The following is a 72089-nucleotide window of genomic DNA, read 5'->3' on the forward strand; positions in this document are numbered from 1 at the left end:
TGGGATATTAGGAGAGTGGGTAGAAGGGGGAGAGGGGTGAGGTTACAAAAAGTGGGGATGTTGGATTTATAGGATTATTAAAAGTGGGTAACGAAATAAAGGGGACAACAAAGGTGGGATCTGGAGAAGAAAAAAAAAGAAAAAGAGGAATTTGGGAAAAGGAGCACACCGTGTCACCCCGACAAGGGTCTATAATTCTCTTTGACAGCTTCAGACATAAAAATTTTGTACCTTTTTCAGCTAGATAAAATCCTTTACGTTTACTTAAAATGCATGAGTCCAAAACGACCTGGGTTGTTTTACAAGAAATTTCTTCTCTCTTCTTACAATGTAAAGCCATAGACAAAGTAATGAATACAAAATATATATGATTTTTTATCTCTAAATATTCGTTATCCACATTAGAGAATCATAAGACTATAAACTAGTATGAAGAAAACAACAATTCCAATTGTCAGTAACAAGATTGGACCCCAATATTAAAGATTATCGCTATTTTGTGCATTTTTCTTTTGATCTTTTTTTGTGATAATTTTCATATCATACTTCTCGCTTGAGATGAAAAAATTATCTAGAAACTTGTTCATGTTATGTTCTTTTTTTTTAATTGTTCATGAACATTAATAATGTCACGGTTAACTGTTGATATTTATAGTCTTTTTTTCTTCGCTGTGAATACCACTGTAACTATTGTCAGTTTATTGTTAATTTTGTATGCCATAACCATTTAATGTAAATGCGTTTGTGCTGTATGCCATAACCATTTAATGTAAATGTGTTTGTGCTAATAAAATATTGTATATTGTCTATTGTCTATATAATTTGCTACCCCCTGGTCGGCTGCTGAAGATAATATTACATGCACACACAAATAGTGACATGAGCTTTGTATTGCCCGGAAAAACAGTCCTGGTACTTATCGTTCGGGTAGCCGTACAGATAGCATTGAACTGCCGGCTGAGCTTGTTAATTCCCCGTATAGACCCCCTATAACGGTACTTTCCGGAAAATTGTTATGAATCTTCCGGATTTTTTCGAGGTTTTATTAATCGTCTTTCAAATTCAATCCCCAACCTTTAATCTGATAATACAATTTAAATAACTTTAATTATTTGTATCGTATTTTCATGTTTTGTTGTCTGCTTATATTAAAAAAAAAAAAAAAATGATGCACACGGAAACTTACGGACATAAACGAAGATTGAACAGCTCATAAATATTCATGTTAATAAACATAGCGTAAACAGTGTGTGGATATTTTTGCAGAAAACGCTGTGTTTCATACATTATACAAGAATGTCAGATACAGAGCAACCTAAAATGGAGGTATGTTGGAAACAAAAGTTTTAAACAAATTTTTAACAAGTTGCATTCTTTTTTGCGTGAAAATGCATTATGTATTTTGCATTTCGAAAACGCGCGGAATGTTTTGCATTTGTGAAAATTGTGGATATGCCAAAATGCTAACGCTTTTTCTTTTTCCATTTCCAGACTCGTGAAATTTCTGCTCCAAGAGTCGGAAAATTTAATGTGCACGTTCAGGTTAGTATAATTTTATTTTATGCACAAAAAATGCATGCGTTTTAAACAAAAAACTCAATGCAAAATGCAAAACTGTGGTCTTTATTGATTGTTTTCTTTTGTCATATTATCCTTTCACCTTTGCTAAAATTGTTTTAGATAGTGTGCAATACGCATATTAATTTTGATTTTTCTTTCATTACTTTGCAATAGATAACGGAAATTATTTCCCCTAAAGCCTCACTGAAACGCTATGATAGTTGTCGCACTCTAATGTTGATATGTGTCAAGGTACAAGTTCAAGGTCAGACACGAAATCGGTGAACAGAACAGCAATTCTTTTTTTTAAATCTGCAATACAGTAATCATAATGAGTTTGAATATTAAAAGGGACCATAGAGTACCAACAGTTTATAATAATAAATCCACTATTTTTGCTCTCTTATGAGGAATATTGTACTTCTATAAATTATTGATCCACTTCATTGCTTTATTTGTAAACAACATGCTTGGTTGACCTCAGTTAACTTGTAATATTTGGCAGGTGCCCTATTGATCATTATGTTAAGATAAGCATTCCAGTTGTCACACTTCACCATGAATAATACAGGCTAAAAGTATAAAGATAACATCTAACATTATTTCACTAAAAATCTTATGATAAAAACTAAAAAAAACCTGCTTTTTAAAGTGCTAATCAACATTGTCACCACTCTATATATCTTTTTCAAGGACTAACTAACATCTAACATATGTCCTTGATTTTTTACATTGTTTGCCTTGAATATTTAATTTTCTATTTTTAAACCACATACTCAACACTACCATGATTGTACTGTCTTGTTTATGGTGATATTATCTATATTCTGATTTAGATCTAATCCCTTATTTATTTTTCCATACTAAAAATATCAGTAGTTTAAAAATAAGGAGATGTGGTATGATTGCAAACGAGACAACAGTTATTTCACTGGTAAGGCCATACCAATTGTTTACATCTTATAGGGATGTATATGCTACAGATTTGATTATTTTTTTGATGTACATGAATATTTGTCTAATAAAAAAAATCCATCAGTGATATATTCATAAAAATTAATACAAATAATCTTCATAAGTATCAAGTCAAATGTGGTTTTAAAGACAGGGGTCGTTTTCAAGCTAATAAGTGAAACCACTTGAATAATGCATCTTTTCCTGAAATGTTGCAGTTTGACCCACTTACCAAAAATGACTTAGACTTTTTTTCCAAGTGCTAATATATTTTTTATTGTCTTGATTTAACATGGCAGATTTCTGGCATCTTTTTCTAAAACTTGAAGGCGAAAAGATAAAGTTAGTATTTGTCTTCAAGTATGATGATATAAACCTGTCATCTCAAACCAGTTTATTTTAAGCTTTTTTATTGAAGCACATATCATATGGTCATAACAAAAAACACAGTTAAGGGGAGGCAAGTCATGGTATTTTGTAAATATTATATATACATGATATATGTAGCAAAATATTTTCAAACAAATCCAAACTGATGGAAGACAGTTATATAATGCTCCATAATTATCAATTCATTTTGTTTTTAAATTACATTTTCATGTTTATATAACAGGTAAGTAAAAACACTACAACTAATGAATATATTGAAACTACATGACATGACTCTGTAAATGCAATTTGAAATGTGACAAAAAATATAGTTGAAATTATTATGCAAAATCTTTCTAATCTATGAAAATCTTTCTTGTTGGACATTATACTAAGAACATTTCAATTGCCAAAGCTTTCTCATTCTTCGTATTGTACTATTTTATTTTTAACCCATGTTCCATGTGGTTTTACAACATGTCCAATATGAATGAAAGAGTATATGGGGCAAATGTCAAGACGTTTGGCATGTAAGTACAGGATGAGTTAATTAAATCATGGTTACTATAACCTTATAACACAAATTAACCATAATATACAATAAGCCATCACTGTATATTGTTCAATTATAGAAACTTTAAAAATTTGAGGATTTATTCAGCCTTTTCTAATTTTAACTTGCAGGGAGATTTAAAACACAGACAGTTTGTAATATTAACAGTTCATGATCTAGGATGCAATCGTAAGTAAAAAAGTAAAATAACAATAACACAAACATTTTAGTTGCAGAACTTTTCTGGGATTTAAAAATATGTCTTTATATTAGACATATAAAGTCAGAATTAAAGCTGGCTAAGACAATTTTGAGATTTAACCTGTAACTAAAAATAACCAAAACAGGTGTATAATGCATGTATTTAGTTATTAAAATTGAAGTAAAGATACTATACCATTAATTTGAAGATTAAAGGGTCATATGTGACTATTGAAGGGTCTATGATCAGTAATTACTATGTTATGTTTTTACAATGTGTCTAACTGTTGTGTAGTTTTCTCAAGTCTCATTAATTATTTCCAACCTCTTTGTATTCTAAGAAAAATAAAGTAGTTTGACAACTTCCATATTTGTATATTATAGACAATCAATGGAACAATTTTCTGAACCATTGGTCAATGCAGGAGATTACAAAGAGGGCAGCATTCATTCACATTGATATCCCTGGACAGGAAGATAATGCTCAAAATCTTCCAGCCGAGTAAGTTATCATTAGAGAGGTCATATCATTGTCTTTCATCAAGTATATACACTACATATAATCAAACATAAACTGAAAATTACTCATTCTTCTTACACATAATTACATCTGGTTTGCAAGTACCTAGTTGTTTACATGTTTTATTTGCCAATTATTTTTTTTAAGCACAATTTTTTCATTACGATTTCTTCTCATTTATTCACCTTTATGAAGTGATGGCATATCTTCAAGTATATCCTTTATTCACAGGCTTGGTATTTATCAAATTATCGCACTGTATTACATGCCATTTTTATGTCCCTTTAATATGTATATAAGCTGACTTTTAATTGAAAATCTACCAATCTTCTTAACACATTTTTATTTTACTGAGGAATGATAATTTTCAAGCTTTTAGATTGGTCAGATCAATTAATTACTTTATACATTTTAGAGTTTTATTTTAATAGTTGAAATATCTCAACATATTTAAACACACTTTTCTGTTAAAAAGTTAAGTGTTTGTTACATGTGCATGCTGAGGCCCATAAACAACGAATCCTATATATGCTGAAGCCCATATAGATGCATGTAGAATTAAATTTTTCATATCGTATGATACATTATGATTTTCAGATAATTGAAAGCAAATTTTGAATTCTTGACAAATCTAGAACTATTACCTTCAAATATTGATGACGTATTGACATAACATTAAGTTTTACACCAATGGATTTGCTGTCCAGTTGACATATTATATATACTGATTAATTTTAATTTAAATTATTCAGTTTGAGTTCATAAAGGCTTTTTTTTTAATTCTAAAACTACCAATTATCCATTAGATGACTACCTCACAATGTTTCTAATGATACTTTTGTCATTTTATTTTGAACACTTGTTTTATTTAACACATACACACGACAACACATTATCTTTTTGGCTGTAACAATGATGTGCATGTTTGATTTAAACAGGTACCCACCAAAGAAAGGTTCAGGAATATCTATATGGTAACGTCACTAACGATGACGACTTATGTCACATTTTCATCTTACTGGTACATTTGTAAAAGTCTGCCTCATACCTTTTGGAGAATGGATTTTTGCCTCCTATATTTATAGTGTAGACAAAACCCAAAGTCTTATTTCAGCCATTATCATATATGTAAATTGATTTTTTTTAACTAATGCCGGAATCATTTATTGCTTCAGAGTTCAGTTTGCATGAATGGAAAATTTAGTTGGATTTTTTGCTGCTTTTGGTACAGGAAAGAGCACATTTTTTATTCAAAATGTACTATTCATAGCTGAAGGAATATTTTGTTTCATTTTATTTCATAGTCTTTTTAACCAATAATGTCATAGCTTGTGGTCATTTATTGTTCTATTGCTAAGGAAATAACAATAGACATTGAATCAGAAAGAAGTACTATTTCTCAATATCATCTTTACGTGTTAGTCAAGATATTACCCTTGATAATTGTTAGAATATATATATATTATGTATATATTTATTATCCAATATTGGCCATAGAATATCATCTGAATATATAAATGTAGCCCCCAAAACTGGGAATTGAATGGTAGAGGAATATACCAATTTTGATATAAAACATGTATTGTAAGCTCTCAGAGTAATACTTTTACATTTATTTTCGTATTTGATAAACGCTATAAAAATACTTCCCAGCCAAACAATCTTAAACTGAAGATATAACTTGTAGTTAGCTTTACCATGGGAGCACCTGTTTAGTCTGTTAGAACAATTAAGCTGTGTTCATGTTGCATGTCATTGTTCTAGATCAGAGACACTGCAGATTTAGAAATTTGCACATTTTTTTCTTAGTTTTATTGCTGCTGTGGAAATTTCAGTCTCAATTTTATTCAGCCAACATTAATTAATACATAAATTCATAATTCAAACAAAAGGACAATTTTCATTTATGCAATTTAGAAACATCTATGATTTATTGAACAATATATAGGAGTTGATGTAGGAAAACTTAATCTAAGGTACATGTATTGAAAGAATAAGCAAAATTATGATAGATTTTTTTATAGTTTGTCAGCCTACCTACCATAGCAAAGGAGTAGTGATTTTCTTGCATTATTTTGTATCGAAAGGCCTCATTCCCAATAAGAAAAACCCTATAAATTTTTTCCCAAATGAACACTGAAAATTCCCTATTTAAACAAGTACAAAAAAAATGTAGTAGCAGACAGGTTATTGATAATTTTATCGTTCGTATGAGGTAGCCCTCTGGGTTAGTAAAGGAATTAGTTAGTGTCAAACCCTGATGATATATATATATATATATTAACAAATATTACATAAGAGGTACATGTATCTGCTTCTAATTTAAAATATGTAGATGGGATTTCCTATGGGAAAACTATCAACTAGAGACCAAAAGATGGTAGCAAACTTGATTTTAACCAACCACAAGTTGAGACAGATTTTGATATTTTCTTCGCAAATACTTGAAGTAGTTACCACTGCAGAGATGCAACTAATCGTCGGACCTAAGGGGCAGAATTTATGCAGGTCCGGCAAAACTCGTAGCTGTGCAGGACCTGATGGCCGGCAATATTTAAGTCCGCTTGGGTCCGCCAAAACTGAAATCCCCGTCGGCCCCGGCAGAGTATTTTGTTTATAAAATTGCGATCATCTTTAATAAAAGTAAATGTCCTGTTCCCCCGCATTTTCTAACTCCGGGAACCAGTATTTCCGCCCAGTAATAGTCTTTCGTACCTTGTCCATCTCGCCCCGAACAATTCTTCGTATTTCCGTCATGTTTTTTGTTTTAGAAATTCGCTCTCTAGGAAGGAGGTCTATTAAGCATAGTTGATAAGTTCAGGAAATATGTCAAAATTAACGTTTGTTCAATAGCATAATTTCATTTGATTTTTGAGTGAAAATATGGGTCTGGCAGAAATTTGATGGGTCTGGCAAAACTTGGTACCCTGTAGGCCCCATTGTCTGACAGGAAAAAAAAACTGTTTGCATCTCTGTACCAGTTAAAAAAAAATTCTATTACAAACTCGTCACAAATTGACATATCAGAGCAAACCTGCATGATTATTGACAAGCTCTATCACAAATTTATTGAAGATGGCATACTTCAGTGAGTTACAAGCTTTGTCACAAACTGATATAGCAGAGCAGAGTCTTATGACTAATTATGAAGGTCAATTAAAAAACTAATCAAGGAGTTCAATCATACAAGGACTTGCAAACACTGTCACAATAAAACTTACAGACAGGCTCTGTCACAATAAAACTGACAGAACAAACCTTCAGAAAGTTACTGATAAGTTTTCACAAATTGACATTGACTTACTAAAAAGCTCTATCCCAAACTGATAGATCTCTGACTGCAACTTTCAGTGAGTTACTGAAAAGCTCTATCACAAATAAAACTGACAGAGCAATGCAAACCTTAGATGAGTTACTGATAAGTTTTTACAAATCACAGTGAATTACTGAAAAGCTCTATCACAATAAAACTGACAGAGCAATGCAATTTTCAGTGAATTACTGATAAGCTCTATCCTAAAAAAAATATGACAGACCAATGCAATCCTTCAGGGAATTACTGACCAGATCAGGCCACACTTAAAAATATATTAGTTTGCCCAAACCCTACCCATAGGTTGAAACAGAGGGTAGGTAGATAGGTAGGCATTTTCTTTTTTTTTTTCGAAGAGAAATTGAAGTGTCATATGTTTATTAGTCTTCATGTCTATCTTAATAAAAAAAAAATTCACATCAGGATAAGATTTCGAGTAGGCAGTTATTTTCTTGGTAGGTAAGGTTAGGGCAAACAAACCTATTCTTTTTTATGGCCTCATCATTAAAAAAACAGAGCATTGCAAACACACTGAAAAGCTCTATCCCAAATTGATACATGTAGATCTCTGCAACTTTTAGTGAGTTACTGAGAAGCTCTACCTGAACTGATAGATCACTGCAACTTTTAGTGAGTTACTGAAAAGCTCTATCCCAAACTGATAGATCACTGCAACTTTTAGTGAGTTACTGAAAAGCTCTATCCCAAACATTTTCAGTGAGTTACTCTAAAAGCTCTATCCCAAAAATTTTCAGTGAGTTACTGAAAAACTCTATCCTGAACATTTTTAGTGAGTTACTGAAAAGCTCTATCCCAAACTGATAGATCTTTGCAACTTTTAGTGAGTTACTGAAAAGCTCTATCCCAATCATTTTCAGTGAGTTACTAAAAGCTCTATTCCAAACTGATAGATCTCTGCAACTTTCAGTGAGTTACTGAAAAGCTCTATCCCAAACATTTTCAGTGAGTTACTAAAAGCTCTATCCCAAACTGATTGATCACTGCAACTTTCAGTGAGTTACTGAAAAGCTCTATCCCAATCATTTTCAGTGAGTTACTAAAAGCTCTATTCCAAACTGATAGATCTCTGCAACTTTCAGTGAGTTACTGAAAAGCTCTATCCCAAACATTTTCAGTGAGTTACTAAAAGCTCTATTCCAAACTGATAGATCTCTGCAACTTTCAGTGAGTTACTGAAAAGCTCTATCCCAAACATTTTCAGTGAGTTACTAAAAGCTCTATCCCAAACTGATAGATCTCTGCAACTTTCAGTGAGTTACTGGCACAAATTGACATAGCAGTGCAAACCTCTTAGTCTAGTGAGTTACTGGCTTGCTCTGTTGCAAACTGACAGAGTGGTCAAAATTTTCAGTGATTTACTAATAAGCTCTTAAGTGACTAGAACCCGGTTTGAAGACATGTGATAGGGTTGGTAAATATAGTCCATGACAGTCATGTATTATGATTTTTGTAAGAAAACATCTTATCTACCTGTTCTAAATACTGAAGTATAGAGTAAAGCCTGTAAAGGTTGTATGTAACAAAATGTTAGGATTCAAGAACATGGGTTTTTATATATGTTAACCAGAAATAACATGTTGCATGCATTTATTGAAGAAAAGTAATTACACAAGACCATTAAAGAATGTTCTGTTGCATTAAATGAAACAAGTCATTAGCCTTGTTTACTGTATTCTGAAGGCCATATAACATTATTTACTGTATTCTAAAGGCCATATGACATTGTTTACTGTAATTCAAATGTTAAATGACAACATAGATTGAAATGAGATTCAATATCAATGATTACCTGCTGGCAGACTATTATAATGCTACCATTAAAGATGAAAATGTGAAGGAGCATGGGAAACTTTATGTTGATATTGTGATGAATAGAATGATTTTATGTTGCTATTCGAGACTGAGATTTTCATAACATACTGTACATATTTGTTGTTGGCTGGCCGAGAATGATTGTTGATATTTTATTTCAGTGAATATCATTTTAACTAACTTCCATAGATTTTTTTTAGTTGTAGATCTATATATATATATATATGCCACAATGTATTTTCAGTTGGAATGGATGTTGGGATATTTTTTGCAGAAGAATGGTTTTAATCATTTTTGTTTTATTTTAAGTGTCATTCATAACCACATATATCTCACCCACATATCAAATTTCACATTTTAAGTTTCAGCTTTTTCAATTTTACATTTGCTTCATTTTTTTGTTGAAATTTAAGGGTTTGTTGTATATTGTATTATAACTTAACAAATAGACTAACCACATGTATTTTAACCATAAGCCAAGTGGAACTTAAATATGATTACAACGTTTAGTATCACATCATGCACGTCTGCTTTTATTTTGTCCTCTGAATCCTAAATCTCTTTTTCAACAGTTTCTAGTTATTTTGAACTCATTTTTCAAAAATGGTAATTGTTCTATCAACCATGTCCTCAGTCATTATTAAGCTATTATTTATTCATCTGACCAAAAGGACCATTGTGCAGTATTGCTACCTCCTATAATATGTATACTTCCACAATGAGCAAAACCCATATTTCATGGTAAGTTAATAAAGGTGACAGTATCTACTTTATCTATCTTAATTTGGCTATACCTTACCTTACATTTATGATCCTCTGGCATAATGATGCATTGTTCTGACGCCTAACATATCCAAGCTATAGCTAAAGACTTATTTTCATCAACTTTGTTTAAATTAAAATTCCTTCGAAAACTGCTTGAAAGAACTCAACCAACTTACAAAGATTCTTCTTCAAGGCACCTGCCTTTTTAATTTCTGATCTGATTGATTAGAGTTTCTCCATACTAGAATATGGGTGTTGCCATTTTTGCTTCAGCTATTATTTAAAGATGACATGTGACTACTACATTTTTGGTTGTATCTATCCCTATATGATTAGTTGTAGATGTAAGATCGTCGGTCATCTCTTTTGAACCCAATAATAGTTAATACAAAGTGTCTCCACTCAGGATTGCTTAGATTATTTGGTCATTGTTGTTGTCTGAAAATTGAGCTCAAGGTTTTAATAGGTTTTTGGCATTTTTATTTCATTGCATCATTTTAGCCATTTTTACCAGCATTCATAATTTAACATTAACTACTTACTAGTCATTGTCATGGAGTACATGTGAGCACAATGTGTAACAAGGTCCTACTTACTTACCTGCATTCAGTAGTCAGTTTGCTAGCAAGGAACGTTTGAGAAGTTTTTGAAAGCATGGTATGATATGATGTGACAGTCTGTGCCAAATTGTTTTTTGGTTTGTCTGACTGAAAAAGAAATTTGATCTTTTTCCACTATATTTTCAACCAAAAAATCAAAAAATTTCTGTTTGACCGAATGATCTTTTATGAATTTTGGATCTCAATGCTCTTCAACTTCGTACTTTATTTGGCTTTTTTTTTTTACTTTTTTGGATTCGAGCGTCACTGATGAGTCTTTCGTAGACGAAACATGCGTCTGGCGTATATAAAATTTAGTCCTGGTATCTATGATGAGTTTATTTGTCAGATATTTTGTCGGTCGTACAGAGTTTGGGATACACTGATGTGATATTGCTTATAATCTGACAACCTTTTTCCAGATTTAGAAAAAACATTGATTTTACCAAATAATTATGTGAATCTTCTTCCATTCCAATAACAAGTAAATGTTTTATTCTGCCAATAATCACAGATTTATATATTAAGAAGTAGAGATAAATAGAGTTCAAAGATCTGGAGTCGGTTTCACAAAAAAACTTACGACTAAGATTGATCTGAAGTACACTGAATTTTTCATGACTTATGATCAATCTTAGTCATAAGTTTTTTTTGTGAAACCAACTCCTGAGTTTTTCTTAACAATTGACAATTGAAGAAGTCTGTTTTCAGATTAAAATTCTTGTTCATTCAGACTATTTTCGAACTTCTTAGGCTGCCAACACCATTTAATGACATTATATTTCATTGAATTAGGATTATTCAGACTGCATCAGTATTGTCGACAAAGTAAATTAACTCTTCTGACTTTTACACTGAGATTTTTAATGACTTTTACTTTCACTTCAGTGGATTATTGATAGGGACATTTCTTTTTAATTTCCATCAACTGGGTAGTCAAGGCAAAACTCCATGATTGATTGTGGGTTCAAAAAGCTAACCATGTCAAGGCTTTATATGGTTGACAGTTTAAAACATAAACATCCAGAACCAAATTTGTTAACATGCAAATGCATTACGTAAATTGTACTTGTTACATTTGTATAAGTTTTTTTGTTTTGTTTTTAACAAGGCAGATCTGAAGTATGTTGACATTACAGAATAATTGCCTTAAGCTTTAATGGTTGACTCTGCATAATGGATGATAAATTAATAGTACTGCCAAAATTAGACCATTTTAATAAACAATTTGTTCTTTTAATGTTATAGATATATCCTTCCTGTGTTAAACCAAAGATGTAACATCAATACGTAATTCTGTAGCTGTCATTCCCCTGCTCTGTAATTATGATGACAATAATGCCTGTCTGGTCCATTATCAGAAGAGAATAATCTAGTGATTGGATATATAGTTAAAATCTTCAAAGACTCTTTGTTGACATCAAATTAATCCATGATTTATTTTTGAATTTAGATACAAATTCAGACTTGTCCACTGAATTAAATTTTTCATCAGTGGCTGAGATTGAGATAAATATTAAATAATCTGATAAGATCCATTTTAAAATAAGTTCTTTTAACCTAATTAGACCATTGATGTATTTGACATAACTATTACAATTAACTTCCTTGCAAACAGTTATAGGACTTGCTTCTACAGTCTTTTACCAACCTTTATATCATGAAATTTTGTTTTCTGTCCTTTGGTATGCAAATTGAATTTTGTAACAATAGTGTCCATAGACATTTCAGTTTCAAATAAAAAATAACTTTTTAAATTCTACCACTTTATTCTACTAGACTATCATCATCATTGTACAGTGACTACATTCCATTTGTCATTGAATTAATATAGTATCTATCATATGTTTCATTATTTTGTATGATTTTAGTACATAAACTGACTAAACAACATCATAATAGTATATATTGTGTATTTTGTAGTTATACGTTCCCCACCATGCAGAGCCTAGGAGAGGATATTGTCTGTGTACTTGATCAGTTAGAGTAAGTACATTGTTATTTTGTAATTATACTTTCCCTACCATGCAGAGCCTAGGAGAGGTTATCGTCTGTGTACTTGATCAGTTAGAGTAACTAAATTGTTATTTTGTAATTATACTTTCCCTACCATGAAGAGCCTAGGAGAGGATATTGTCTGTGTACTTGATCAGTTAGAGTAAGTAAATTGTAATGTTGTAGTTATACTTTCCCTACCATGTAGAGCCTAGGAGAGGATATCGTCTGTGTACTTGATCAGTTAGAGTAAGTACATTGTTATTTTGTAATTATACTTTCCCTACCATGAAGAGCCTAGGAGAGGATATCGTCTGTGTACTTGATCAGTTAGAGTATCGGTAAGTAAATTGTAATGTTGTAGTTATACTTTCCCTACCATGTAGAGCCTAGGAGAGGATATTGTCTGTGTACTTGATCAGTTAGAGTAAGTACATTGTTATTTTGTAATTATACTTTCCCTACCATGCAGAGCCTAGGAGAGGATATCGTCTGTGTACTTGATCAGTTAGAGTAAGTAAATTGTAATGTTGTAGTTATACTTTCCCTACCATGTAGAGCCTAGGAGAGGATATCGTCTGTGTACTTGATCAGTTAGAGTAAGTACATTGTTATTTTGTAATTATACTTTCCCTACCATGCAGAGCTTAGGAGAGGATATCGTCTGTATATTTGATCAGTTAGAGTTAGAGTAAGTACATTGTTATTTTGTAATTATACTTTCCCTACCATGCAGAGCCTAGGAGAGGATATCGTCTGTGTACTTGATCAGTTAGAGTAAGTAAATTACGTAATTTTAGGTTCAGTTATGGATATAGTCCAGGAGAAGATTTAGTATGTTCTGTAAAGGTCTACTTTATTTTCTTATCAGATTAAGTTAGTATGCTATAATCAAAGCAGCATAAAGCCTTAGGATCAGCTGCTTAGTATACCAGTGGCAGTGTATAGTTCCATGGTGTAGGTCTGTAGAAAATTAAGCTTATGTTGTTGCTTAGACTTAAATATTGTAATCAGAAGATCAGCCTGAGGTATGCACAAAGTGCTGAAAGTAACAGAAAATGATAAGGCAGTAGTATGTAGTTAAAGGAAATATGATTATGCTTCAAATTTCAATATTCAAATAAGACCATGTCCATGCATTCAGTGGCTTCTGATCATGATTGGTGTTTAAAGGACCATATCTTGATCATTCTGATTGGTTAGTGGACATTACAGTGGTTTTTTATTGGTGTTTAAAGGATCCTTTCTTGATCCTTATGATTAGTTACTGTGCACAGACAGTGGCTCTAGACTGTAGTTTGATTGACCCTGTCTTGGTCTTTATGACTTGTACATGTTCAGTGGTTACTGATTGAAGTTTAATGGGCTCACTCTTAGTCTTTATAACTTTTTTCATGGACAAAGGCTCATGATTGGAGTTAAATGGACCATTTTAACATGGTTAAGGTCTTTAGAAATAGAAATTGATTTCCTGATACTAAATACATATATACGAGACATCAACTTTCTAACATCTGAGCAGCTTAGAATACATGATATTACATGGAAAACAATTCTACATTGTTGGTACTATTGACAGTGCAGTATTCAATCATTAATCTCGTAAATGGGAAAATATGAATAAAGATTGGTGATGTTCTACCTGTTATAGTAATAGTTATGTAAGACATACAATCAGAGAGGAAGATAATATTGATGCTACAGAGTTTGATTTATATTCAATCTTGTTGTTACAATCACAATTACATTATTTATGTATGAATTTGATCAATGATAGTTGATCCAAAGAAACTGGCAGTATGTGAATAAAAGGAGATTTTAAGTATTTCTCAACCAGACAGCATTCAAAGAAGAACTAGAATCGAATGACATGTAGGGGACAACATACAGTCTTCGGGTGCCACATATAGATAAAGGCAACAGTAGTATACGGTAATACCGCTGTTCAAAACTCACAAATCCATGGACAAAAAACAAAACTGAGGGCAACGCATTAAATATTAGAGGAGAACAACGACACAACATTAAAATATAACACACACAGCAACGGACAAAGCACCAGACAAAACCTGATGAGAACAACCAATATAACATCAAAACCAAATACATGAATTTGATATAGAAAAGTACTGTGACACGTCCTATAGCAATGTGAACCCACACTCAAACATAGGAGAAAACAAACAACACAGCGGAAACACAACGTAAAAATGTTACACACACAGAAACGAACCATGATACAACAACGGCCATCCTCCCGACCCGGCACAGGACATTCCCAAAGAAAAAAATGGTGGGTTGAACCTGGCCCCGCAGCACGCCAAACCCTGCACTTTGATGGCATTGTTATATATAACACCAAAATGACAACACAACAACACAAGACCACAACACAAATAAATAGGAGAATGTATTAGGCAAAGAAACACACGAATAACAGACAACAAAAGGCACCAGGTTTAAAATTCAATACGTCAAAAACACGCCTCGTCCACACAAGACTTACCAGTGACGCCCAGCAGGATCTGCTCAACCTTCAAGAGCACCTGAGATCACCCCCAGTTTTTGGTGGGGTTTGTGTTGCTTTCTAGTCTTTAGTTTTCTATGTTGTGTCTTGTGTACTATTAGTTATCAGTTTGTCTTTTTCTTTGTTAGCCATGGCGTTGTCAGTTTATTTCCGATCTATGAGTTTGACTGTCCCTCTGGTATCTTTGCCTCTCTATTTTTCGACAATAGACTGATAACATTTAAGTAATCATCAATAAATTAACAATAGACAGGTAAAAAAAGGGGGGTATAATAAAACAAACCTAGTCTTAAAAAAAGGTGTATTGTTAACAATATAGCCTGAACTCCAATAAAAAGAACATCTTTTAAACCTACAAACCCTAAAGTTTAATGGAAAGAAGATCCATTTAAATCAACCTAGTCCGAAGTCTAATGAACAGATATTTCATTAAAACCCAAAGTCTGAGGGACTAGTTTAACAAATCAAGGCCTTTTTCATTGAGCCAAGGCTGATGTCCAATTAATAAAAAGTCTAGGAAGAATATTTTTATCAATAATGTGAGGTTTACAGAACTTTATCATCCAGAATGATCTAGCTTTTGGAACTCAAGTCTTTCTGCTGTCTGATTATAATATTTGCATAAGGTTTTTTTAAAGTTTATTTTATCATTTCCTTTGATGATATTATTACATAACTATAACACTGACATTTTAAAATTGTCCTCAATGCCTTTTGAGACTTTTCAGATATGTGAACAAATGAGACAATTGTCTATTGCAAATGTATTATAGATTTCTGTTGACAGAGTCAATCTTCTTATCACAGACTTACGTCAGAGCAGGAAAGACAAATATCCCACTCAAACTATACAATCATTTCACAAAATAGTGGTTCCAATTTTCAATAAAACTCTATATATATTCTTGTAATTGTTTTATCGATTGTCAGTTAATAAGGAGTATAGGGAAGAATATCTTAATGGCACAATAACATCCTCACACATTCATAATTACATTTTCTTCTCTATGAACTGAACATATATGTGTTATTAACATTTGTGGAAGCATCTCATTGTGTGACAAATTGAATCAGAAAAATATTTCTGGATTCAATTGATACTAAAGGCACCATTAATCTTTTGCTATGTGTACATATATATGGTAGTGAAGTAGGTGTATCAAAGATCTTCCCGTACCTTATAGGCACAAAATGTATAATGCTATATATATAAGAAGAAAAAACTCAGAAGGATTCTTTTGAAACAAGATTTGAGAATCTCACAGTTTATTTGTGTCAGACTGCTTTGTTGGTATATATACTTAAAAAATATAACCTATATCTATGTTTAGTGTTGTATACAGTTATGACACACTAAAGAATTTACTGGATATACATATGTTCATAGGTTTGGAACTGGTTGGTCATTATTTACAAAACCACTTTATAAGCCATTTACAAATGTGTATTAACTGTATGTTTTATCTTTCAGTGTCAAGCAAGTTGTATGTATTGGAGAAGGGGCTGGGGCTAACATTGTGGCCAGATTTGCTGTAAGTTTTATCTTTCAGTGTCAAGCAAGTTGTATGTATTGGAGAAGGGGCTGGGGCTAACATTGTGGCCAGATTTGCTGTAAGTTTTGTCCGAGTACACAGTTATTTGGTCCGAGTACACAGTTATTTCGTAGTGCATTTCCTTTAGACAATAAATGGAAATAAAAAAAATCCCACCTGCGCTTTCTCCATAATATTTTTACAGTGTGTTGTACTACTTTTGGGACAAATTATATCAAAATTATAGAAAACTTCATCAGCTCTAACTCAAAATATGGACAATTTTATGTGAAGGGGGGCTTGAAATCTTTTGACAGCTTCCGAAATGCTAATTTTTGACCTTTTTCAACTGGACCAAATGACTACTTTACATTATAATTCATGAATCAAATTTTTTTACAGTGTAATTTTATCCCCTTTCTTGCTACTTGAGGCATAAAACATAAATAAATAAATTCGGAAGGGGTATAAAAAAAATTGACAAGTAACACACTGTCCACAGTAGGGACTATATTAGTGGACAACGAAAATCAAGGGACGATAACTGTGTACTTGGACCATTTACCAATTGTTGAGGACAGTCTCTGAGTTGATCATCCTGTATAGGTCCTTCCCTTAATACTTTACTGACATTTTGCCCTAGCTTCCAGTTTTCGATTATTTTACTCCGACTCCAAAATCAACCAATCAAAATACTGGATTTTTTTTTCACTTGTAAGTACAGAGTAAAGTTTTATGACTGAAAAGCTAGAAAGCAGAATATAAGGTTCATTTTAATAGAAGTTATACCCACACTCACTGATTGGATAATATACTGCACTGACCAGTCTGACCTTGTCTGTATGGCCAAAACTTTTGTTTGCAATTACTCTGCACCTTAATATCAATGAATGATATATGTTAAACAGACTGGAATTTTATAATGATGATTTTTACAGTGCAGTCATTTCTCATTTGGAAAATTACGTGGTATTTTTAAGACCCACTGACCATTATGGCATTGAATCATTTATATATAGTAAATATTGATAATGAGTGGAGAATGCTTTGAACAATAATTTGTGTGACTCCTTGTTATTCTTTATACTCATTTGAAACCCTCTCACATAAAACATACCGGTAACAGCAATTATCTAAAAAAAAAACTTAATTACCATTTGTGAAAAGAATTGTGTAATTCTATTACAATTGCACTTTATAGTCTAAAAATAACTCTTACACGTAACACTGCTACAATGTTTAGGGAAGGACTAATTTTTGCTGACTTTGAATAACTATTACTATAGCTGTATACTGATCTATACTAGAAAGAATATGTCTTCTGATAAATGATGGTGCCATTAATTATATATCGTGTAAATTGTAAAAGGACATACTTTATCTTCATTAGTTTAGTCAAAAGTCTTTATGATATATGTATCTTTCCAAGTTAACAAGAACAGAAGAATTTTATTAGCAAAATTTAACAACAACATGGTCTAACAAGTAATCCTATTAATGCATGTATTACATGCATAAATTTTGTGACCTTCATGTATAATATAAATATACTCCTAGCCTTGAAGAATACTTATTTTGAAAGCCATGCTTGGCCAGTTAAATGTTGTCCAAATTTCTATCACTATCAAACCTTATATGATACTTGGGGAAAATGGACAGATGAGAGGGGTCCTAAGGAGGGACCAAAAGTTAATCATGTTGATGGGGTTAATTCTTTTTTAAATTTTGATTTCACTTCCTAGGTCAAAACATTTGAACTACTATAATGAAATACACATTTTGTAAGGGCTTTCCCATAATACACACACAGGATTCAGGGAAATTATTTTCCAAATCTCAACAATTGGTTGGTCATTTTTTGCCTAACCATATATTTGCCGTATGTCAATGTCTGTTCTGTGTATGTTTAATTGGACAAAAATACTAACTCAGCAAGATATTGCATTAACAATCATAAGTTTTAAGGCAAACAAATAATATATTGATTGCAATATTGATACATTGTACTATGAAAGCAGCATTTATTCATTTCAAGGCACTGCATTATTGAATCAACCATTTGTGAATTTATTATAGATCATAGTAGTACTCTATCTTTGTATAGAAGGATTACACACTGAATAAATCTATTTGATGGGTTTCTATCTCCAATTGATTTAATGGTTCTACAAGTCACTGATTATCTGACAATGTAAAAAGTTCACTGTCACACAATTTGTCATTGTGTGGACATCCTAGCTAGTTAACGGACAATGTCTTATATTTAAGTTCACACCACACTGTATGTGTAAGGCCAAACAAGGTCACTTTCTGCAGATTAAATCAATTTTTACATAAAGCTGCGTCTTCTCATGTTATATCATTGGATACTTGAGAAAAGAAACATATCCAGACTTGTGTGTAACATTTTAAAATTTGGGTAGAGGGTGCAGATATCATAAACAGTTCAAAAGTTTTTAAGAAGAATTGAAACCTTTAAAAGGAAATGCTTGTGGTTAAAGTATTTTTTCTTTATCTCTGTCTCTGATACTCAAGTACATAGAAACTACTTGGACATAGATACTGAATTTTATCTTTGTACCCTTTTTCAAAGAACCATCTCCAAAATTTTGAAGATATAAATCTTTACAGGCTATTTATAACTCATTACTGATACTGTTTTTTTTTTTTATCTTTTTTTTTAAACAATACCCAGGATGTTCCAATTTATGAAAACCACACCATATATGATAGTGGCGTAGAGACCTTTTGTTTCACTGAAACAATTAAAATGTTTAGTTGTAAACATATGCAGTGAAAAAATTGTAAAAGAAAAGATGCAGGAGCGTAGCTAGGTATTCAGTCAACTGTAGGCACCAATCAGCAGGGGGTCTGGGGGCTGCTGAAGGCCCCCAGCAGGTCCAGGGCAGAGCTCTTGTAGGGGGTTCAGGGAGACAAAGCCCCCTGACGGAAAAAGGTTTTCAGCCTTTTAGCTGCAAAATTTTATGTACAAAAATATTAAATTTACTGGTCATTTAATCATGATAATTATAATTTACTTGATGAAAAATTCGAAGAATTATGAATAATGTGTACCATAACATCTGACTGGTGAATTTAAAAACGCAGTACAATCCGTAATAAAAAAAATAATATTTACAATATGCATTGCCCAGCGTAGATCAGCGTATCCCTTTAATTAAGCAGTACACCCTGTTTGGTATTTTCATGTCGATTCTTTTCTGATTGATATATACGTTTAACTTAATTAATAGTACATATTGACGATCCTTCATTAATAGAAACTGGTAGATACAGGAAAATTCCCAGAGATTAAGACTATGTTCACATTGTGATGTACTAGATGATGAGTTTCATTTCTTTTTTAAATGTAAAATAAATGAACAATTAAGAAAAGAATTTTTAAATGAAAATAAATATAATAACTTAAATGATATAGATAAATTAAAACATATCCTCAATCCTGAAACAAAACAGGACACTTGCAAATTAGGCTCCTTTTTAAAAAAGTCACTAAGACTGAGGGCTGCAAGTTCAGGACAAAAAAACAAATGTACAATAAATACAACAGGGAGCTAGGTCCTGTAATAGGTGTCGTCCAGGACGAAGGTCTGGAATTTTGAAAATGCCATGCATTGGAAAATGAGGGATTATTTGATAGGAGCAGAAGTTTTGCCTTTCAGTAGACCAACTACGAACTCCTCAAAGAGTGGCATTCTCTCTACAACTAGGCATCGGATTTAATGTCCCCATTCTGACTAGACGTGACTGTGTATTTATACATCCTGCACAGTCAAACGGATGACCAACATTTGCAGGTCGGGTGAAGACAAAGTGGAAAGCATGTTGAAAACTAACAACAACTAATTAAAAAAAATCATGTGTCTAAGATGAGGTTGATAGAAGTGAAATGAACTGAACCAAAGTTGTATACAAAAATAACTTTAGTCTTATATCTTTTATGAACTCATTTTCCAATAATAATTCCAAGAAATATGTGGGATTTTCTTTAAAGAGACACATGTCCAAGTACAGATCTAATATAAAGACATGCAAAGAATGCATTAAATAATACTGCATTGTAATGAACGAATATCATGATAATAGTTAATTTACGAATCTTACACTATTTATTGTACTTCATAGGCTTTAATTATCATCCAAAACTAGGACATACTAAGTGAGGATTTTTACCCTTTCTATCTTCATTTAGTCTGCCTGGCAATCATTTGGGTCTCCTGATTGTAAATGAAATAATTTTTACCAAGTCTAACAAATGTCAAGTTCACGTGTAAAGTTACAAAAATTGACAGAAATTTGTCCTTAAAAGTAGTTTGGGTATGCTTTATCATATACTGCATATGAAATTACAATTCCCTACTAAATACACGGTCTGTCCCAGTGTAACAAATGGAAGATAGATCTGTATTGATTTTACAATCATTTTGTTTAAGGTCAAGTTTATAGTTAATAAAAATAGACACAAATTTATGCAGATAGTTTTTTCCAACTACTAATTAAAACAGTTCATACAGGAGTGCAATCTTAAATTGATATTTGGTCATACCCTAAGTTGGAGATCCCTAAGGATTTTGAAATAGCTCCGACTCAAGGTCAAGGTTATACATGTAGTTACTAAAAATAGATTTGTCTAAGCCTATATTACTCAGTCTGAATCCAAACAGAAAAAAGATCTTTTCTTCAAATTAACAAAATCTATGCCATCCTTGAAATGTGTAACAATGATTGACAATTTTAATTGCTTTCTCAGTTTCATAGAATAAAATATAAGGACAGACCGGTATATTTTTTTATATAATGAGCTCTAAATGAGTAATTGAGCCAGCATGATTTGATGTCTTTGATCTGACCTCTGATGATTGTTTTTTTTAGATTGCTCAACCGTCCAGAGTATACGGTGTATGTCTTATCCACTGTACTGGGACTACAGCTGGCTTTATGGAATCGCTCAAAGACAAGGTGAGTGGAATTGTATAGGGAATGAAAATGTCATGGTCTATGTTAAGGAAAAAATGCCTGATTTTACTTTTAAACTTAGGCTGTCCAAATAACATGACCATTAGTAAATTAATTGTTGGGGAAATGAATGCACATCCATCCATAAAATTTAGTTTTTGGGAAACATATTGAAATAAATGAGAACTTATCCCTGTGGTTAAATTGCCAAGGGCAATGAGACAACTATCAACCTGAGTCCAATTGACATTAATGTAAACAATTATAGGCCTCTGTACAGCCTTTAGTCACTGGTTAACTATAGAAAATGAGATGTGGTATGATTACCAATGAGACAACTATCCACCAGAGTCCAATTTATAATGCTTGAATAATGATGTTAACTACAGTATGTTGACCTGTTTTCATTGTAAGTTTTTGGGTTGCTGTCTCATCGACATTTAAACCACATCTCCTTTTATTGGTAGATTATAATTCTATATATCACTGAGTATATTTGAACGATTTCCTGCTGCATGTAAAATATTTATCTAAACATGCATCTTTATGCTCTATAAAAAAATCTCTCAGTGTTTACAAGGTTGTTGCAGCAGTTTCTGTGATAATTACATAATATACTTAACAAATCAGGAAATCAAAACATGTAATCATCAGGTAAACTGTTATGTAATACTGTAATCATATCCAGGTGTTAAACGCCACTCATCTCACCTGTAATTAGTGGTGTAATAAAGACATGGTTTAAGTAGAAGATGAGAGAAAAACATTCTTCATGATCGATTTTGTTGAAAAGCTTTAAGTCTTGACAGTTGTCTTATATTTCTTGCAATTTTGAAACATTAAGGATTCTGTGTTTGTCATGACAGGAAATTGTTGAACCGATTTTTTTTATCTGACCAGTATGACTAGTCAGTTTATCATGAAATCTATTTACTTTCTACAACTTAATCTGTCAATGTCTATCTTTGTAACCAATTGTCAGTTCATAGGAATTGTAAATAATTTTTTGATATATTTGAATGATATCAAATGGTTTTTATACACGCATGCAATTTTGATGGGACATATCATGTTAAACAAATGTCCGGCGTCTGTCCATCTGTCTGTCTGTCCTGCGTAAACATGTTGCACCGTAACTTGAGAACGACTCAAATTTCATGAAACTTAATATAGTTGTTTCTTATGATGATCAAATGATCTGTATACTTTTTAGTCAAGCCTGCAACTTTTCTTGCAGAAAGCTAGACATAGGGATAGTGATCCGCCAGCTATGGCGGCGGTGGCGTTGGCTAACTTTTTAAAAGCTTTATATTTTAGAAGGTGGAAGACCTGGATGCTTCATACTTTGTATATATAGATGCCTCATGTTATGAACTTTCCGTCAGTCACATGTCAAATGTCCTTGACCTCATTTTCATGGTTCAGTGACTACTTGAAAAATAAGTTCAGATTTTTTGTAATGTTAAATTCTCTCTTATTATAAGTAATAGGATAACTATATTTGGTATGTGCGTACCGTAACAGTGCAAGGTCCTCATGTCTGTCAGACAGTTTTCACTTGACCCTGACCTCATTTCCTGGATCAGTGAACAAGGTTAAGTTTTGGTGGTCAAGTCCATATTTCAGATACTATAAGCAATAGGTCTCGTATATTTGGTGTATGGAAGGACTGTAAAGTGTACATGTCCAAGTGGCAGGTGTCATCTGACCTTGACCTCATTTTCATGGTTCAGTGGTTATAGCTAAGTTTTTGTGTTTTGGTCTGTTTTTCTTATACTATATGCAATAGGTCTACTTTATTTGGTGTATGTAATGATTGTAAGGTGTACATGTCTGGCTGACAGGTGTCATCTGACCTTGACCTCATTCTCATGGTTCAGTGGTCAAAGTTAAGTTTTTGAGTTTTGATCTATTTTTCTAATACTATATGAGCCTGTCCATGGGAAAAGGTACAAAAAGTCTTTTTGATAAACTTTACAGGACACAATATTAAAGTTTGTTATAATCTTTTGGAAAAACGATTTTATCGGAAAAAATCACATTAATGTAAACATTCATTAAATTGTCAATTCTATCCCGAATTTGTCAGTTAAAATAGAAAAAGACGCAGAAATTTCTGATTTTTTTTGGTATTTGAGCAAGTGTAAAATCATTTGTTTCCCGTACTAATGCTATACTGACCAGAAACAATAAAAATTTACGTTACTATACAGGCAAAAAGTCACTAATTTTCATCAGTTCTACAGTTTTAAAGAAAGTCAGACAATATTTAAACATGAGGGAAGATACTAAAAATTATGTCGTCTTGTGTTCTAGAAATTGAAATTTAAGTTAAGTTAAGTTATTTAATATTATATAAATCAACCGTCTGTACTCTGGGTTCGAACCGTTGCCCTGTTTGATTGCATTTATATTCGCATCTGAAGCGAGAGCCTTATCCCCACTGCTACCGGAGTTAACATGATCAATTGGCAAATCAAGACATTTAAACTGTCCTTTGAAAATGATTGAAAAATATGAAAAAAAATATTAAAAATCATGACCTCATTTTCAAAGTTCGTTGCTAAGTGTTCAGTATTTGTGTTTAGGTCTGTTTTTCTTAATTTATCAGTAATAGGTCAACTATATTTGTTGTATAGAAGAATTGTTAGCTGTACATGTCTGCCTGACATGGTTTATCTGACCTTGACCTCATTTTCATGGTTCATTGATTAATGTTTAATTTTCTTGGTTAAGGTTGAGTTTATGTGACAGTTGTAATAAAGCTTTATATTTAGGACTATCAACATAATATCAATGATTAGTAAAGGAGGCAAGACATTTCAGCGGGTGCACTCTTGTGGTGAAAATAAGATTAAAACTTTTTGAGTTACGGCACTTTGTAACTAAAACAGGGGTGTGTTTTTATCACATGTCACACCGTATCTCAAAAACGATTTATGATTATTGCTTTAAACTTTACACACTTCTTAGTTATATTAAGCTTAAGATCTGTATACTCTTTGGTGATGATTCAAAATTTCATTTTTGAGTTATTGAGTATTTTGTAAAAAAAAAGGGGAGGGTTTTTTTACATGTCACACCCTCTTTCAAAAACAATTTATGATTATTACTAAAAACTTTACACACTTCTTAGTTATATAAATATAAAGATCTGTATACTTTTTGGTGATGATTCAAAATTTTATTTTTCATTTTTTGAGTATTTTGTAAAAAAAAAGGGGAGGTTTTTTATACATGTCTCTCCGTATCTCAAAAACTATTCATGAGTATTGCTTAAAATTTAATACACTTCTTTGTTATATATTAATCTCAAGATCTGTATACTTTTTGTTTATGTTTTAGTGATATTTAGTTTTTTGTAAAAAAAAAAAAGAGGGGGAGGGGGAGGGGTTCACATGTCCCGCCGTATCTCAAAAATAATATATGATTATTGCTTAAAACTTTGGTCAGTTACAGATTCTAACAGGTTTATATAAATTTTACATCTCATTTTGGTGACAGTCAATATCATTGTTCCTAACAGTTAGGATTAAAAGAGATATGCCATCACATGAGGTTCCTGTCAATGAGGCAGCAACCCATGGCATTGACTCCTGTAAAACCAAAAGACATCTTGAAGGTACCATCAAGTCTTTAACTGTAGATAAGTGTCACACTGTTACATTGATTTTTGTCTTGTCAGAAAGCAGTCATTAATCCTAGTAGGTTAACTTTGATTTTAGTTTTATTGGGAACAATTACAATAGCTACATTGATTTTTGTGTATGAGAGGACAGTGATATTTATCCCAGGACAGTTATTAGTCTCAGATCCTTTACATTCACCAATAGTTTTATAATAGGATTATTTATTATCAGATTTAGATATAAGTGTTGTATGATTCTTGCAAAGTTAAGGAAATGTAAACTGTCCTTCAGATATGATATAAAGGACCTCTTGTAATGTATTAGAAGTGCACAATGACTCATATGTTATTGTGTAATGTCAATGTCAGTCTTAACCTAAAATACACTTTTCACAGTTTGAATTTTTATAATTTAAAATCCATAATGCAGGTTTTTATGTTTTCAAAAATCTGAATGTTTGGAAGAGATATTACCTCACTCATTACAAAAAGAAAGATATATTCACTTCAAATTTCATATTATATGCTTTATTCTTGCATTTTTTTTTATCAGTGTTTGTTTTGTAACCAGTTGTGGTAAATATCTTATTAAAAGCTATATTGAGTTGATAATCTAAACAAAGTTAAGTGAAAATGAATCCAAGGTGAATTTTGCATGATTAAATTGAATAAATAACTATAAGGCTAAGAGTCCATGGTAGGTTTTATACCGTTGTAAAACTAAAACTCACTGCTTTACTTTGGTACCAACTTATTTGACATAAAGGTCCAAAGGACTATATAGTATGATGCATCAACTGTTGAGTAACCTTACCCATTGGCTATAACACTGAGTTAGCAACCCACCAATAACAACATAAGCCAAAATCAAGTTTTTCAACAATAAACAGTCTTAATTCAACAAAGTTTTCATGTATAGTTAGGTTGTTCAGAATTAGAGGATATTGCCTAATGGTAATACTGGCAGTCACAAGCTATCAAAATATAGATGAATATTGAACAGGCTTGTAGTATGCTATAATCATTATGATTTAAGTACATAGCAGATTAAATCATTGGTTCCTAGATTCATATTGATGGATTGAGCATCAAAACTTTGAAGGTTTTACCCGTTTACATCAATAGATAGAGTATAAATAATAATCCAGATCTCTGATTATCTTATGAATAACACTTATAAAAATATATATCATAAAACAGAATATTCAAAAAAAATGTTGTAGTTAGCTGTGTCAGATACTCCCATCTTAATTGTGCCAAGTTAGTGATTAAACACAGCATTTTACATATAAATATTTCCCACTCAGAGGATGTAAACATTTTCTGTTTTTCTAATATCTTGTTTAGGGTACGTGTATATATACTTTGAATCAATTGACTCCTATGTAAACACACTTACTATGGTTAAACATGGCTGATTGATCTATACATGTCTTTATATTAGTCAAGATTTATATACTGACAATGGCTTATGGCATGGTGTCATCATTTATTTTCTTTCTGTTGGGAAATCTAGGTTAATGAATATACAGAAGGTTCTTATTATCTGCTTAGTCAGAAATGAATTTTGTACAATGATTTGTCTTTATTACCTCTGTTTTGGTCTGTAGAGTTATCCAATCCCTAAGCGATATTAGTAGGCAAAGACATTAATAGTAATAATTACTGTCTGCACATTTGCTTGTTATACAAGCACTCAGATTTATCCATTAAATTCTTGAACTACCTCTTGGCAAGGCCAACGATATGAACATATTATTTGTCTTATGGGTTATATTTAATACTATCATATGTAATATAAGATATATATGTACAAATAACAATTCAGGGCCGATACATAAAAACATACCCAGGAATGGCACTTTGAAAATCAACTATCATCATCCTGGCTTGGTTTTCTGCAATTTTGTCGGATCGTTGTCTCTGATATATTTCCATTCTCAATTTTATTGGTGTTTTTCATGTGCATGAGAAATGGTCAAATAGTTTCTCTACCCTATTTTCAAAGTGTCATCTGTGGATACCTTGTATTTTTTAATTGAACAGGCCTCAGGCAAATTATTGTGAAGCTAAATTTATTACTTATTTTAACAATTGAACAAAAAAAAGCCAATATTTGCCTTCAAGTTGGTTGATTTATCTGATTTTTACACCCGTCTTAAGAGTGTTAGGTATATTTTATAATTCCTGAATGTTTAATTATCTATTATAGGTGATAGGATGGAAACTAGAACAGATTGGTATGAACCCAACAGCTGAGACTTATCTGGTACTCCATAGATTTGGATCGGTAGGTATCCGTTAAAGCACACAGATCTACGTATAAATGTTTCCCCAATTGTCTGCTTTCGGTGTTATTTGTGTTTGTGTTCAAGATTACTTCTAAACACCGAAATGTCTTGAAATACAAGTAGGATAAGTTAGAAACTTAATTTTATCCCTTGACTGAATTAAGATTGACTTCTAAATTTTATTTAGCAAAAAGATATTCCAAATTATAGAAAAACTTTTTTCTGCATTTTTAAAACTTTAAAACTTTCTCAGTTATACTCCCTTCATTTTATACAGCCATTTTTTTTCAATTCCAATACAGAAGTTTGTGGGTTGAACATTGTGTGACTACTTTAACTTTACATAATAAAAAGTCAGGAGGAAATCATTCAAATACAATGGGGAATCTAAACACACGAAGTTTTTCTCACTTTACTTGAAAGTTATATATAATTAAATAATGTGTTTTAGATAATTGATTTTGTGTTTAAACATGTTATTCAAACAAGGCTACCATATGTCAATACACTGAAACTTGAAAATAATTCTCAGGAGGGAATTGAGTAATTATCCATACAGCATAAAAATGCATTTTTAACTAACATGTATGAAATATTGCATGATTTCATTCTATCAAGTTTATATTTTTGACTAATACATATTTGCATTCTGGGTATATGTTACTTTTGGTATTCAGGGTTATTTTATTTTATATCAACTTTTAACAAATAAAGTATGCTCCAAATTTCTCTCTTGTCAATTGATTTTTGCACAAAATGGTGAATAGCTAAGTCAGTTGATTTAAAAATCTAGATAAGCGATACCTTTTAAATTTTAAAGGGAGGGAATGGGGTAGAGGGGTTACAATATAATTTTTTGTAAGTCTTTTATCTTAGTTTAAGAGATCCTTTGGCTCATTTTTAGCTCACCTGGCCCGAAGGACCAAGTGAGCTTTTCTCATCCCTTTGCGTCCGTCGTCGTTAACTTTTACAAAAATCTTCTCCTCTGAAACTACTGGGCCAAATTTAACCAAACTTGGCCACAATCATGATTGGGGTATCTTGTTTAAAAAATGTGTGGCGTGACCCTGCCAACCAACCAAGATGGCAGCCATGGCTAAAAATAGAACATAGGGGTAAAATGTAGATTTTGGCTTATAACTCTGAAACCAAAGCATTTAGAGCAAATCTGATAGGATAAAATTGTTTATTAGATCAAGATTTATCTGCCCTGACATTTTCAGACAAATCAGACAACCCCTTAGGTTGCTGTCCCCAAATTAGTAATTTTAAATAAAATTTTGCAGTGTATGGTTATTATCTTGAATATTATTATAGATAGAGATAAACTGTAAACATTAATAATGTTCAGCAAAATAAGATCTACAAGTAAGTCAACATGACCAAAATTGTCAATTGACCCCTTAAGGAGTTATTGTCCTTTATAGTCAATTTTTAACAATTTTCATAAATATTTGTAAATTTTTGTAAATTTTTAGAAAGTATTTTCCACTGTAATGACTGGGCCAAGTTCATAATAGATAGAGATAATTGTAGCAACAAGAATGTTCAGTAAAGTAAGATCTACAAACACATCACCATCTCCAAAATCTCAATTTTGTCATGAATTTATTTGTGTCCATTGTTTAATATGCACATAGACCAAGGTGAGCGACACAGGCTCTTGAGAGCCTCTAGTTGTTTTTTTTATTGAATTTTGATTTAGTTGACCCAGATTTTAGGCTGTCCTTTGGTGACATCTTGCAATAGATAAATATCAAAATCCATTTAAGCAATAACATAATGGGGATTTCTATAAATTACTTTCTTTGTATCTTGTTAATATTTCTTAAATTATTAATCCTATAATAATAGCATATAATACATTTCTAAAGAAAGAAGTAGGCATGGAAGAAATATATTGTAATTTGTATACTATAGTTGATCAGTTTTGTTGTTTTATGCTCAGCTATACAATTGTTCAGATCAAAAATATTTCCTAGTAATTTATAGAATATATAAATTTTTACAATTTAGTACAAAATGTGACATTCAATCCAAGAAACCTGAAATGAAAGATTTTTTATTTAAAAAAAACACTATGAAATAGTGTGCCTGCAGGTCCACTATTACAAAAGAAAGTTGGAAGTAAATTTGATCTGATATTCTTCATGGGCTAAGCATGGCTGCAATGCCATCTTTTTAATTGTAATTACTGATGCATTATTTTGCTTCCAACATTTCCAGTCATCAAGCTCGGTGAGTTATCTCCACTTGAGATTTATAATTATCTCCCTTTTGTTTGACAAACTGCAACTTTTGTGAGGATGTTCTTTGTGCAGCATTTTCTTAAATTTCATGGTTTAATATTAAATTTTTTTATAGAAATTGTTATGAAAAATAAAATATTTCTTTGAGATGTTCAAATATTTTTTCATCTGAGTAGGAATTAAATTATTTGATAACTGCCACACTTTGGATTTCACTTATAAATCACATTATTAAATAAAGAGAAAAAACTGATTTTTTAAATTTTATTGAATTATTCACATTTTTTTCGATATAATTTTCATTGTTTGGTCTATTTTTTGCAAAATGACCCGTACAATAGTTAATTATACAACTTTTATTGCTGCATATAAAACAGTACATTACTAAATTGTATTTGATAAGGATAATGATTCATCAGTTTCTGTGTAATGATAATGGAACTAGACACAAGTCCATACACACAAAAGTTGTAGTTTAATTGATTTTTATTATGCAGTCCAATAACATTTATAGCTACTTCTAATTTTGTTTAATTTTATGAGAGCAGACACATATATAGTTATATCTTGGAGCACCAGATGATTTTATCAATTTTATAGAAGTATTGATTATTTCAGTTTCATTTATAATTATGATTCGTAGTCTTAATTTTAATAATAGTTATGTCAATATCTGCTAGGAACTGTTACAGTTGAAGTGGAATGCCCCGCACCAGGGTTAAATTTAATGTCAACATGGGAAAATTTAATGTAATTTCCAATTTGAAATCTTATTGCTCCTGGGGTAAAGAGTCCAAGAGCTGCTATTTTAAATTTGACCTCCCATACATATTTTCTCATTATTATGGACAATATAAACTGGTAGTACGTATATACATTATCCTCCTTTTTCCTGACATAATGGACAAATATGAAGGGAATTAATGCATTGGAAGTGAGGCATTTGAAATACTGAAGAGTTGAAAAATTACATAAAAGATACATGCATGAAGACTGATATTTTGCATGATTATAATTCCAGAAATCTGAGCTTTATATTTTGACTAAACTATTATGCCTATTTATAATCAACATTACAATTGCTTTTTCTTCTAAGATTCAGATTACTTCATCAATGATGATCATTAACCTTTACTCAGCTTGGAAAGCATGTATTTTATTATTTTCTCAATCTTAGATAATGGAAAAGCATGTTTTAATTTTACAAAGATTGAAAGTGTAATTCAACTAATTGGGTGATTATCATCCATTTTGCATTGCATGTATAAAGATTGAACAACATTCTTACAAGATTATTTGTTATTTATGAAATTTATGATTAGTAGTAATGTATACATGTATATCTGAAGATGCTTGTTTGACTTCTTGGATTAGTATTATGTTTTGATGATTACTGCAGTATGACCTTGATGTTAAATTGTTTGGGCCTTTTAACTGAAAATTTAGTTTAGCATATAGAGGTGTGACATTTTAAAAAGTCAACATTTGGGTTTTTATGCCCCACCTACAATAGTAGAGGGGCATTATTTTTTCTGGTCTGTGGGTCCCTTTCGTTCGTCCGTCCGTTTGTCCCGCTTCAGGTTAATGTTTTTAGTCAAGGTAGTTTTTGATGAAGTTGAAGTCCAATCAACTTGAAACTTAGTACACATTTTCCCTATGATATGATCTTTCTAATTCTAATGCCAAATTAGAGTTTTTACCCCAATTTCACAGTCCACTAAACATAGAAAATGATAGTGCGAATGAGGCATCTTGTGTACTTGGGACACATTCTTGTTTAATACATCTCAGTTTTTCACAGAAGTAACAATTGAGATGAATAAAAACCTTAACAACGCTTAAGTATTTATGTTGTATATTAGTTATTAGTATGATAAGAATAATGTTAATTAAGAATTTTTTTAGATTGTGGAATTTACATTTCTATGTTACACATTTTTCTGTATTCTGCATTTTTTTTGTCTTTGTAATTGTTTTTTTCCTTTGGAATATTATAAAAATTTTAATATTTGCCTCTTGTTGGTGAAATTTTGTAAATCCCTAAAATAATAGACAGAAGATATATCTTTGTAAAATCAATAAATGATTTATTGGTGGTGGTTGGTCAGTATACAGATTACAGAACAATTGAAATGTTACAGATTATCCATGACAATGGTGGCTTACAATTTCTCCCTGTCCAATACAGCATCAGAGCTGTAATCTTAAGCTGAATTAATGACTTCAGGATATCTCATCTTTACAATGTCGCAGAAAATCACTTCCCAGGATTACATAAGATTTTAATAATAATTGGTATACTTGATGATGTGAACAGAATTTTACAAATCAATATGTTCCTTAGGGTTGTTTTTGACAAGACTAAATGGTGCATGTTCTTACATTTGTGACAACAATTACACTCTCAAGCCAAGAAAATTTATTTTTGAAGAGTACAAATGTTTCTATATATATCGCCACTGACAGTTTGTGTAATAATGCTGCATGACTGTATCCATTACATGATAATTCATTTCCCATTAGGCTTTTACAAGAATTTAAATTGAATTACATGTAAATTCTTTCCTACTTCATATTTTGTTGTGAATGCTTATAAGGAATGTAAAAGAATTATCCAAGATCTAGATTCCTCATTAAGATGACTTAGATGGCAAATTTTTATTGATTGGGATTTCAAAGAGATAGTTCTAGTCAGAAAACTAGTTCTTTTGGTGGTCTATCTATATATGTCTCATTAATTTTATTATTTTTGCATAATTTTCAACATGCTCAATCTTTTACAAAGCTGGTAAAAATTGTTACATTACTTTTTTTTCCTTTCTGTCTCGCCTCCATAGCAGTATCAAAGAAACACAGGATTTTATGGAATGCTTCTAAATTTTCAGTATTCCAACATAGTTCTTTAATTATCTGATTATGTCTCTTTCTTTAGTTTTTTATAAGTCAGCTTTGATCACTGAACCAAATATGATAAACTATCTCTGGTTGTCTTTGTAATAGATTGACCTTATAAACAGTACAAATCACTTCAGTCTATTATCACTATTGATGGTTAGATGTTTTGATTCTTGTGCAATAAATCTAGATTTAATGAGAATCTGCATTAAATCGGCTCATAAAGTGTAGATTTATAATGGCCTCAACAACTAGTCTGTGACTGTTTGTCTGCAACTCTATGTTGCATGATAAGTCGGAATTTCTTCAACCAATATCAATATAATTTCTGGGAGGGGGATATACTTGTTTTCTAAATTATTAATACCAAAGTATCTTTTTGAAGTTGTTTGTTCTGGTTGATTCCATATGCATTGAAAACAGCTGACTTCAGTTCAATATAATTTCTTTATAACCAGTTCTTATTCCAGGAATCGTTTTATCTTTATGCTTATTAATTTTTATTAGTAATTGTATATAATTGTATACAATATTGATCAGTTAATGCCTTCAGTTCAGGATGAGAATTGATTCTTATAAAAGAACTTTTTGAAAATGATCAGAATGTGTAGTAATCTGTTTTTCATAATGTAATTCTGTGGGATTGCTATTTTTTTGTAGATAATCAATTTTTCTTAGATTAAATGTTTTCCTCATTAACAGGTTACTCTGTTCAACTGCTGTTAAGATTAAAACAAAATACAAACAGGTTTTATTTAATCTCTCAAGTATTGGCAATCTGTGAAGTACATAGGTCATTATCTGTAGATAAGAGGTTTTTTCTTCTTTCGGAAATGGATTTTTCTTTTAATGATTTCATATCTTATGATGTTAGGATGCCCATTTAATCTTTAAGTCTCGTAATTTGTAAGTAATATATTTTTGCCTTGTTTGTATACTGTAATAAAATGTCTGAAATTGTTCTTACTGAAATCAAATGATGATAAACAGTCTGTGAGTTCAATCTGATCTTTAGGTTAGTATGTGATCCTCAGATGTGATCTCCCCAATAGAGTAATTGTATGTTTTACACCCTGCATCATTTCTCCATTAAACCTCTTACAATCCTGATGTTTTATTGATTTCTACAGGCTAGTTGAGTTAGTGTTGCATTAAGGTGTTAAAATACAAACTTAAGCTATTTTTCCTGATTAGTGTCGCGATGTTGGCTTCTATAATCAATTGTTGATGACACAGATAGAATCATTAAATGAACTCTGCTCAATAATAATGATTATTTTGGCGGAGTAGTAATTTTCCATGACATAAGTACTACTGATATTGTCTGTAGGGATGTATGAATGAATTGTTGTATCTTGACAGTTCCTCCCAATGGGTATTATCTCCCCAGTGTCAGGCATTTCAGTATTGGCTTCTGTTGCTCACTTACCTCTGTTAAAAATTCATTATTCAAGAGTTCTTATCTTTCATCATGATGTCAATCTCCATATTTGATGTGTCCCTAATGGTGTTCTACCTTGTAAGGTCCAAAGGATGGTGCTCTTTAAATCTTTCCTTCTATATCTTGGAAATCTGGACATCATTTATTTAAAGCCTTTTGAGTAATTATCATTGCCATGTTTTTGCATGTTTTCATTCGTGTGTCATGGTTGCTGTTTACAGTAAACTTATAAAAAAAAAAATCTGAGTATTAACTGACATGAATACCATTAATGCAACACAGAGAGTATAAAATAAATATTAATTGATGAGCTGAAATACCAATTAATCATTCGTTACAAACACAAAATTTGAAATAAAAACGATACAATCATGTTTTTGTCAAGGTTCATGCGTAGCTTTGTAAACCAATGCCTTTTAAGAAGTACAGTGTACTTAAAACAAACCATTTTGTTTTTGATTCACCTGAATTCAAAATTGAAGTCCAGACTGTAAAATTGTATTCCTAGTGAAATTCTACAGTTTCGACACAACCCACCTCTTCCTAAATATGACTTTATTCTGCTCTAAACTTTTACTTCCTTCAACCAAGTTTCCAATCCTGGTTATTGTTAAGTAGTATTGTATTGAAGCAACTTATCTAGCAAAAAAATGTTAAGAACTAATTATTTATTTTCTTCCCAAATTACTATTTTCCATTTCTGCATTGTTGACAACAAGTTTAGATAATTGAGTTAATTATAAGTTCTATGAAGGTACCTGTATGATATCATGGATGTAAATATTATTAAAACCTTATATAACAGGACGTATATATGGAGACCAATACCTTAGTGACAGTTAATTTGGAAATGGAATTAACTGACTTTTCTGGGATTTTCAAAACATTTGTTGTTTTGATAGTAAAGTACTCTGTCCCAAGTTGCATAAAGTGTATCCCATTTAATAGATTGTTTATTGATCAGAAATAAAGGATGAAGGCTGTCTGTCTACTGGACGATATTTTTTTGTTTGATGGCTAATAATTGAATGGTCTAACCTCAATGAATAACATTTATATTCATGTTGAATAACTATCTTGGTATGACTGAATTGTTCCGATATTCTATTGTGACTTTATGACAGAAAATATTATTTTGAATTCATCAAAAGTTACTTTTATGTAAGGATTTTCTACCTTCAACAAAAGAAGTCGTTGAAAGATTTTGTGTGTAATAAAATCAGAATGTAAATGTCCTTTCTTGATGTTTATATTGCATTTAAGCCTAAAGGACAAAGTCTATTTGGAAAAGGACAATCTTTATTTCGTGTTTCTTTGCTAAATTGCAGAAAAATGTATTTCATGTTGGCTAATTTTAGAATTCACAGACACAAAAAAATATATAGGGTTTTTTTAACAGAGAAAAAAATTGTATTTGTTGTACAAGCAGAGCCAATCAATACTTGGACAAAAGATTAGTTTTAAGTTTAATGGATTATTGAATTTTTGTTCTGCAAGTATAAAAGTAGACATTTGAAAAGAAATCAACTGGTAGTTATAGTATTTAACACGCTTACCTTTACGTTAGAACAAAATAAACAAATTCTTTACATTATAGTTTGAAACTGTATCATAAAGTACGAAGAAAATAAAAAAAAAACCTTTATATTTATATCTTAAATAATGGGCCTTAGATACTGAATGGTCCAAGTAGTTCATGTATAGTGAGCACTTGCCTGTTAACTCTTAGGTTTTGAGCTTGCATCTGAATGTGGGGAGCCCTGTTTGACTCTAATCTGAAAAGACAAGGATTTCAAGCATTCCTATTGAAGGTCATGGTCCCTGTTACTTAATCTTGCTAGTTCTACCAATAAAAACTGCCTGCCATGATAAACTGTTGGTTCAATTATTTTCGATGGTACAAATTTTGAAGAATTATATGAAAACAAATTTTGAAGCTATTTGATTTTATATATTTGCAAAAGTATTCCTTCAAGCCTATAGAAATATGTGTACTTTGTTGAACATTTGAATTTGTAGTTCATCTAAATCCATGAATTCACTTAAATTGGTATCCCTCAAATGTCTCTCATTTGCATATATTATAGAATTAATATTTAACACTTTATATGAGTTGTATTTATTTCATATCATACCTTATACCTTAAGATGCTTGTAATACTACTTTTATAACTATGATATATATTTTGATTTGTAGTTAGTGTCTATATAATGTACTAACATATTTTACAACTACAATGTATTCATTTTAAGCTCAATGATAGCATCATATTTTGGGAGGTGAATATAAAAGTAAATACTGGAATTTATTTTGTTTTTGCCAGTTCTACTTACTTGAGGTACTGGTGCTATTAATTATTATGATTTCCTTAGCTATTGGCTTTGTACAGTTGTCATGAACATATCTTTCAGCTAAATAAGATACATCTTTAAATGCCAAAAGTAGTAAAATAAGATTTTGTCATTATTTTTTATATAGTTTGAGAAAGCAAAGAATAAAGAAGACTTAAACAAAGTGATTGCAACATTCCAGAATTCTCTTAGACACCACATAAATCCTCATAACTTGCACAGATTTGTACAGTCTTTCATGAAGTAAGTACACTGTACAGACACTTGTAACCTGAATAACTTAGTACAGTCTTTCATGAAGTACATTGTGTAGACCCTTGTATTAAACTTACACAGATTTCAACAGTCTTTTAAGAAATAAGTACACAATATAGACCCTTATAACTTGCATAGATTTGTACAGTTTCAAGAAGTGGTTACACAGTATAGACCCTCATAACTTGTAAAATGTGTTGTGTGGAATAAAATTACAAGAAAGTGTATCAACTTGTCCTACTTATCTGGACTGGATTCTCCACCAGAGTTATAGAAAGTCCTTTTTTTTTAAATCCTGACAATAAAACTGATAAACTTACTAGATGATGATAAATCTAACAGAAAAAAAAAATAGAAGTATTTATAAACTGAATTGAAAATATGATTGGTTTGCCATGATGTAACTTTATCTTCTTTTTTGTTACCAGAATCAGAATGAATTTCTAATGAAAAGTGATTTATTTTAGATAATTTCTGTATTTATATTATTTGACTATATATTAATGCAATGAATCATTCACTGTAATTGTATATTTATGTTTTTTTGTCTTTTCAGGAGAACTAATATTCTAGATAGTATTGGAAAATTAAAGTAAGTAGAGACAATCAAATTAAATCTTGTTGTAATCAGTATAATAAATGTCAAGGTCACAACATAAGATTGAAGAAGCTTCAACTTAAATCTTCCATATGATCATTGATATTGTCCAATGTCTACAAGAAGATCTTACTGTAATCAGTATAATAAATGTCGAGGTCACAACAAAAGATTGTAGGAGCTTCAACTCAAATCTTCCATATGATCATTGATATTGTCCAATGTCTACAAGGAGATGATCTTAACAACTATTTATTTTGTAAATTATCGGTCAAAAGCTTGAGACACACACACACATGTTAATTCAGATAATTAGGTTATATGTTCCAAAACTGTACTTCTCAGTGTTACAATCTTTCTTTTGTTATGCTTATAATTTTTTCCAGTCTATGTCAAAGTAATGAATTTGATCAAGATTTTGCAAATAAAAATAATTTGTGTAGGGAAATGGACATATATTCAATTATTCATTTATTCTTGTTTTATTTTATTTGGAAAGATAAAAACAGTTTGTAGGCCTAGTTGGCATTCAAATACATTGTAAGTGAAAAATTGAAATATTAGATTTAGAATAAACATATGTTGAAAACAGAGAGTGATTAATTTAGGTATACATGACAATTTGGATGCATATTTGTGTATCTGAACAAAACATTTATTTTCACCTTTATTTCTTGTTATTTTGACTATTTACACAACAGATTTAACCTTCAAAATAAATGACATGACTTAAATAAATTGAATACAATTCATTTAGTTTATTAACACATTTATGGATATAAACAGTATGGTAACTGATTTAATAAAGACAAGTAATAAATTATGGTTTTTCTCCCATGCAATGAATGTAACAGAATTAGAGACCGAGGAATGTTTATCTGGCAGGTTTTGCTCTTTCAAAAAATACTTCAGAAGGTTGACAGCCTTATATTCTGACTTTAAGTCTGTTATATGTCTTCTTGCTTTGCTGACCTTATTCTCATGGTTCAGTGACTGATTACCAACTTAACAGTGTAGACTGTTTTCAGATATGTCGGAAACATACTACTTGATACCGTTTATCACCAGCTTCTTGTTTTCCAACGTTTTGAATTAATGAAGGATGGTATGCTAAGCAAGACAATGCATAACTTCACAATAGAAAATTAGTATGAAATGTTTCACTTTAAAGCTTATTTCCCTAAGTAAGTCAAACCTATGGTACTGATACACATTGAATTGTCTGATATCCATTCTCTCCTCTTAAAATGATCAGTGTCTAACATATTTGTAGATGTCAGGTGTTGATGATCACTGGAACTAAGGCATCTTTCAACCACACTGTACATAACTTATATGGTCACATGTTACAAAAAGTGGACAAGAAACAGTTGGAGTTACTAGAGGTAGAGGGTGTGGCTAATGTAATAGAAGAAAAGGTAGGTTGCTGTCTTAGATGATTGACTGGAATTGTTAGAGGTAAAGGGTGTGGCTAAGGTAATAGAGGAAAAAGGTTGGTAGTTATCAGAAGGAACGAAGGAATTATCAGAGACAGAGAGTGTAGCTAGCCTATTGTAATAGAAGAAAAGATAAGTTGGCTGTATCAGATGATTAGCTTTGATGGTAAGAATTAAAACCAAGACGAGGAATATTATGAGTAGATGTTTTGTTTGGGAAGACGATAGGAGTTGCATCTGGAAATTTCCTTGCTTTAAAGATATTTGGGAAACATGCATTCATTTCCCACCGATTCAAATTAACATATGCCTCACAAGAAAAAAAAAATCCTCAGAAAATGTATTTTTGATATTGATTGACAAAAGGCAACACCTACAACATGTTGCTTAACCATCATCAACATATTGGTCAAATAACTGTTGTAATTAATGTACTTATTTCTTTTACAGACTGAGAAATTAGGAGAAGCCTTTTTGTATTTCTGTCAAGGATTAGGACTAAGTAAGTTATGAAAATGAAAGATTGATTAATTGTTTTTATATATATATTATCATTTTGCTCTATAGTTTTGGAGTTTGTGAGTGTGATTGATACATGAGAACACAGAAGTATAGATGTTAACATATGGTCTGAAACAATAGATATTTACAATATACAATATCATGCTCTTAATCACACAGTCTAAAAAGATGTTTCTAAAATTAAAAAAGGCTGTCCTCAAATTACTGAAATATGAAAAAAAAAGAGTTAAGATATGATAAAAGATTGCCACTGATAATGTATATGATTTGGGACAGGCACTGCAAGGTCTCCTGTATGGACTAAATTTTAGGGAATATCATGTGAACATTATGAATGTTTTATATCAGTAAGCATTGTTTAGTTTATATATCATATATTTCCCTTAAAACAAAGTGTTTGAAAATTCTCCAATGCAAAATACGTGAAAAATAAAACATCAAAAGAAATCAGAACATGCATGAAGGGAGGTAACTCAAATGATAAAACTGTCTTAAATCTTTTTTCAAAGTAGATATAAATCATCTATGAAATAGTTGTATATGTAGTCTTCTATTTTTGTTATTTGGTAAGTTTGGTTTTATTGGCCTTCAAAAGAATTGATTTTTATTGATCAAAATGAAATAAAAACATAAAAAAACTGCAATGTAAGTGTGTGTGAATTCATTTGACACAAATATAACATGTAGACTGCCAACCAATATTTTATATTTTTTTGCCTGACTTTTCCTCCTTTTGCTGGGCCTATGTTTTGGCTTTTCATCCTCTTCTAATAGTTGGGATTGATCCTATGACCTATGTGTTTGACCTGACCTTATTCTGTTTTGTATTTACAGTTGGAGGTGTACCTATGACGAGAGTTTCCAGATCTTCCTCCATGGATGGAGCAGATATTCCTCTCAGAAAGAGAAGTATGTCGATGGAAGAAGCTGACAAACCCCTGGGTATCTACTCCTCTAGTCCAGCTAGAACGGCACCATTATCTACTAGTCCTAAAAGTGGTATCCAGATGTCAACAAGTCCTCCTAGGATACCTGAATAAATTATTTTGTCTGGTTGTTACAGTATAGATGGTTTAGTTCGTAGAACGATAACAAGTTTAACTCAGTTGAAATGACCTCAAGTTTATTACTATGCACAAACCATATTTTCTATGGAGAATTTTGTATAAATTCATGAAGGATTGGTTTTATATTGTTATTGGAAGACAGCAACAAGAGTGATCTATGATTGTAATTAGCATTTCAGATAGATGAATGTTAAAAAGAGAGGGGATTTTTCAGATTATTTTTTTTTAAGTTCATTTTTAATAATCAGTATAATACAAGAAATTGATAAAGACACAAAAAAGGTAATTTTTAGTGAGATGTGTTCCCCCTGTAAATCTTAGTAATAGAGTTGCAATCCTGGAATGAAAAAATAGTTCCCCAGAAGTTCTTTTAAGAGTCTACCTAATATTTTACATTATATTTTATAATTATTTAAAGCCCAAAGAAAAAGTAAAAAAAAAATTTGAAAAGAAATAAAAGTTATATAAAAAAAGAGAACTGATGTAGTATATGTAGTAAGCGTATTTGAGAATTCTATCATTATAATAAAATTATTAATGAATATTCAAAAAGCCATCTCATATCATAATATCACATCAATATCAAAACCGTCACAGGTCATACTTTATGTTATGCAAAAAAAAGTTGAAGATCTTTATGTTTAATTGTAAATAAGATATCAGTTCCTAGTGCCATCAAGGAAACGTATAAGCTACTTATATGTTAATACTTTCACTTGAAAAAAACATTTGAATTATCTTGTAATAAAGATATATAAATTTTGAGTAAATGTTGTTGAGAAGTCTTAGAGAAAAAAAACAACTTTAAAATTGAGAAAACAGCATTTTACTAAATAATTGTTGGGCCCTGATTTGACCCAATTGTAATATCCAAATTTTTATACGTTGATTTGTTTACTCTCTTCTGAAATATTTATGAAATATTTGCCATGAACATAAAACAAGCAAACATTGTTTGGTCAATATCCTCAACTTATATTGATTTGTGATCTGAGTAATTTTAAAGGATGCCTAAGCCATCACATGTACTTTATAATATTTTAAGAATGAGACAACATTATCTTCCTTGGAAGACTTGCTGATTGTCTTTCTTTGGAGAAAAAAAAGACACTTGCATGAGGCACTGGTTAAATTAATTACTTGGGTTAAAAAGATTGTATTAAAAATTATCTTACTGGCCTAAAATATGTGTTATATCACAAGTAAGAAATAATTAACTTTTCTGTTGTTGCCATATATATGTTTTCTTGATTTATTTGTTTTGTTAGAGTATGTTTTGTTTTGTTTTTTAAGTTTTTAAAGACTATTTGCTATAGGGTTTGTATAAAAATCTTTGAGGAAACATTTTGAATCAAAGAGAAGAAATATATACTATGTAAATTTATCAAATGAAAGATGTAGTTAGTCATACAGAGATGTTTTTTTCATTAAGGTTATAGGGTAGATCTATTTTTGTCTTCATAATGAAATGTTTCACTTTCCTTGCCCCGTTTTACATTAGTCTTGATGGAGCCTCATATAATGTACTAACAATTCTTTACAAAATGTGCCATACAAAGTTTTATTTATTTTAATTAAAGTTTTTAAAGGGAGAAATAATGTTTATATTTTTATATTTATGATATAAATCATTGGTTTGTTTTTCCATTTTTATCATAATTTTTGTTTTGTTTCAAATTGAGGGGTCAAATTGGAAGATAGAAATAAAAAATAAATAAAAAAAGCTGTTTATTGGTTGTTTTAAAAAAAAAGATACAATGGTATTAATTTTAGTAGTGCTCATCACAAGTGCTAAGTTACCCTAATTATAGTCTTTTTCATTGTACACATTCCATTTTGTAGTAAAACATCATTTTAAAGAGAGAGATTTTATTTAAACAGAAATATTTTTCATGAAATTTCCTTTTTTTTTGGTCATGTTTTGTAGAAATAAATGATTAATAAATGTTTATATATTACAAATAACATTCATTCTTATTCTATCCAAAAATGCAATGTTAAGTACATCAAAATATAAATCTCAATTGCAGGAATCTCTTTTACAAAAGGTTGTCCTATTATTTTTAAATGAATTGCATGAATTCTAACTATCCCATGCTTATTAATTGCAATCAGAATCTTAAACAATTTCAAGTTTTATTTTAAGTCAATACCTATGATTATGATTATTTTGATTTGTTATATTTACTCTGTGAAGCTTTTTATCAACACATTCATGGAAATATTTATCAGTGCCATCTCTGTGTTAATTATATTTTGATAGATCTTGATAAAATCTCAGATAAGTTGCATTAAATTATATGATACTTTTACTAAATTTAGATTATTTTTTCTGACATGAATTTGTTTTTAGTGAACAATTTGGATGGCCACAACCACATATCTACAGCATTGAACTTTTATTTTCAATCATTTTTATTTTTATTAGTATGTAGTTTTTATTTCTGCAATAGTATAGTTTTGCAATTGGCATTTATGCAATACCCATAGTGTTTTGATTATACACAATTTTTGGTCTTATTCTTTATTTATATGCAAATATATATTTTAATATTACAGAAAAGGTGCTTTTTGTCATAAATTTGCATGTTTTGATTACAGAAGGATTATTTATGTAGTTACAGCTCTTATTACCAGCGTTTTACAATTAACATTTCTCTCCAAAGTATATTAGACATGCAATTGCAACAAGCAATGGTAAAACAATGATGGGAAATTCTTTTATCATTAAGTGTATTATTAATAAGGTTTAGATCAACATAATTACTTATTGCTTAATAATGGATTTTCATGTAGTATTATATCAACTCTTAAATACTTAAATAAAGTTTTTTGTGATTATTTCCTCAGTTTTATTTTTTGCTATTGATACAAGTGTGAAAATCTAAAAATGTAAATGAATGAAGTATTTACTATATTTTAAATTGTTTCAATATTTGCTTGGTTTATGTGGCTTTGTAGGTTAGAATACATTTACGTCAATTATATATTTTATCTATATGTGTGATTAGGTACATAAACATTGAAAGTAAAAAATTGCTGCTCTGACTAAAGTTTTTTGACAAATTAAGTTATTAACAGGTTTGTCATATTATCTTTTTGAAAATTTACATTTATTTTGCTGAATCAAGTTTGAATCTACCAAAACAACACTTAATGTGTGCACTGAAAAACATGATATCTACAGTTTCACATTGATCTTGATATTAATTGTTAATAATTGTTAGCTTTTCAGGGAGCTTTTGTTATGCTTGGATCAATCCTGTTATATTGAGATTGTTTCAGTAACACCATTTAAGCTCTGATTTATGTAATGGAAAATGATTTTAATCCTATAAATGAAAAAAAGTCTGTTTCTTGAAATTCATTTTTCATAACTTTAAAAAGAACATTTGAAATAATAAAAATACAATATTTTGAAAGACAAAACTACTTATTTAAATAAATAATTATTTACACAGAACTGTAAGCTAGTGTGTTGGATGTCTTCATCTGAAAATCAATATATGATAGAAACAAAATACTTTTAATATTAGCAAAGCTTTTATGCTGGACTCGTGACTTCATGTTTACCAGTTGATCTATTTATTGTGGAGGGGGACATTAAACGGAGTGGTGATGGGAATATAAGCCGTGTTGTAATGAAAACCTTATCTGTTCCATGTTTATTATGTTTATATCAGTTTGTTTCAAACATTTTCCAAATAAAGTTTGTACAAATTAGATAGTGTCTTCACTTTTTATTCATAATAACGAGAGGCAAAACAAATAATTCAGATATCAATTACAGTATAGAATTATTGACATTGTAATCCAAAACCTATTACCAAAATAAACAAGAGAATCAAAACACTTAACAGAATTCAAGAGTCGGCAAACTGAAATCTACAAAAAACGGGTTAAGACCCGAGATGCTCCAGAAACGTTATCAGTTATCAAAGGTACAAGGATTATAATTAAGAACGCCAGACGCGTGTTTCGTCTACACAAGACTCATCAATGATGCTCAGTTGCGTCTCCATTAATGACACCCTTGTATATGTTGTTACAAACGGTTGATGATGAAACATACAACTGTGGATTGGTGTATATCTTTCGTTAAAGTTAAGGCATTATCGAGTTTATAAACGAGTTGACTTTTTTTCTGAAAAAATAGCTGTGGTGACTTTTTTTTACCAGAAAATGATTAGTGATGTCAAAAGGAGACTAGGATTGTGGCCATGGTAATGTAACATGTTCATAGAAATCTGAGATGAAGATATTTCATAAGTGTCAATTCATGATGGTTTCTTAAACAAAATTGAAATCAACTTTAACATTAAGATCTTTTGATTAAATATCTTCTTATGGTCTGGAACCTTCTATCATCGAAAAAATTGAGGATGCAATATATACTCGATCGGACTTTGATGTAAATGCATTATAGATCAGTCAATCCTCCCCAAGTGTGTTCACATAATTAAATATATACCAGATGTAAAAAGACTTGCATGCAAAATTAGACATCTGGATTTAAAATTGATCTTTAACACCTTATGGTTGGCAAGACAAATTTATAGTTTATATATTCGATGATGTCCTCCCTGCAGCTAGGTGAATGTAATAGATATTTTCAACACTTGTCAAATTAAAAATTTATCAAAAACGAGCCTGTTTTAAGGAGGCTCGAGGGTATAAAAATTTCAGAAAAAAATTAAACATTTGGTTTTCATTACAAATTTAATTTGTTACCTTTTGTAGTTGTTACTTTATCATATGGTACAAAATCATTCAAAACAATCACTTCGTGTTGGCCCCAGATGACTTTTAAAATGTATAAATCATTGAAAAAGATCCAAATTATCTCCCTTCGGTGGAAAAATGCCATTTTTTGGCTTTAAAGTTGAAATATCTTTTTTAACTCATCGGTGACCTATATTTTTTAATATAACTTCCATATAAGCTGTACTTAAACTAAATTATTGTAAAATTTGAGCGATTTCTGTTATAAAGTTGTTTTTTTATTTCGATATTACCTTTATTTCTTCTATTACTTCAACAGAAAAAAACCATCTTTACAAAAATGTATGCTTCTTTCGAAGGCAGATTGTGAGCGCAAATGAACGGTGACCCCACTTTTTTATATTATTTTTCTATTAACTATAAGATAAAGTTTATTTATAGAAAAATATAGACAAATCCTATATAAATGATTTAGACCCGCGAACACCCTTAAATGATGTATTCACTTTACTTGCCTGTTCAATAATTTTTCAACTAGAAACACTAGCTTTATAGTTTGGGGATGAAATCAACATTATAGGCTCTTGATTGGAACACTAAAATCTGCCAGTTATGAATGATCAACTAAATGCAGTAAACAACAATTCTCTACATTATGTGTAAGGCTTTTGTCCGAAATTGTATTGGCCAAAAACTGTTTATTAACTAAAAAATATTTGTAGCCGCCATTTCATTTAACAAAATCTGCTATGTTTGACAGCATTTCATTCATTATTCATAACAATAGCCTTATAACATTGTTAAAATATGTAAGACGTATGTGCCAATGCAATTTTCTAATGCTCATATGTTTGTAGAAACCTTGTTCAGGCTACAGTAATCATCACATCAATCTATTGACCAATCGTTTTCTGTACAACAACCATCTCTAAATTGTCTAGCATTTTTAACCTGACCAAATTGTATGTCTGTATCATGCCAAGCTATCTATATCATGTGTTGCTCTATGTTGAAGGTTCTTTATTATGTTTGTATACCATATCATATATTGTCTGGTCATAATTCTTTTTTAAGGTCAAATGCAACTTTTAGGCATAATTAAACTACCAAATTCTAGATATTAACTACAATACCCTATGGTTGTAATAACAAGCATTACAATAATAAACTTGTGTACCATTGCATTTTTTCATCACTTAAATGTAGCATATTATAGATCTCAAAGACCTTCGATGAGTTGAAATATGTTTTGTGTCAATGATAGGCTATCATTGACACAAAACATATTTCAACTCAATTAGGTTCAAACTATACCTGATAGAATCCAAAGCATGTATATCTTTTTTCAACAACACACCGTCATCGATCTAGTTCAAGTACTTATCGATCCGGGAAAGGGGTTTAACTCTTTACTAGAAACCTTGTTGAGTGTGCGGTAATCATAACAGAAACGTGTTGATCCATTTTTTCGTACGACAACCCTCCCTGAATTGTTAATCATATAAAAAAAATATAATCGACAAATGTATGTGTCTGTACCATGCCAAGCTAGCTATACCATGTGGCTCGTTGTTGACAGTTTTTAAATATGTTTGTATTGGGCGTCATTAATGACTATGGCCAGATTCTTTTGAAAAACGAAATAATAGTTATCAAAGGTTCCAGGATTATAATTTAGTACGCCAGACGCGCGTTTCGTCTACATAAGACTCATCAGTGACGATCATATCAATATATTTATTAGGCCAAACAATTACAAAGTTGAAGAGCATTGGGGATCCAAAATTCCAAAACGTCGTGCCAAATACGGCTTAGGTTATCTATGCCTGGGATAAGAACATCCTTAGTTTTTTTGAAAAATTCAAAGTTTTGTAAACAGGAAATTTATAAAAATGACCACATTATTGATATTCATGTCAACACCGAAATGTTGACTACTGGGCTGGTGATACGCACGGGGACGAAACGTCCACCAGCATCATAAATAACTCAGACAAAATAAAACTACTTTCAGGTTGACAGCACTTCATTAACTGCTTGAGCTGGAATTATAACATTGCATAACTATATAAGACGTATGTCCCATTAAAGTTTATATTTAATGTTTAAATGTTGCAAATTCTATGACTGAAAAACCTTCGCCGAGTTGAAGACCGATGTGTGAAAAGCATTTAGTTCAAGCTACACCTGTCAGTATCCAAAGCCCATATGCATTACATTAAAAAAAAATGCCCAACCATCTAGGTCTTAAAGACCCCCACGGGTGACTGGGGAATAGAAATATGGTCACTTGGTCTTCTCCCGACCGGCAGTAAAACGCTTGCCGAAGTGGGGCGTCCGTTTGGCTGTGCGGGATGTATGAAGTTCGCAGTTACGTCCGGTCAGAAGGGGGACGTTAAATCCGATGCCTCGTGTAAGAACCCTTGCAACAACTCTTTGAGGGGTCCGTAGGTGGCCTGTTGTAAGGCAAAATTTCTGTCCCTATCCAAGATACCCTCATTTTCCAGTGGCAGTCCAAATTTCCTCGACCATCATCCCAGATGACCTCTATCATATCAACCTACCTATTGTATTTATTGTGAACTTGTTCTCGTCCTGAATGTGCATGAAATAAATATTTGCCACTGGACGTTAAGCAACCAACAATCAATCAATCAATCAATATAGGTCTTAAATCATTGATCCAGAAAAGGGTTCGAATCGTTTATAAAATATTCGTTGAGTCTGCGGAAATCATCATAGAATCAGAAACGTCTTGATCCAGAGAGAGAGAGAATGCAGAATGTAAGATATATTTATTTTCAATCCTTATCAATTTTGAAATGTATAAAAAAAAAACACAGCTTGTTTAAATATCTACTTGTATTAACCTCATAGACATGTGCCACTATTTATCTAACTAGAAACACTAGTATAAGGATCAAGTTAACATTGATGATTTTAAGAGTAAACCGTTTGATTTCACCAGTGGAAGTTGACTTGTCAACAACATTTTCTACAAATTTGCAACCTCCAATCTTTTTACAACATCTGTTCAAGTTGACATGACTTCATTGGTTGCTTGACCTAGAATTATAACATTGCTTAAATATATAAGACTTATGTCCCATTAAAGTTTATATTCATTGTTTAAATGTTGCAAACTCCATGACTGAAAAACTTCGCCAAGTTGAAAATTGATGTGTGAAAACTATTTAGTTCAAGCTACACATGGCAGTATCAAAAGCACATATGAATTACATTTAAAATAAAAATGCCCAGCCATCAAGGTCTAAAATCATAGATCCAGAAAAGGGTTCGAATCTGTTATGAATTATTCGTTGAGTCTGCGGAAATCATCATAGAAACGTTTTGATCTACAGAAAGAGAGAGAGACCCTGTCAGCATCCAAAGCACAGATGAATTACATTTAAAAAAAAATGCCCAGCCATCAAGATCTAAAATCATCGATTCAGAAAAGGATTCGAATCTGTTATGAAATATTCGTTGGGTCTGCGGAAATCATCACCGAAACGTTTTGACCCACAGACCATGGCAGTATCCAAAGCACATATGAATTGCATTAAAAAAAAATCCCAGCGATCTAGGTAAACTTTCATCGAACCTGAAAAGGGTTTGAATCTGTAATTAAATATTCGTTGAGTCTGCGGAAATCATCGCAGAAACGTCTTGATCCAGAGAGAGAGAGAGACTGTTTACTGTAAGACCATTAATTAAAGAAGCTCTATACCCTTTTGTACCCTGCTAGTCCGCTACCAAGACGAGCAAGTTCCAAAGAACTCGCACAGCTGCTGACAACTAGCTTTAAGTGTCTCATACGCCATGTTAGAAATCAGACGAGAATCAGAGGAAAGAAACTTTTATGGACCTTTTTCAGAAAAATCATAACTAAGCTATTATGGAGAAAGTAGATGCATATAACGAAAGTATTGTCATTAAAAATATATCAGTGAAGCCTAAAATGGTTTGGAGTTGTTGCCCTTAGTACATTTCCATCTGTGTCCGGGTTTTTTATATTTCTGTTTCGGTAGTGTCTGTATTGCCATCACAGCGAGCATTGGGACTGTCTATTATGTCATTGCATAAGACAACCATGTAATCTCGATTCCGCAAGATAGAAAAATCCCACCACACAAACCCCACCCCAAACCTGTATGCATGACACTGCAAGATATGATAATTCGTTTGTTTCACATTTGTCATTTCCGTGATTGTATAGCTGACTATTTGATATGATCTTTTCTCATTGTTGAAATAAAGGCAACAGTAGTATACCGCTGTTCGAAACTCATAAATCGATAGAAAAAAAAACAAATCCGAGTTACTAAAACTGAAGGAAACACATTAAATATAAGAGGAGAAAGTCATAGGGTGACCTATACTTGTATTTCTGTGTCATTTGGTCTCTGATGGAGAATCGTTTCATTTGCAATCATACCACATCTTCCTAAAAAATATACAGTTTCATCCTTTTTTTTTATTTATAGGGATTTAATTGATTTATATTTTTTTTTGTATAATCAAGATTACTAATTGTCAATATTTTTTTATTATTAGATTTTTAAACAGTGAGTATATTGTTAGCAGTACGCTATATGTTGTTTCCTTTCCATACTCTGTAACGTTGCTATATTTCAAAAAGCTACTTTTAAGTATAGGAAGTAATTATACAAAATAATAAAACTTTAAAAAAAGGAGTATGCTCATTAGTATCTTTTCGTTTACAAGAACATTTTTTTTACTAATGTAAGTGATGACTCTTTAGTAAACTCGAAATTAAGTTTGGCAATTGTTGTCGTTGGGTTGATGTCTTATTGACATATACCACTCATCTACTTCATTAAAATCAAATCATCAATTGGTAAAATAAGCGAAACAAGTCATGTTATCTCAACGTGACCAAATAGACTGTGGTTTTCTCATCAGTTCTCCAGTTTTACTTACACACAGACAACTCAAACAAGGTGCAAATAAGTGAATAACAAGATTAAACTACTTCGTATATAACTAGGTCTCTATATTAAGTAATTTGACAGCTCAAGAAGAAACATGTTATAGGTACCGGAATTTACCTTTTTTTTTACATGTCAACAGATAGTTTTACATAGTAAATTGGTTGTATATGCGTAGTATTTAAGAGTGCTATAATAACTTAATTGTCACTGTATAGTACTACTGTAGGTCATGGTCATGCTTGATTTTGTTTTTTCTTCATAACCGGGTTAGTTGAATTTATGTATCTCACAAATTCTCTTAAAATATATTAACCAAAACTATCAGCTTACAATATATACTCAAAAGGTGATAAATATAAGGTACGTATATGAAATTTTTATTTAAAAAAAGGTAATAATCAGCAATTTTAAAGAATTATAAAGTCATAAATCTACTGATGATATATGAAAACCAACACTGTCGTTATTGAATAATATGCGTCTGTAATCAATTAGACCATAAAAAAACTCAAAGTTTGGCGACAAATTGAAATTATATGGTTTTTAAGCAGATATTACGGTAGATACTAAAGACATAATTTGACCTTTGACTTTAAAACTGCGTGTAGTCTCAAATCTGGGGTGTAACCAATTTTTGAAACAGTGGATATTCAATTAAACGGCTACACACGCCCGTTATATTATTTCATATTTTGTTTATTTAAGATTTAACGAGTAGAGCACATGAATAATATTTGTCATTCGTTCAAACACTTAGATATTTACCAAATCAGGAGTTAGTGCGTTTGTCAATGAAATTCAAAACTTTATACTAATACAAGGATCTTAAATATTGAGTAAGTTAAATGTGTAAAAATCTAAATTGTTTGAATGCAAAGAAACATGTCTAAGAAGTCAAATAATTTTTTAATGTGTACGTTTTTAAATTGGCCACCAAATCCTTTCCTTTCTTCAAAATAGTTTACATAAGGATTTTTTTTCGTTTTTAAAACGTCATATCAAGTAGATGACTCGTGATATTATTTCGACTGAAAACGTTTAAATGGTCCTGAAGACCACTTAAGCTATTGACATCACTTGATGTCCGTCGTCTTTCGTCCGTCGAAAACTTTATAATATTTATTTGAAAACAACTATCCAATTAGTAACGAACCTGTAAATGATAACGCGAGTTTATCGAGAACGGAATATTAACTTTCATCTGTTGCAGGCCAAATGTTTTATTTTTTATAAGATTTTACCAAATGTTTCATTCCCTTACGTAAATATGTGTTAAACAATAGCATTGGAGACAAACAAATGTTTGTTGATGTTAACATGAGATTAGGGGCAAACGAAAATCTTATGCGTCAAAAGAAGTTGCAAATAGCAGAGACAAATAGAATGATTGTTGTTTCAAAGTTCAAATATTATTAGAAACCTTAACTCCCAGTGGCAGATATTACAAGCACTCCGATAGAAAATACACCAATAAAGATAAAGAACATGTCATTTTGATCATTCCGATGTTAATAGGGTTTATTTTGTTGCAAATACAACTATTTATATCAGTTTGCACATGTCATTACGTATGCCAATGGTGTTGCTGTTTGTAACCAGGATTTGTTATTCAGATGCAGTAACACATTCAATATATCAATGGTAATCAAGTTGCTTAGTTTTAAAACGCATTATCTAAAATCAAAGCAATTTCTGGAAATATGCGTCCTTTACATTTCATAAAATCTGAACTACTTTCTTTTCTATTAATTTTAGACTCATACAACTTCAATTGATAAAAAATAATATGGCTATTTATTCTACATAACTTCTAGCCAGACAGTCTAGAAAACTGTTACTACTTAAACCACGATCAAATAATTCTGTTGCAAAAATAGCAAAAAATAACACTTCTTTAAGAAACATTTACAGCTATCGGGAAACTGTTTAACATTTTAAGTTGTTAATTAGAATGATTTTATAATAGATTGGTACAAATATAGATTCATAATCATGGTGCTTTATGAGAAAATGTTTAAAAAAATTGATAAAGAATGAAAGCTATATATTACATGCGTGACGATATTATTAGGATTTGTTTAATGGAAATACTTAAGAGTTAAAGTGTAATTTTACAACAATTTGTATCTTGAAGCTTTATTGATATACAATGAATGTTAAACCTCCTGGAATAGGAGTTAATTACTTTATGTATATTTAAGATAAGAGAACCGACCGCAGATTTACGTCATAATAATTAGACTAATGTATTTAATGTTTTCTCGTACTAAAGGAAAATTAATTGTTGTGGGATGAAACTCAACAAAAGATCGGGAAGCAAATTAATTACACGTATATCCTGAAAAAGTGCTTGTTGTTTTTATTATCTAATCAGAACAATGTTAATAGGTAAACTCAACAATGATTGGGTAGTTTCATAATAAAACCAACCGGATCACCCCAAAATTGTAGAATGTCTACAAAAAATAAGGAAACTAGGTATCAAATTCAGATCTAATAAACTAAACGGTTATGTAATACTAACCGGAGCATTGTTATTGGAAACATTGACGTGTATTAGCTTTGAAACACCATTGACCCATTTATCCTTTTTTATTTATTTTTTTAAGTTTCTGTGTGACATATATTTTGCACAAAGTTTCTTCGTAATTTTTCTTGAAGTATTGTTGCTCATACATTACAAGAAGTCTATCGTATTGGGTTTAAGAAAAGGTTTAAATGCTGTTCGTTAGAATGTCTGAATTATCATAGCATGTATACAGTTATCTGTCAAATAGCAGAAATGGAACTGCATATGAGCAGTTAATAATACAGATTTTCATTATTGTTTCTTAGTTGATCATATTTCAGAGATAGATGTAACATATCATCAAATAGAAAATTTATAGTTAAAAGCAACGTTAAACAAAATTCTTTTGTTTTTCATCATTAAAAAACTGAGAAGTTTCTAAGGGCATGCCACAATATAACCACTCGATTAGAGGAAGAACGAGAGGTACATCAAAAATCCCATATAATTAACATCAGCACAGAAAATTCCCTTTTCATTTAAATAAAAAAAAATACAGATACAAGCAAACAATGCTAAGCATAATATGACTGGTATGTATCGAAGGAATAAGCAAAACCACTGAAAGTAGCATCAAAGTTCTTTACTTCAGTGGCGGATCCAGGGGGGGGGGGGGGGGGGTTCCGGGGGTGCGCACCCCCCCTTTATTTTTGCCGATCAATGCATTTGTTGTATCGGGACATATGTTTTGCACCCCCCCCCCCTTTGCCCTGGGTGCCCTGGGTTAGCACCCCCCCCTTTCGAAAATTCCTGCATCCGCCCCTGTACTTACTGATTACACAATCATACACTCTGACATCGGTGATTGTACTTCGGAGAAGATTTTATAAAGCAACGTTATAAACCGTCGAAGTTCCATGAAAGAAAAATACAAGGGTTAATTTGGGTCTTTTTACCTAGCAATCAATAGAAGAGCAAAACAGAGCATTAAGAAGCCTACAAAGGAATCAACAACATTAACATTAAAAAAAGCAACAGCAACAACAACAAAAAAAAACCAATAGCAGCAATACATGTACCAATTATCAACAATAACAACAGCAGCAATACTAGTACCAGTTATCAACGATAATAGCAGCGATACATGTACCATTTATCAACGACAACAGCAATTACATGTTACAATTATGAATAACAACATCAATACATGTACCAATTATCAAAAAAAAAAAGCAATAAATGTAACAATTATCAACAACCAAGTTCCTGCGAAAGGAATCATGTGTCCATTTAATACGTATACAAGTTTTTAGAAATCTCCTTGAATGAATCCAATGGAAGCAATTGGTAATAGGAACTTAGTCCATGAATCAAAATGCTTCTCGCACATGAATAAAAACGCAAAAGGACAAGAAGCAGAGGTATTTTCACTGACTTTCTTCTTATTTTCATACTAGTCGGAGTTCCGTTAGACACTTGTCAAAAAAAAAAATCAAAAAAAAAAAAAAAAGAAGCCCGATCATTTATGATGTTCTTTCAAATAACAATCAAAACTTTTCTGTATGGGTTCCATTGATATATCCTCCAGAACTAGAAATTAAAGAAACCATAGACACGGCCTCATCTGCCTCATTTTTGACTAACAGCTCGTATTGGCATAAGCGGTCATGTCAGTATCAGATCAGAATCTATGATAAACGAGACGATTTTAATTCTTAAATTATCAATTTCAAGTTCAACCACTTTTTTTTAAAAGTAGCAATTTACCAACTTCACTTGCATATGAAAAATTCATTTTCAAACTCATTTGGTATCCAAGAGCTTGTACTTATTCGGAATCCAAGAGCCTGTAGCTCCTACTCAGAATCTGTAAAATGACATCAGTGTCTGAGCAGAAATTTTTATCCATGGGTATGTCAAAGAGCCTCTCGTCTTTTTTTTTTTTTTTTTTTTTTTTTTAAAGTTCATCGGAAAATACCCAAACTGTGAAGTTGTTGATCAATATCCTAGGGACTGACGTTGGTTATTATCTAAATAAGGTAGTATTTTTTTCTTGCCTTTATAAATCATGACTTTTCTGATTAGTCTATGTTTGGGGTAGCTTGCATTTGATGAGGCTCGGTACTTATACATCCCGTCATAGTGTTATTGTACTATTAAATTTTTTTTAATTTTTGTCTTTCGATTTTGCTAATGTGCTTTGTCTCTTTGCCTTTTTTTCTTTGTTGATTTCTTTGTTGATAAAGATCATAACACAATGTTGACTGATATACCTCTATTTTTGACACTTTCACTTATTATGTCTTCTGTTTATTATGTTTACACATCGTTGTAAATATAATATAATGAAAAAAGTGACTGTCATACAAGCGAGAGGTTAAGATAACTATAAAACCAGGTTTAATTCATCATTGTCTACATAGGAATATGGCAGTTATTATCCATTTGATTTATGTTTTTGAAATTTTGATTTTGTCATTTGAATTTTACTCGGAGTCCCGTATTTTTGTTATTTTACTTTTTTCTTCGTCCAAAAGGCCTACAACATGGAGAAAAACGTCTATGCTCACTGTAGTAGAAAATTTTTTTCAACACAGAATATGATAGAAATATGTAAGGTATACGCATGTGTGACACAGACCTAACGACATAAAGACTCATCAAAACAGTGCGTTGTACCGTTACCATACATCACGATGAAATAGTCATTGCAGGTATTAATAATCTCTTCTTTTCGTCCGTCTTTTTTACGTTTCTCATTGATTGGTGGCGATTTTACGCCACATTATAAGCGATCATTTGATTGAACGAAGTTTCTATTTTTATCTAACTACAGTGTTGAATTGATACCCTTTAAAAATAAGTTTATTTAAAAGATTGATAAGTTTACCTGGGTCGTATCTAAATTTCTGGGCTCGGTAAATAAAATTCTCGTAAATTTTTGTTAATGCTGTTTCGTTTCAAATAATGTTTCTACAGGGGCAAACAAACTTTAAAACAAAAAATAAGAAAGTTATAACTTAAATAAATATAAGATGTTCAATATATCCACTAACTGAGCTCCAATTTCGATGACATGTATTAATAGACAAACTATATATGCCCACAGACAGGTCTGATTTCGATGACGTATATTAATAGCCAAACTATTTCCACCCACAACATCCTTGTTAAAATATTATATGTAATAATTGACCAATAACTGTTTACCTATTTCCTGTATTAGTACTGATAAAAATGAAAAATGACACTGTTTTGACATTTGTCAATTTTCATAAGGGAAAATATCCACATGTAATTCATGAATGAAAGGAGGGATTATCCATTCAACGTCACATTCCTTACCATACACGGACAAGTCTTAGAAACTAAAAAACGAGAAAGACAATCAAACGTTCAGTCTGATAGGTCAAGTTTGGAATGTTGTTTTAGCACAATGTAAACACATTTGTTTTAATTCATAAAACATGTATAAGAGTTTAAAGGAATTGGATTTTTTTTAATGACGAGGTATGCTTTCACATAAAACATGATAGATCTATTGAAATATTCTCACCGACATAATTTGGTTATGAAAAGTACAACATGCCTATGACACCAAGGCGTTACATGTTTGTGCATTTTATTTCTTTTTTAGTGAAATTTATATTCGGTTGATAAGGCTTTTTCTTTTTCAAAATTACAGGCATGGTATTTGATTAACAGTTTAATAGCTAAATAATGGTGACTTTATAATTATACACAACTGATGTCTTGTGATCAAAGAATTGTGTTAGGCTTGTTGTAGAACATATAGTTAAGATCTCTTTGCCGTTACTTTCAGACAGTAAGTCTTAAGATGGCTTTCTATTCGAATTTTGAGGAAATTTAAAATCATCTCCCTTCAAGAAAAAGCGAGATATGAATGAAGAGAATGAATTGGAAGAAAATCCCTAAAGTAAACAAAATGCAATTAGAATGAAATTCAAAACAGTGTGGCTGTGGCCATTGATTGACACATTAAATTCATCCATTGACTGGGACAATTTACGTGAACGTTTGTCTGTAACGACCACTGTTCACGACGTTCCTACGATAGACATTTAAACTTTGGGGTCACCAAGGTTTCTTAACGCCTTTAATTATAAAATAATTCGAAAAATTAATCAGGAATAACCTTTATGTTTTGATTTATATAATTGATATAAATCAAAACATCATGTTATTTCTGATTAATTTTTTCGAATTACTTTATTAAGGTGTTGAGAACCTTTGGTGACCCAATAGTTTAAGTGTCTTTAAAAAGTACACAGTGAGCAGTGGTCCTTACATACAAACGTTCACCTAAATTGTCCCAGTCAATGAATGAATTTAATGTGTCAATCAATGGCCAAAGCAACACTGTTTTGAATTTCATTCTAATTTAATTTGATTCCGTAGTGAATAATTTTCCTTTTAAAGCATGTAAAGATGTATATGTTCGGCTTTAGAGTTTAATTTTTGGAAACACGATGAATAAGGAGTTTAATACACAAACTCACGTGATCTAAAAAATGCATATCTCGCAACGAAAAATGCCGTTATCAAACGTGAATTATAATACTGCAATTCTTTGAAAGTACGAATCTGATTGGACAACATCGTATATTTTGAGGAGGTGGTCTTGGTTGGGTTGGGTTGGGGAATTTAAATACCGGTCTGTACTGGAAGTATCCATTTTGAATTGATAAATTAATTGGTGTTTTAAGTCTGCAACGAAAATCACCTCTTTATCAGGTATTGGGTTCCTGCCTCATATTTTCCCCTTCTTATTTTAATAATAATACGTGATGTGATGTGACCAGTTTTGCGTTCTATTTGCTTAGAATGTGTTAAAACATACTATCATAACTATCAATGACTATCAAAAAAAGAGAAATCACAAAAATACTGAACTCTGAGGAAAATTCGAAACAGTAAGTCCCTAATCAAATGGCAAAATCAAAAGCTCAAACACATCAAACGAATGGATAACAACTGTCACATTCCTGACTTGGTACAGACATAAAATCTTCTTACGTAGAAAATGGTGGATAAAACCTGGTTTTAAAGCTAGTTTAATCATTCACTATTATGACAGTCGCATTTAATTCAATTAATATATTCACAACGACGTGTGATCAACAATTAAAAACAGACATATACTAAGCAAACATGCAAAATAAATTGGGTAACAGCTGCAGTCAACAATGTATTTTAATCTGAATTACTATAAAAACAAACAAATATGTAACAAAAAAGCACAAAAAAGCATATATACAAAGTACATTAGCAAAAATTAAAGACAAGAATAAAAAATTTCACCATAGCACAATAACACAATGACGGGATGTACAAGTATAGAGCCACGTCACATGTATCAAAGAAACAAAAAATTGCATATAGACAAAGCACATTAGCTGGAAAAACAAGAATACAAAAAACTTACAATCGCACAATATCGAAATAACGGAACGTATAAGTACAGAGTCACGGCATATGTATCAAAGAAACACAAAAAGGCATATATATGGGCAAAGCACACTAGCAATAATGAAAGACAAGAATACAAAGCTTATCATAGAACACTGATGCAATGAAGGGATGTACAAGTTCAGAGTTACATCTAGTGGATATCACAAACAAGAGACTAAACAGTAAAAGCAATATTCACAAAGACAAATAAAAGAATACTATAACACGTTATTAAGATGACAAACTACGTCAGTTCCCAGAATCTATACTTCAAGACCACCATGTATTATTTGTGAAGTTGATACGGAATATTTATCAACAAGGTCTAAATACCTTCCGATGAACTTATTTTTTTTAGAAAAATGACAAGACGTTCTTTGACATACCCCTGGTTGATCAACTTTCTTCTCAGACACTAGTAACGTTTTACAAGCTGCAGGCTCTTGAATACCGAATAATTTGGGAAATGTATATCCCATATGCAGATGCAGTAGGTATATTGCTACTAATATCGGGGAAATTGATAACTTTTAAATCAAAATCGTCTCGTTTGTCATAGATTCAGGAACTTTGATGCCCGTATATGTCACATTCGAGGTATAAGTCTAAAAACGAGGCGGAAAAATCCGTGTCTGTTGTATCTTTAATTTCTTGCCTTCAGGGATATATAAATGGAACCCAATCAGAAAAGTTTGAATTGTTAATGGAAAAAACATCCTCAATATATCTGAATGAGAAATTAAATGACCTGGCTTCTTTGATCTTCTTTTTTTTGACAAATGTCTGCAGGAAGTCCGACTCATTTGAAAATAAGAAGAGGTCGGCAAGGAGAGGCGCATAGTTCGTTCCCATAGGAATGCCGACAATTTGTTAAAAACAAGTCTACCTCCGAATTCAACAAACAGGTTATCAATAAGAAACTCCAGCATACTTATCACTTGTTCCTCTTTGTAGCCTGTTTTACCTTTTTGTTCACTATTAATAAAATATGCCATATGGTATTCTAAAATATATAATTTTATAGCGTATGCTATCATTTTTATGTTGAAAAACATTGTGGATATTTCTTTTAGGCAAAAAATTAATGTCACATGCATGGGGAATGATGGTATAAGGGTTGAAAAATATAAAGTTTTGATAGAAATAATTTTTTATAGAGATTAAATTTAAAATTATCTAGATTTATTTTTTTTAGAATCCACATATGGTTAATACCTACGGAGCCCCGCTAGGGACATGCAAAGAAAAAAAAATATATTGTGCGCACAAAATAATATATTGTGCGCACAAAATAACATATTGTGCGCACAACTTAAATATATTGTGCGCACAAAATAATATATTGTGCGCACAACTTAAATATATTGTGCGCACAAAATAATATCGTGTGCGCACAAAATAATATCTTGTGCGCACAACTTAAATATATTGTGCGCTCAATTTAAATATATTGTGCGCACAACATAATATATTGTGCGCACAACTTAAATATATTGTGCGCACAAAATAATATCGTGTGCGCACAAAATAATATCTTGTGCACACAACATAATATATTGTGCGCTCAATTTAAATATATTGTGCGCACAACATAATATACTGTGCGCACAATATAATATAATGTGCGCACGACATAATATAATGTGCGCACAAAATGTTATTCAAATTCATTCAGTGCTGATGGTACGGCGACTAATATCTTCTCTTAAAAGTGAAAGAATGGAGAAATACATAAGGGTTTATTTCGAAATGGGACTCGATTATATGGAAATACTGGCACTTTTAGCAAAACATCATCACTACATTATTTCTTATCGACACCTGAAACGAATATTGAAGAAGCTACGTTTATTTCGCCGAAAACACTACACGCCACTTGAAGATGTCGTTGCTTTTATCAAAGACAACATTAAAGGATCTGGAAGGCTTCATGGTTATCGCTGGATGTTTATGAAGTGTAGACAAGCAGGTTTAACTATACAAAAAGAGTATGTGCGAATTATAATGCAAATTATAAACCCTGAAGGAGTTGAAATGCGACGAAAAGGTCGATTACATAGGAGAGAATATTGTTCGAAAGGGCCAAACTTTATATGGCATTTGGATTCCTATGATAAACTTAAACCTTTTGGAATATGCATAAATGGATGCATAGATGGCTTTTCTAGACTGATAATATGGTTGGAGGCAGGACAGACTAGTAGTGACCCTCGGGTTATTTCTGGGTATTTTGTCAAAGCTATTCTTCGGAAGGGAGGACCTATGGTGATAAGAGGAGATCTTGGTACCGAAAATAGTAAGGTCGCTGAAAATGCAGTCTTTTTTACGACGCAATGATAATGATACGTATGCTCGAAATAACAGTGCGTTTCTTTACGGCACAAGCCAACATAATCAACGAATTGAATCATGGTGGGGAATTTATAGAAAAGAAAACTCACAGTTTTGGATGACATTTTTTAAAGATATAAAAGAGGATGGATTATTTTCAGGAGATCATCTTCATAAAAACTTGATAAGGTTCTGTTTCCTGAGACTGATTCAGGTACTTATTTTCGAACAAAATTATCCTTCCTATTTCCCTATTTTAACGCTAATATAATTATATAGACCAAGCAAAACAAAAGAAAATTGTTTACGTCCACAGTTAATGTAATTGTGGATAAATAAAAAGAAGTCATAATAGTGACTTATGTACCCATCAATGCATGAGCATAGACCAAATAAACGCCCTTTAAACTTCTATCCGCCCTCATGTCCGATTTTAATGCTTCAACTAAGTCCGTTTATCTGTTCATTTATACCTTTTTAAGGCTAGCCATTTGTTTTAAACTTCAATATTTGTTTGTTTAACTGTTATTATACATAAGAATAAAACCTCTCTGAAAAACAAATCAAATGTCATTACAAGGCAGATTAGTACTCCCGACATGAAATTCATTTATAGTGAGGAAATTGATTGTTTTTATTTGAAAAAAAAACACTGTAAGGAAATGTATATACTATAGCATATACTTCTGTTTATTTACGTTAAGCAGACAACAACTTAACTGCTTTATAAAGCTATCATAAAATTCTTTTCACTTAGATAATAATTGTGAACTAAAGACTATAATACGAACATATTTTGTGCAATAAAAATGTTATCCAAATTTTACAATGTCAACATCAGCCTTAAAATATATGCTTTAATATCATACATAATGTCACCTTCGAAAATATTCGTACCATCTCATGTCTTTGCATATAAAGTGTTTTATACACGAAAATTCATCGACTGAAACCTGAAACTAATTATTTATTTTCAATTCCAGAAAGAACTTTTAGAGGTTGTAAGTATTTGGAACGCCCATAAAATCAGAAAAAATAATAAACAACATGGTGTGTATGGACGACCGTATGTACTCTACTCGGTTCCCGAAGTGTACGGAACAAGTGATTATGTTACTAGCCCTGACATCGATGAAGTTGAAATTTGTTTAGAGCAATCTACGTATTGTAGTCTACCATGCGATGAAGACATTTACGATCTCGCAAACTTATACATGGAAGAATTAGGACATAGTTTACCAACAGATGCTTTTGAAGCTGCCACTTTGTATCGGTGTTTACTGGAACGATTTGAAACGGACTTAGCATTACAGTGATATCACTATCAAACTTATGTAGACTTCGATATTATGATTATTTTTTCTCTGGTAACATGTACAATTTTAAAATTATATTTGTGTTTATGCATTTTACTTTATGTCTGGTTTCGTTATAGTCCGAGATTACTCTGACGTCCAACGGCTATTTTGCCATTACTCGACCGTCCCACGGCCCCATCTTGTCTGGCAAAACAGCCGTTGTACGTCAGAGTAATCTCGGACTAGTTTCGTTAATGTTGATTGACACAAGACTGACATGCTGCTCAATTTACGACATTAATTTTGTTATGCCACGTCGACGATATATTTAAGATGGTTATTATATTCAAAAGTCTTGGGTCCGTCTGTCTCTTTTTAGAATAAATGTTTTTAGTCATAGTAGTTTATGTGATATAAATACAATGGATAAGCGTTGATTCTTGAAAAAGAAACCATGAGCCCGCAGGTTATAAAGTCTTCAACTGAAATAAATTCTGTGGTTTCTCTGAAGATGTCATCGGCAAAGTGTAACATATATAAAGTTAGCCAAATCGAATTAATACTTAGTTCACATATCAAAAGATTACTTTTATGTTTGATCATGTAAAAGTACGAGTTTGACCCAAAAACTTACTGTTCATCAGTAGTGAAATGTGACTGTGTGATCAGTCGAAGGAGTTTACCATAAATGCTCACAACAAGGTAAAACTGAGTACATATATAATTCAGAAGATGAAATATGAGTGCCAATGAGACAACTCTCCATCCATGTCACAATTTATTAAAAGTTAAAAATTATCGGTTTAGATACGGTCTTCATCACGGAGCGTTGGCTCACATCGAATAGCAAACTTTAAAGGTTCTCAAAATGACTAGTGTAAGACAACTTAAACAGGAAAATCAACTGTCTAATCTATAAAGAAAACTAGGATCACTTATGTTCACATCAACAAACGACACTCAACAGGATCCTGAACAGCATTCTAATTATGATGAAAACTTTGTAAGAATTGTGTGAAATGTTTCAGGTCATGTTTTAGTTTCATTCTGGTTAATATGACAGATATTACAATAGGTCACAAGTATCTATTTTTTTTTATCGATCTACGATAAATTTGTACAAAAGTTGTCAGTATACATTTTGAAACTGTAACAAAGCAATTTAGGAACAGTCAATGAAAATGTATACCTCAGTAGTATATTTTGAATCAAAATATACAATTATGAATCGTTTTTCCCCAAATATGGTCCCTTTTGGTTCATCATTTATTCAAATAGTTTTGGTGCGATTGATCGCGATCAATGAGACAAATTAACTGCATATCCATCATATCCCATAAAAAGAAAAAATCAACGAAACCAATTTTGACAGACGTTTATCGATGCAAGCCTTTAATTGCGGAATCCTGACTTTAAGCAGGCAAACATAAAATGTCACAGTTTAAACATGTTTATGAACGAGCAATCATCCACACAACTGTGACAAAACTGAATCAGCACAAAACAAGAATAACTTGTTGAAAACGGATTTATTTATGAAATGAAAAAAAGGCACAGAACTTGTAATAAATAAACCCAATAAAGTACTGAAAACTAGTTTAAATTCAATTGCAAAAAATGGAAATCATTTTCCCTAGTATAAGATATTATCAATAAGCATACACAGATATAATGAAAAAACAAGAGTGGCTATATTTTTATACCTTATGATGTCTGCTCTATGGTCGGGTTGCTGTCGCTTTGACACATTTCCTTTCTCAATTTTATTTATAAGATATTTTACATATAAATCACAAAAAGTTAACTTTGCAGGACCACTGAACCAGGATCCCTTACCGAAAAATCAGCCTTCTGGCAAACTGTTGGTGCCGCAAACACTGCGGTACGGTTGTTGCAAATAGTTTGCCGTAACTTCACCACGACTTTTTACCATGCAAACGAAGGTTGCAGCAGAACTGCCGCTAAGTTTTATAGCCTTACATAGTTTGTGATGAATTTCTGGCGACTATTTGTGGTGAACCTCCGGCAAACTTTGATCTATAGCCTGATAAAGTTTGTGGCGAACTTCTGGGAATTTTTGTGGTGAATCTCCGGCAAACTTTTAAAGCCTTAACAATTGTATAGTTTGCGGTGAACTTCTGACAAAACAAATGATAATGATGCCTTATGACCACCTTTCTGTTGATTCTTTTTCAAAACTGCACTTCTTATTCAAAATCAGATGCACATGAGGATCAACATTTAATTAATTATTATGACCAAAATTATTATTATGCAAAAACTGTCTAAATTAACTAAGAAAGAGATGATCAATGATGAATGGCCTGTTCCAGGAACTAATCAATCATATATAACATCCGTTTACTTTTTACATGAAAACACCAACATTAAAACTTCCCTCCTATTTCAAATTCAAAGAAGCAGCAAGTCTGACTTTAGTACATAGAGCATGCTCAGTATGCGGCGAAGGATTGCTTTAAAGTTTGTTTACAAAGTTCCTTCAAATTTAAGAAAGTTAAGAGTTTGCGGCAACATTGCGGCAACTTTTACATATATTTGCCGGAAGGTCGCTGCTAGTGGCGAACACTGTTGAACAACTTTCAGGTCTTCTTGCAGCAATGTTTCTCTTTTCATAAGGGATAATGAGAACAAGGTCAGATGCCTGCCAGTTGGAAACCTTGGGTAAAATCATTCCATACAACCAAATATAGAGGGCCTATTATCACGAAAACATAACAGTCTAACACAAGGATCTTGCTAGATATGCATACACCAAATATAGTCATCCTTTTTCTTATAAAAAGAGAGAAATTAACATAAATAGTTTCCAAGTAGTCACTTTAATTCGTACATAGGTGTATGTCCAGACTACTCAGTAAACAATATTTTCTACGTAGTCAAGTTCGTCGCTTGTTGTTAGCAAATGCGTGTAAAAGAACTTAAATTTTACTTTTATTTTATCATACTATTGATTGTATTTGTCTGGAGTGTCATTATGATAAAATAGGGTTCGTCTTCACCGTTTGACCAAACCATGTACTTTTCTACATTGGCTAGATGTATAGGGGGAGGGTTGAGATCTAATAAACATGTTTAACCCCGCCGCAATTTTGCGCCTGTCCCAAGTCAGGAGCCTCTGGCCTTTGTTAGTCTTGTATGATTTTTAATTTTAGTTTCTTTTGTATAATTCGGAGTTTAGTATGACGTCCATTATCACTGTACTAGTATACATATTTTTTAGGGGCCATCTGAATGACACCTACGGGTGCGTGAATTCTCGCTACATTGAAGACTCATTGGTGGGCTTCGGCTGTTGTCTGCTCTATGGTCGGGTTGTTGTCGCTTTGACACATTCACCATTTCCTTTCTCAATTTTTACTTTTGTTTACCCTTACGACCAATGTTCCCGCTTTATAATATTTCTGTTGTATTTGAGTAAGGCCTGACTATTGTAACCGAAGTCCTTTCATGTTTAGGATAAGGTAAGTTAAGCTCCTGTTGCCTATTTTCAGTGAACTTGTAACCTTAGATCCCAAACAGCGTCAAGCAAAAGGCAACATTTACCGGAGACACAAGCTTCTGTAACAGAAGTATAAATACAAGTGCAATCAAGAGTTCTGCAACCAGGGTATTCACATTCAGAAAATGGCCAGAGAAAATCAAAAGTGTCACCATATAAATAGTACACATTGAATATGTTTATTTCACAAGACAAGACAAGACAAGACAACAAGATATATATATATATATATATATATATATATATACATGAATCTAAAACACACTTTCATGTTTGTTGTCTAGTTATTAAAAAAAACCATACATATATCTTACTGAAATTATTTATTTCAAATTTAATAAAGTATTCAAATATGTTGAAATTAACAATCACAAAAGTTGCATTTCAGCAACCATTCATTAAAAATTAACAATGCAAAACTCTTTAATCAGTAAAATCTTTTCTTTCTCTTAAGCTGTATTTCACCAAAAAAATACTCTTCTTTGTCATACCTTGCTTGTAAGCTCTAGTTTGTTTATTTTACATTCATGAAATAACAACAAAGTGTATGTTTGAGTATGAAACAAACTGAAAATACTGAACATGACCACTCAATGATTTTTCCACTTGTGATTATGTTAATTAATGCAATAATCATACAATGTTTATAAAAAACATACACATACACAAGTGCTTAACATGCTGTTAAATTCACCACATGAAGAAATGACTGCTGGTCAACGTCCAAATTATTTTAGAACAAGGTCTACACAAATCAAAAATTGTGAAAAATCTCTCAAATAAAATATAAAAAAAGTATACAAAAGTCAAGTTAATCCAACTTCCTTATTTAAGGGTACTATGTATAGCTAATAATGAAGTTGCACTTCAGCAACAAACAGTTTTATAACAAAATTAAAACTGTATGAACTAAAAAATCAGTTGCATTTCAGCTACTTACATGACTAATAAAAAACAATTGAAATCTCAATAAAAATGTTAAATCTTAATATCTAATAAGTTGTGTATTTCACAAAAAAGGACTTAAATGAACAAAACCAATATCTTATTTCCATTCATCATAAGCTTTATCATGCCTAATTTGTAGGTTCTTAGGCTAGTTTCTTTTATTGTCATGTGAAAAAACCCCAGGAAATACTGAACATGATATTGATACAAAGGCAATCAATGATAAAATCCTGCTGCTGATTTTACCTGGTTTGATGTAAATCAATGCAATTATACAATGTCCATTACCCATACAGAAGTATTTAAAATGTTGTTGAATTCGCTACGGAAAATAGTAAAATTTTCATAATTTCTTGGTATTCTGAGAACACGACCCTATGTATGGGCTATTGGTCGACGCCCAAAACCATCAAGAACTACAAATTCAACAGTGATTGTATCCTTTCCATCCAAAATTAAATCAGATCCAGTGCAAAATCTAAGAAATTTTTTCAACAATACTTTATCAAGTTCTCTAACATACCGCTGAAGGTGGTTCATAACTTCACGTTCCAAATTAGACAAATTATCTGAAAAATGCAGCATTTTGGTAACTTTGCGATTGCTGGGTTCCATTTTACTGTATATTTCTGTCAAATTCTCATAAGAAAGAGACTGTCCGAGTTGAGATAATATCTTGGCCCAAGCATCAGTTATAAAGTTGCACTCCTGAACCATTTCCTTGTGTGCGATTTCTAGCAAAATACGCGTAATGCTTTCTTTTGTGACTGCAGACCTGCAGCTATGGTTCTCTAAAGCTTCTATAAGTTCATCATTGTCAACTGACTCGTAATCTTTTAAAGCAGTGGAAAATAATGTTTTGTCTTCTTCAGTGATAAAACAAAGAAAATTTTCCATTAAATCTGACTTAAACTTTCCATACATTGCATTTTCCATAACAATTATGGAAAGTCCAATGGGCAAGTAATTGGCTATCTGCCATCCTTTAAATATAATTCTGCCAATGGACAGCCACTGCTCCTCTTGAAAATCGTGTCTTATTGTAGGGACTTTCTGTGAATTTCCAATGCAACAATTGTCCATAAACTCATTCCAAAATTCAGTAAGGCAATCTCTAAAAATTCCTTCCCCTACCCCTTCTTCCGCTTTTCCAGTTGGCAATATCATACTGACATCAAAAAATGTAGCATACATTATTGTTGGATCTGAAAATATTTTCATCATTTCTATCATTAAATTTCCTCTATGAACCCTAATTTTCACAGAATGGAATGGATCAAGAAATAATTGTTCATTATTTATTAATCCAGGACCATCGGCGATTATTCCAAGACTATTAGTGATTATTCCAGGATCATTGGCGATATAACTATTCTCTGGCTGACTGTCAGATTGAGTGTGGATATCATTCAAAGGAATTGTTGAGTCATAGATATCATCAATATCAGCCAATACAGGTCCAAACTGAATTTCATCATCACTGCACATGTTCAAACTGGTATGCTCATTATAAGAACTATGAGAACTGTTATTTTCATGGTTTTCTAACCTCAACAGCTGTGAAACACTTTTTTGGTCTTCATTTTCTTTGGTCCTTGTTGTTGAATTCTTTTCTTGTTCAGTGTTATCCCTTTCTTTAGGTACAGTTAGTAAATAAAACCTTAACAGCCTCATTTTGCTTCGGTCATAAATATTCTCTACAGACAAATCTAAATTAGCTGACTGGCGTTTAAAGTCCATGATGTCAACCACAAAATTTTCAATCTTACCCCTGGGTGATATTCCTTCTGGAAAGTAAAGTTTTAAAGCTGTTTCTTTTATGGCACTCACTAGAGTATCTTTATCAACAATAAGATGTCTCGTCCCCCCTCCAGTTGGCCCGCGAACTTGTTTCATCCTATCCCCTTCTTTCATCAGCCAACCAAGTTCTATACGCCTTTCACTTTTTGCTGCATGATCATTTCCAATATTCTTGGAAGTAGAAGGATTGTCATCACTATCACTTGAGCTTTCATCTATATCTTTTTTTGTTTTAAACAAGTTTCTTTTTGATGATGGATGGAGTCTTTTTCTTATCTTTTGTAATAGTGTCTTCTTTTTTTTGGACTTTGAACCTGTACCACCCTGGTTCTTACAAAAATCTTTCACAGCTATCCTGTCCCCACAGATAGGGATGTACTTTGTCAGTTCATCATCAGACAATAATAATATCACTTGACAATCAATCTGAAAATATCAAAGAGACAAATGTTGATATAAGAGCTTGTATCATTTTGTTTGTACAACAGATGTATGTCAATATACAACAGAGCCTAAAATTGCTCACCTTGCAATTTACACTTTCTATTTACAACAATATTAACTAGAGGCTCTTAAGAGCCTTTGTCGCTCACCTTGGTCTATGTGCATATTCAACAAAGGACACAGATGGATTCATGACAAAATTGTGTTTTGGTGATGGTGATGTTTTTGTAGATCTTTACTTTACTGAACATTCTTGCTACTTACTATTTTCTCTATCTATAATAAACTTGTCCCATTAGTTACAGAGGAAAATATTTTGTAAAAATTTACCAAATTAATGAAAATTGTTAAAAATTGACTATAAAGGGCAGTAACTCCTTAAGGGGTCAACTGACCATTTTAGTCATGTTGACTTATTTGTAGATCTTACTTTGCTGAGCATTGTTGCTGTTTACAGTTTATCTCTATCTATACTATATAGTATTCAAGGTAATAACAAAAAAATGCAAAATTTCTTTAAAATTACCAATTGGGGGCAGCAACCCAACAACCAGTTGTCCAATTCATCTGAAAATTACTAAGTGGATATGTATTGACTTGACAAACGATTTAACCCCTTGACAGATTTGCTCTATTAAAGTGCTTTGGTTTTTGAGTTATAAGCTAAAAACTGCATTTTCCCCCGATGTTCTATTTCTAGCCATGGTGGCCATCTTGTCGGTCGGCCGGGTCACCTGACACATTTTTTAACTAGATACCCTAATGATGATTGTGGCCAAGTTTGATTTAAATTGGCCCAGTAGTTTCAGAGGAGAAGATTTTTGTAAAAGTTAAAGACGACGGACGACGACAGACAACGACGGACGCAAAGTGATGGGAAAAGCTCACTTGGCCCTTTGGGCCAGGTGAGCTAAAAATATGGTTAAACATAGATTTGAGGAGAACAGCTTGACATAAGTATAATTTTTTTTATGTATGCAGATTTGAATAATATATGTTGCCTTTTTAAAAAAAAAGCTGTTTGAAAACATTTTATTTCTAATTTCAGTCTATCCTTTGTTAGTACGACTTTGACCATGACATTTGATTGATGGATGGTGGTTTTAAAAACATGGCATTCGGATGCATATTCATAGTCTTTTTCTTATGAATTGTAATATATTCAAATTCATGCTAACCTTATCTTCCTCTACCTTGTCTACAGGAATGTTTCTTTCTTTTAAAAATTCTATCAGGGAGACCATTTTTCTTTATAATTTCTATCAAAGATACAATCAATAATTAATTCTCATCAAAATACATTCATTTTGCAATAAAAATGGTTTTTTTTAAACTGTGAGGGCTACAATACTGTTTTGCTACTAATTTTTGATACACAATAGGTTCTGTCTATTGCATCAACTCCTGAACATGCTGGATAGCTTTAAATTTGACAATATACATAGATGTTTATTTACTGAATAATGTTAATTTTAGTTTATGACATATGTGTAAAATAAAATTGAGAATGAAAAAAGGAAATTTGTCAAAGAGACAGAGAGCAGAAAACAGGTGAAGGCCACCAACAGATCATCATCACAGCAAGGCAATGCTTTGGCTGGCCCCTAAACAAAAACATGTACACATTTAGGGACGAAATCAAAAGATCAATGTAAGATTAAAAACTTAATTCAAATAGTTTGGGGGTGGGGGGTTGAACTGCTGCAAGATTTGGTTATCCGATATTGATTTTTACATATCCATATGGGTCAATCATTTTTTCTCAAATTAAGTTAATAGGGGGGTAGGGGGGGGGTCAGCGAAAAAACTATTTGAATTAAGTTTTTTATCCTTCATTGAACTTTTGATGTCGTCCCTTAGTGATAAACGACATCATACTATAAACATCAACATACATGTATACATGAACTAAAATTAAAAATCATAAAAGACTAATTATTAATAAAGGCCACATTTAATGATTCAATATCAATTTTATATTGTTTTACTTTTTTAACCAGATACAGTAAGTGGTGTCATATATGCTACTTATTTATATACAATGTTTTGCTAAGTAAGCATACCCATACTTGGATGATGGTCAAATTGAAGCGTTTAAGTAATGAGGGGTGAAGCCGGACCATGCATACATGAGGGGGGATAGGACCTTTATCGGGACTCCGGGATCGGGTGTTTTTAAGCTCGGGATTTCGGGATTTACCCCTTCGGGATCCGGGAATTCTTTTTTTCAAATTTCGGGATCCGGGATTTAACTTTATTTATATTCGGGACCTCGGGATTTCGTGTTTTTAAGCCCGGGATTTCGGGATCAAGACCCCTCCTATCCCCCCTCATACATTTTCTGCTCAGTTTAGATCAAATTTTGGTGGCCAAGGTGTTTTTGAGATTATACCAATTTGTACAAAAATATGGAGAATAATTCAACTATTGGTCAAATTCAGTCTACCTCCTAGTTTATAGACATACACATGATGTGACATAAATCACCTTCTTCGTTCGGTTGTACGATCTTTGACTTTGGGATCAGATTATATTGCGTTCCAAAGATGGGTGGGGAAAGGAACGATTATCGTCACGGTGGTAACTTCAATATTTTTTTGTAAGATGTCCCCGGGTGTGAATGTGCCATTTCTCCATTTAAAATATACCCATCTTTCTATATATAAAATACATTAAAATTGTGTATCCATATTATTTATACTGAAAGAAACAGAGATTGATCTGTACTTATATATATATATATATATATATATATATATATGTAATTTTATTAACCAACTAAGAGTATGTTTATGGCAAGCCGTTGTGGAATTTATTCCCTATTTATTAATATTAATAAATCATTTATTAATATTAAATATTATTTTTTAATATTAATAAATCGAATTTTTAATATTAATAAATATTTTTTAATATTAAAAAATCGTCATTTTTTAATATTAATAAATAGGTTTTATTTTTTAATATTAAAAAATCATTTTTTAATATTAAATATTCGATTTATTAATATTAAAAAATAATATTTAATATTAAAAAATAGATCCTATTTATTAATATTAAAAAATCATTTTTTAATATTAATAAATCATTTTTTAATATTAAAAAATCATTTTCTAATATCAATAAATGGTCTTATTTTTTAATATTAAAAAATGAATATTTAATATTAAATATTCAGGTTGATTTTTTAATATTAAAAAATCATTTTCTAATATTAATAAATACGCCACCTATATGTAAGAGTTGTTTGAGCGCTTTTATTTACGATGATCATACCTTACTGCAAGCATGTAGCTGAACTAGATCAGTGGAAAATATGAATAACAAAAACATCTACGAAACACCTGCTTTTATCCGGCAATCAGCCAATTATTGTAAAAATAACAAGTTGAAAAATAAAGTTTTTTTTTTTTACTTGTACAAATAAAGTCTCTTGTTACTCCAACTCCATATTGAGCAAAGATCAGCAAACGGTAATGAGAATATTTCTGTTTCTGCCGTGACCACTTCGCGGTCTGCGTTTAAACTATGTAGATTTCTTTGAAAAATGTTAAGAATCAGAGACTTGGATTTAAAAAATAAACTTTAGAGCCCCAGTTGTAAATTGTAGAATATAAACAATAGATGTACATTGTCGGAAATACTAAATGTATGTGTA

General features: G+C 31.5%; 2 protein-coding genes across 5 annotated transcripts; one reads left to right on the top strand and one right to left on the bottom strand.

The window, feature by feature from the left end:
* Positions 1 to 1029: 1029 nt before the first annotated feature.
* Positions 1030 to 44155, top strand: LOC139520931 (uncharacterized protein ZK1073.1-like). Of its 4 annotated transcripts, XM_071314029.1 has the most exons (15): positions 1183 to 1326; positions 1492 to 1542; positions 3568 to 3625; positions 4022 to 4139; positions 5096 to 5131; positions 12591 to 12653; positions 16661 to 16721; positions 21615 to 21701; positions 27539 to 27616; positions 29844 to 29855; positions 36682 to 36797; positions 37366 to 37401; positions 38681 to 38825; positions 39294 to 39345; positions 40200 to 44155. In XM_071314029.1, exons 1-15 carry the CDS (start codon positions 1297 to 1299, stop codon positions 40403 to 40405), a joined length of 1149 nt encoding a protein of 382 aa, XP_071170130.1. In that variant the 5' UTR covers positions 1183 to 1296; the 3' UTR covers positions 40406 to 44155. The 4 variants fall into 4 exon arrangements, with proteins under 4 accessions (XP_071170132.1, XP_071170133.1, XP_071170130.1 ...); XM_071314031.1 differs by lacking the exon at positions 5096 to 5131 and having other exon boundaries at positions 1030 to 1326; XM_071314030.1 differs by lacking the exon at positions 29844 to 29855.
* Positions 44156 to 65389: 21234 nt separating this feature from the next.
* On the bottom strand, positions 65390 to 71072 carry LOC139520929 (uncharacterized). Its single transcript, XM_071314015.1, has 3 exons — positions 70919 to 71072; positions 69610 to 69690; positions 65390 to 68413 (listed from the first exon to the last, which is right to left on the bottom strand). The coding sequence occupies exons 2-3, from the start codon at positions 69673 to 69675 to the stop codon at positions 66563 to 66565; spliced, it is 1917 nt and encodes a 638-aa protein (XP_071170116.1). The 5' UTR covers positions 69676 to 69690; positions 70919 to 71072; the 3' UTR covers positions 65390 to 66562.
* Between the last annotated feature and the right edge of the window lie 1017 nt (positions 71073 to 72089).

This window comes from Mytilus edulis, chromosome 4, assembly GCF_963676685.1.
Source record: "Mytilus edulis chromosome 4, xbMytEdul2.2, whole genome shotgun sequence".
In the NCBI taxonomy this organism is placed as follows: Eukaryota; Metazoa; Mollusca; class Bivalvia; order Mytilida; family Mytilidae; genus Mytilus; species Mytilus edulis.

Coding starts and splice junctions, on each gene's coding strand:
- LOC139520929 (XM_071314015.1), bottom strand. CDS start 69,675: ATGGTCTCCCTGATAGAATTTTTAAAAGAAAGAAACATTCCTGTAGAC. Junction 68,414..69,609: donor ACAAGGTAGAGGAAGATAAG/GTTAGCATGAAT, acceptor TGATATTTTCAG/ATTGATTGTCAAGTGATATT.
- LOC139520931 (XM_071314029.1), top strand. CDS start 1,297: ATGTCAGATACAGAGCAACCTAAAATGGAG. Junction 1,327..1,491: donor CAGAGCAACCTAAAATGGAG/GTATGTTGGAAA, acceptor TTCCATTTCCAG/ACTCGTGAAATTTCTGCTCC. Junction 21,702..27,538: donor TGGAATCGCTCAAAGACAAG/GTGAGTGGAATT, acceptor TATCTATTATAG/GTGATAGGATGGAAACTAGA.